This window comes from Vipera ursinii, assembly GCF_947247035.1.
Source record: "Vipera ursinii genome assembly, chromosome: 1".
Lineage (NCBI taxonomy): Eukaryota > Metazoa > Chordata > Lepidosauria > Squamata > Viperidae > Vipera > Vipera ursinii.
The window spans coordinates 332,375,263-332,434,064 of record NC_139512.1 but is presented as its reverse complement, the minus strand read 5'-3'; the positions used below and the strand labels follow the sequence as shown (position 1 = coordinate 332,434,064).

The following is a 58,802-nucleotide window of genomic DNA, read 5'->3' as shown; positions in this document are numbered from 1 at the left end:
GCATGCTTACCCAACTCACCTGCAGAAAGATTGCCAGTGGTGACTGATGTGCATATGAAGTTCAGTTTTTGATATGTGCTGATCAAAAGCTGGCAAGCCAGAAAAAAAAATAACAGGAAATTTCTCTAAAAGTCAGACCTATCTTGCCTCATTCACTTTCCAGTGTCTGTTTAAAAGAAGAAGAAATACCATCTCTGCAGAATTATCCATTTCCTGCAAATGTTGATCACAGAAAGATGAGATTACAGCAGTATATTGCATATACATTTGAAAGAATGAAGTATTAAATAATTATAACAAGTACTAGGTGACAGGTGAAGTACCAACATTAGAGGAGGGCAAATGTTATTCCTATCTCTAGAAGAGAATTAGAGATATCAGTCAATCTTGATAACTGAGATGATTGACACCTTATATCATAAGATGGATTGATCTATAAGCACTTGGAAACAATTCAATTATAGGTTTGTCAAGAGCAAGACTGTCAAAATAATTTTATTTCATTTTTAAGTTACTTCTTTAATAGTGGGAATTCTGTAGATATATCTTGACTAACAAAGCATTTAATAAAAAAATGTTTAAAACATTCTGATTTGCAACCTATTTAATTATAGGGAAGCTGTAGTGGAACTATAACTAGCAGAATTTTTTTTTAAAGAATACTTATGTTATTCATCAAACTGGAGTAAAGAAAAGTAGTATGCTATGAGATTCAGATCTGAGCCTGATATTCTTCAACCGGAAATGTCTTTATTTCTTGATAGAGAACTCAAGAGAATGCTAATATTAATTATTAGAATAACTAATACCCTAAAACAAGAATAACACTCAGAAATACCTTTTTATATTACAAAATATAATTACAAAAGTATTACAAAAGTGCACTGAAAATACCAGAATGAAATTTAATAGAGATAAATGCAAAGTTCTTCATTTAAAAAAGAAATAAATGTACAGGAAACCTGGCTCGGTGATAATATTTGTGTAAAGGTGATTAGAATTGTAGTGATTCACAGGCTGAATGGCAGCCAGCAAACTGAATGGGTTGCCAAAGAACCAAACACAATTTAAGCTGCATTGATGGAAATAAGAGTTTATTCTACGGTCTTCAGTACTATACCCAGTGCTGAAGCTGCAGCCCAATGATCTTTTCTGTTGCCTTTCCTACTGGAATACAAAGAGATAGTGAGCAACTCTTTACTGGATCTGTTTAAGTAGTGATTGGAGAGCTAACTTGCAGGGGTGTTTTAATCTGGATTCCTGCACTGGGCAGAGTATTGGGTTTCATGACTTCAATCTATCTGTTCAGACAGCTCTATGAGTAATATGAGAGACATAACATTATCTTTCTGCTCCATAGACCAGGGGTCTTCAAACTTGGCCCTTTTATGATTTCTGGACTTCAACTCCCAGAATTCCTCAGCCAGGCATGCTGGCTGAGGAATTCTGGGAGTTGAAGTCCACAAGTCATAAAAGTGCCAAGTTTGAAGACCCCTGCCATAGACTGTGGGGATAGGACAGGCAGAGGGAGTGGATTTGCAATTTGAAGGACTTTCGTGGCTTATTGAGGGGTTAGGCTATACGTGAGTAAACTCACCCAATCTTTATTGTCAAATCAGTAGACTTTGAGAGTGCCATGTTAAAAAAAAATAATAAATCAGGATTCTACCCATAAGAAGCAGGAGACTAATCCCAAATCTCCTGGGCTTGCAGGAGTGACAGATTGCCTGGAAATGAATATTTGTCCCATGGTCATTGCTAGAACATTGGGGGGGGGTTTAAAATTTTCTATACCTTTCTCCAAACTTGCAAAGCCTGTTTTAACCAGAGAAAAACAGTGTGTGTGTGGGGGGGGGGAACCCAACCTTTAAGGCAGAGGTGATGAGGCTGTCCTCTTGTCTCATTTTCAGCTCTTCTTCCACACCAGGCTTTCGATTCTCAGTATCAGCCACCCCCAACCAGGCGGCAACATTGGGGTTATCCTGGAGCCCTAATTCTAAAAGTTCTCCCTTTGTTCTAGCTCAGGGCTAACCAGTACATTAACATAGTGTTCTTTTGTTGCTTTACAAGACAGATAGCAGCCAGTATTCAGAAGCGTTGGGAGGGAGAGGGGAATTGGAACAGAAAACAATATCTCTTTGATCTCAGAGTGATGGGACAAGGGTAACACTGCAAATTGAAAGCAGTTAGCTTTTCTACACACATTTTATTCCTGAAATGCATCTAGCAACTGAAAGGGTAATAGAGAATCTTTTTTACTCTTTTTTTTCATAGTAATTTTTTCAGATTCTAAGTACCCAGATATTGTAGACTTAGATAATAATGACATATTAATGACTGTTATTTTTCAGTCTCCTATAAAATGGGGGAGGGGTTTGTGTAATGTAAAACAGTGTTGCCCAACCTGGTGAACTCTTGAGATGTGTGAACTTCAATTCCCAGAGCTTTATCATAGTTACTGGCCAATTATCATAATTGTAGCATTTGTTAAAATTATAGGAATCCCTCTTGTGTGGAGAGGTCTTTCTATAATGAGAGGTCTCCTTATGATTTCCAGCAGATCTCTAGCCTAACCAATGCATAAAAAAGGAATATCATAGTAGCCTCTTCCCGGAATTCTTAACAATGGCCATGCTGGCTGGGGAATTCTGGGCATTGAGGTCCATACATCTTGAAGCTGCCCAAGGTGGAAAACACTGACTTATCATCTTTCAGGCAGATTCCTTCTTCCAAAAGTGCCCGGGAAAAGATCCTCTTCACCCTCTTGGATTGTCAAGTTGGAGATATCTTAAACATTGTACTTCAGACTTGGCCCTTCAGCACAGCTCTAACAAATAGAAAGGATAGTGATTTCAATCTTCCTACCCCAAGTTTAGAAATACTGAACTTAAAAATCATGACACACAAGAGATAATTTTTGCAGCCCGGGAGAGGACACGCAGCTGGTTCCAGGCAGTTATATCGGCTTCTCTGAGTGAGGGTAGCTTCCCCGCCGTCTTGAAAGAGGCGGTAGTGAGGCCCCTCCTCAAGAAGCCTGCCTTGGACCCAGCTGTATTAAACAACTTTCGTCCTGTCTCCAACCTTCGCTTTCTTGCGAAGGTTGTTGAGAGTGTGGTGGCGCATCAGCTCCCTCTGGTCCTGGATGAAGCGGATTATCTAGACCCGTACCAATCGGGTTTCAGGCCCGGGCACAGCACGGAGACGGCATTGGTCGCGCTGGTGAATGATCTCTGGAGGGCTCGGGACAGGGGATATTCCTCTGTCCTAGTCCTATTAGACCTCTCGGCGGCTTTCGATACCATCGACCATGGTATCTTGCTGCGGCGTCTCAGGGGATTGGGAGTGGGAGGCACAGTTTTACAGTGGTTCTCCTCCTATCTCCAGGGACGTTCGCAGTCGGTGTTGGCAGGAGGACAGAGGTCGACCGCGAGGTCTCTCATTTGTGGAGTTCCTCAGGGGTCGGTCCTCTCGCCTCTCCTGTTCAACATCTACATGAAACCGCTGGGTGAGATCATTCGTGGCTTTGGAGTTGGGTATCATCAGTATGCTGATGATACCCAACTTTTCCTTTCGACCCCAAACCACCCCAGTGATGCCCTCAACGTGATGTCCCGGTGCCTGGAGGCGGTTCGGGTCTGGATGGGGAGGAACAGATTCCAGCTCAACCCCGACAAGACTGAGTGGCTTTGCATACCTTCATCCCGGGTTTATTCGGATGTTCCACCTCTGGCTATGGGGGGTGAATTATTACCCCCCGTAGATAGGGCTCGCAACTTGGGAGTCCTCCTAGATTCACGGCTCACTTTGGAAGACCATATAGGAGCTGTGACTAGGGGGGCCTTCGCCCAGGTTTGCCTGGTGCGCCAGTTGCGGCCCTATCTTAGCCGGGATGATTTATGCACGGTCACTCATGCGCTCGTGTCCTCTCGTCTGGACTACTGCAACGCTCTCTACATGGGGCTGCCCTTGAGGACCACCCGGAAGCTCCAACTGGTACAGAATGCAGCCGCGAGAGTTGTGTTGGGAGTCTCCCGATACTCCCACGTTACACCGCTGCTCCGTGAGCTGCATTGGTTGCCAGTTATCTTCCGGGTGAGATTCAAGGTACTGGTAACAGTGTTTAAAGCCCTTCATGGCATGGGGCCGGAGTACCTTAGGGAACATCTGCTGCTGGCATCAAGCTCCCTGCGCCCTGTGCGTTCCCACAGACAGGGCCTCCTCAGGGTGCCACCGATCAGAGAATGTCGATTGGTGGCCCCCAGGGGGAGATCCTTCTCTGTGGGCGCTCCGGAGTTGTGGAACCAGCTACCGGTAGAGCTCCGGATGGCGCCCGATCTTCGCTCCTTTCGTCGCGATCTCAAGACGTTTCTGTTTGTTCAAGCCGGCCTAGCCTGATGGGGATTGGTGGGGTTTTTTAATTTTGTGCTTTAATTTTAACTAGGTGTTTTAGAATTTTATTCCAACTGTTTTAATATGGGCAATTATTTAATCTTGTTTTAATGTTTGTATTTAGTATTTTATTCTGCCCTGTGAACCGCCCTGAGTCCTCAGGGAGAAGGGCGGTATATAAATATTATTAAATTAAATTAAATTAAATTAAATTAAATTAAATAACTGTGTGATCATGTGGTCTTGCAGAAGCAAAAAAGACTAAAAAAATCCTTTCTAAAACCAAGGAAGCCAAAGACAGATTCCATTAGCAATAGGGAAAATAATCACACAGAACTACCTAAACTAATTACTGATTACCTCTTGGATTAAGCTCTTGGATTTTAGCACATGTTCATTCCTAAGGGGACATCTGAGCCTCCTGCTTGTACATTTCTAGATAGACCCTCCTTGTTCGTTCTTCCTCCTGAATATTTACCCAGTTACATGAATCCACAGTTTTATATAAGAGGAGGATGTAAATGTAAGGCAACCCTTTTAGGAGAGAATGATTGTTGCATTGCCTTATCAAAGTCAATGCACTTGTCTGTGTTTCCCTGGGTCTAGCCAGCAAAATAGAAATTATTTGGGGACTAACACCACCTTCCTTATGAACTTTAGAGGAATTACAAATGCGCAATCTAGTTTTCATCAGTTCTGCTTTTCTATAAATAGAGTTACATGTGATGCACTGTTTCAGGAAAACTAAGCAAGAAGTCAGTTTATTATGCTTTAGGAGGCATACTAATTGTGCCATACCAAAATTAAGTATCAATTCTTACTCTTCTGTTTTCATAGCCATGACATACTGAGTTATCTTCAGTGATCTCTTTTCTACTAAAAATATTTCTATTAACCATGCATGAATCTAACCAACCATCTTCTAGTTAGCTATCTAGCTGAAAGAAAGGTTAAATTATTCTCTTCCCTTTTAATTTTCTAATTCTCATTGAAATCATTTTTTCTCTGCAGCGCACTACTACAGTAGTCCTAAAGATTAATTTTAACTGAGAAACATCCAAATAAAATGCAGTATTTCGTTTATTTGTAAGATTTAGTAGCTCATCAGTCTGATTGGCTCAAAATGGCAAAGAGTGCTTCTGAGCAACAGTAACAGTTTACCAGCACAAATATCAATAAAACAGTACATAAAATGTCATTATATGTGTGTGTGTGTTATATTTCTATAAAAATGACCCACTTTCATTGCCAGTGCCAATGTATTTCCAAAGGCCTTCTGAGGTAGCCTTTCTAATAATAGAAGACTAGCATGTTGAATGAGGTGGATTTTCCTGAGAAATTTTATTCGAAAGGAATAAAACCATGACAAAATTTCATGGTTCAATTAATTGCATAAGCCCCCACCTATAATCTGAAGTGGTAGAGTTCAGAGACAGGTCACCAGCACATCAATGAGAATTAGGCCTTGAACAGCTGATCACTGACACCTGTTGTGAGAGTACATCAGTACACAAAGCTGAGGAGATTAGTCATATTAAAAACATTAATTCCCAAATACATCACCGACAAAGAGGAATATTTGGCTGGCTACTATTTAATTTCCACATTATGAATTAGTCATGGTAGTCAAAGAATTACATTATATGTCTGAGGGAAAAGGAGAAAGAGCGAGAGAGAGAGAGAGAACAAGGCATCCAGTCTCTTGAAGATGTCAAAACCAGGCTGTTCTTGTTTTCTAGATACACCTCATTTGTGCACCTCATTTGTGCAACTCACTCTGGAAGTTACAATAGGTTCCACCCCTCTGCTAGGTGGAATCACATTGTCAATTCAATGTGACAAGATCAGAGAACAAGGCATAGCTTGCTGTGCTTGAGAAAGCATGGTGTTCTCTTTCACTCAAAAAAATATCAAAGCGTTCTATAAAAGCTACAAGGTGATATCTCTTTCCAAGTGGCTCTGGAACATTTTGTTTGTGGAAACAGCATCTTCTAGTGTCGATATCTAGGCATTTCCTAATGGAGGTTGCCACCAAACTTTCCTGTTTCAATTCCAGAACACGTTTGAATATCCAGCTCTGGAACAGCATTTTTCTTTCTTTTGTCCCTGCTCAGGCCCCACAGCTCTACAAGGAATGGGGTGGCTGACTCAGGAATTCTGGGAGTTGAAGTCCATGAGTCATAAAGGAGCCGAGGTTGCCTACCCCTGCTCTAGGACATTGTCCTCTGCTGAGCATAATTATGCACAAATTGACAAAGAGGCCTTGGCCATTGTAGCCGGGGTAAAAAAATTCCATGATTACTTGTATGGCAGGGAATTCACAGTCTTCACAATAAGCCACTATTGGGGTTATTCACTACTGACAGACAGACACCCCAAATCTTGTCCCCTAAAATGTTAAGATGGTCCATCTTCTCGTCAGCCTACAGCTTCAGGCTGGTTCACAAACCCGGCAAAGACATGGGCCCATCTACGACCACCTCCCCGTTGCTCTGACTGCTCCTTTCCCCCCAACAAATTTTACTTTTCTATGAATATATAAAACTGCTTCCTGCATCAAGCTTAAACGATCATAAGGTTTGTTTTGCAAATCCAGTTGTTTTATATAAAGCATAAACCATGGTTTATGGCAAAGCATGCTGCATGAACCAGCCAATTGTGTTTTATTAAAAGCATATTTGAACAACCATAAACTTGGCTGGAGTCTGAAAGCTGCTTCTGCCAACACAGTGTCCCAGGGTCATGTGAAGTGACCAAAACCTGCTGCAACCATCCAGCAGAGGGGGGGGAAATAAAAACCAAACACCCCCCCAACACCCCTGCTGCCAATCCTCAACAGAAATGCTCACAACAATGAAAACCTCGGACAGGAGGAAGAGCGCCGCCGGGCGGGCAGGCAGGTGTCTTCCTCGGCTGTGGCTTGGGGGACACTTTTTTCAGCGCCATTGTAACTTTGAACAGTCACTAAGTGAACTGTTGTAAGTCGAGGACTCCCTGTACTTCATCACTTTTTTCCTTTTTTTTGGGTCATCAAGTTTTTGACACCTTGCTAGGCAACTGGTGGTACTCGGATGTTGCCATATGCTAAAAGTGGTACAATGGGTGAAAAAGTTGAAAAGCCCTGGGATAGAGCATTAGACAAAGGTCCTTCCACTTCTGTTACCTAAAATCTTTTAAAGTAGGAACCTTTTGCATACAGTGCAAATGCTCTATCACAGAGGTTTTTTTTTCCAACTTTGGCAACTAAGTTGTGTGGATTTCAATTCCCAGAAATCCCTAGTCAGATGCCCTTTATTCCAGGCACAATGCATTACAAAACTTTCATCAAATAAGCACTTGTAGTAATAGGCTTTTTTAAAAATTGTGTTTCTGGTAACTTGGGATACCTCACTGAGTAATTATTAAGCACAGTGCATCTACAGGAGTTTCAGAAAGGAATGTGGCTTTAAATTGTACTAAGCCAGAACAATAGACAGCTTGTGAATGAAGTGATGATAAGAGTTTCAAGTGTTATGATCTACTTACACAGGAGAGCCGGATTGGTATAGTGGTTAAGGTATGAGGCCAGAAACTGGAACTGTGAGTTATTTATTTATTTTATTTATTTATTAATGGGACTTATATCCCGCCCTATCTCCCGAGGGACTCAGGGCGGCTAACAACAACAAAACTTAAAGGTCTCTGTACAGTAAATTAAAATTAAAAATTGAAATAAATAAGTTATGGTCCCAGCTGAGGCATAAAGCCAGCTGGGTGACTTTAAGCCAGTTGCTTTCTTTTTCATCCTTGCAAAAAAGGCAGCGATAAACCACATTTAGAATATTGGCAACTAAACTACATTGACCTGTCCAGGCAGTCACCAAGTAGCAACTGTAAGAGGAATCTCGGAGTCCTAGTGGACAATCACTTAAATATGAGCCAGTAGTGTGCTGCAGCTGCCAAAAAAGCCAACACAGTGCTAGGCTGCATTAACAGAGGGACAGAATCAAGATCATGTGAAGTGTTAATACCACTTTACAATCCCTTGGTAAGGCCACACTTGGAATACTGTATCCAGTTTTGGGTCAACACGATGTAAAAAAGATGTTGAGACTCTAGAAAGAGTACAGAGAAGAGCAACAAAGATGATTAGAGGACTGGAGGCTAAAACACATAAGGAATGGTTGCTGGAATTGGGTATGTCTAGTTTAATGAAGAGAAGGAAGAGGGGTGCCATGATAGCAGTGTTCCAATATCTCTGGGGCTGCCACAAAGAAGAGGCAGTCAAGCTATTCTCCAAAGCAGGGCTTTTCAACTTTTTCACCCATTGTACCACTTTTAGGATATGGCAACATCCGAGTACCACCAGTCGCCTAGCAAGGTGTCAAAAACCTGATGACCAAAAAAGAAAAAGAAAAAAGTGATGAAGTACAGGTAGTCCTCAACTTACAACAGTTCACTTAGTGATTGTTTGAAGTTACAATGGCACTGAAAAAAGTGCCCCCCAAGCCACAGCCGAGCAGGACACCTGCCTGCCCGCCCAGCGGCGCTCTTCCTCCTGTCCGAGGTTTTCATTGTTGTCAGTATTTCTGTTGAGGATTGGCAGCGGGGGTGGGGGGGATGTTTGGTTTTTATTCCCCCCCCACACACACTGGATGGTTGCAGTAGATTTTGGTCACTTCATGTGACCCTGGGACACTGTGATCGTCATAAATATGAATCAGTTGCCAAGCATCTGAATGTAAATCACAAGACCCTGGAGATGCTGCAACATTTCAGCTGATTGGCGCTTCTTCTGGGCTCAGAAGCGCCAGGATCAGCACCAAGCTGCAGCTGGAGCCTGGCACTGATCTTGGTGCTTCCGCTGAGCCTTGACAGCCATGCAGCTCCAGCCATCTCTCGCTCAGGGTTGTGCAGTGCTGCCACCAGTCCAGCTCATTCCCGTCCCCCGCTTCCACTTTTCTAGGATGGTCACATACCACCTGCCAGGTGCCAATGTACCACAGGTGGTACCTGTACCACTAGTTGAAAAGCCCTGCTCCAAAGTGCCTGAAGGCAGGACAAGAAGCAACGGATGGAAACTAATCAAGGAGAGAAGCAACCTAGAACTAAGGAGAAACTTCCTGACAGTTAGAACAATTAACCAGTGGAACAAGCTGCCTCCAGAAGTGGTGAATGCTCTAACACTGGAAGTTTTTAAGAAGAGACTGGACAGCCATTTCTCTGAAATAGTATAGGGTTTCCTGCCTGAACAGGGGGTTGGACTAGATGACCTCCAAGATCCCTTCCAACTTGATGATGATGATGACTAAATGAAAGGTAGGCGCTCTATTTAAAAAGAAGAGGAAGCAGAGAAAGAACAAGTTTGGAAACAACTTTATTTTTCTTTAATATAGTTATTTCACTTTAGCTGTTGAATTGGCAGCACCTCTTTGCAAGACGATTTCCATTATTAATTGAAATCTGAAAGTTTAATTTCAATGCATCAAAACATTTTTCTGCATTTGGGAGATCCTTCAGTCACTTCTGGCTTGATTACAGCAATGCAGTAATCATGGAGCTGACCACTTGGAAGCTTCATCTGGTCTAGAAAGCAGAAGTGCAGGCAGTGTTGGTAAGTTCATGTGACATCCCTGCTATGTGAGCTGCACTGGTGGCCCATATGCCTTTGAGTGCAATCCAAGGTGTTAGTCATGACCTATAAAGCCCTACAAGGCACAGTGCTTCCTTACTTGAGGGACTGGCTATCTCACCAGGTGTTGACCTGGCCAGTTTGATTCAATAGGATTGATGCACTCTGCATTCACTTGATCAATGAAATTGATACCATCTATCACGGGTGTCAAACTGCCGGCCCACGGGCTGAATGCATCATAGCAAAACTGCACCCATCCCATTGCTGGCAATGGCAAAAAAGTTGTGATACATCACGACACATCATGTTATGTTGCGAGTTTGACACCCCTGATCTATCAGGACACTGAAAGCATGCTTTCCTGTTATAATACTTGCACTCTGGAATGAGGTTCCCCAGGAAATCAATGCAACTCCCACTATGTCGGAATTCCAGAAAGCTTTAAAGACTTAGCTGTTCTGCCATGCCTTGAGTTGAGGTGGTTGAGGGGTGACCTTTGGAGATGTCTGTGTAGGCATTGGTATTTTCACCATCCTGTTCTTTTAAACAAAAAACAAAAAAAAAAACCCAAACCTGTATTTCTTTGTCTTTATTGTGAGCCACCCAGAGTTAACCACCCAGAAGTTAGGCAATGCCTGAATTGAACTGAACTTTATTAAAGCTTAAAACATAATCTAGATTTTTTACAAACATTGAGATCTAAATTACTTTTAGGAGTACTTGCCATAGTTCTATCCTATTGTTCTATTTCATAGGGCTATTTATAATAATATAATTCAGTCTGCCTTCACTACAAATGCTTTACAGAACAAATCTGTTCAACCAGATGGAAACATCTTCTCGACTTTGAACAAAACTGGCAGTAAGATCAGCCTCGTAGACAGTCTTACCTGAAGAGCAGCTGGCCGTCACCAAGTTTCCTTGCAATTCTCAAACTACAGGTCTGAGTCACCTTATTTAGTTCAAGAGGCCTAACCAATATCCTGCTCAAAAGCACCAACAGGAACATGCTGGAGTGCCGCGATATGCAGAGAAACTAATAAAGAACTGATTCTCTAGAACCATAATGCTCAAACCCTCGTGCACACATAGCTTCCTTTCTTTTGTAACTTTCAGTATGGATAGTCAGAAGGACTAAGGAGATGCTAGGGACCATACTTGGGTTTGAAATGGACTGCAGCCACTTTGTGGAGGCCGACAGGAAGCATGCTGGCAAGCCACTGAAGGAGTGACCTGAGGTAGGAAGCTAAGCATGGCTTGGTTTTCCTGCCAGCTGGATATGAGGTGATCTACAGTTGGGAAGATTAGGCAAGGTTCACGGCCATCAATTAACAGTGTGTGGCTGGTTGCAGTAGGACTGCAAGCTTTCTGAGGTGCAAGTCTACCTTAGAGCAGCGTTTCCCAACCTTAGGAACTTGAAGATGCGTGGACTTCAACTCCCAGAATTCCCCAGCCAGCATAGCTGGCTGGGGAATTCTGGGAGTTGAAATCCACGCATCTTCAAGTTCCTAAGGTTGGGAAACGCTGCCTTAGAGGACTTTCTATTGCCCCATTGGTACCAAGTCTGGACATTTGGCCAGGATAGTATTTAACCCTTTTGAGTACTTTTGTCCAGTGGGGTGGGACAGTGCAGAGGTTGCTGAAAAGGAGCTGGAGACTTCAGGTGATGTGGCAGCACTGCCAGGCTGGGTGGAGACATTTGTGGGTCTGTTTCATCCAGCTTGAAACCATACTGGTGCTGGAAAGTTGCTCTCTGTGCTGCCGTTGGATACTTACCTGAATCATATCAGGAAACCCGGGGAGTCCAAACAACAAATAAAGCACCGGCCCGGCAGACTTTTGACAGTTGACAGCTGTCAAATGGCTGCCAAAAGCAACAGCGCATGCGCGCCGCCCCGCCGGCCGCCATTACCGATGACAGCTGTCAAACGAGCTGCCGGGACCAAACACGCACGCGCCGGATTTGACAGTTCCCGGAACTGTCAAAATCCGCAGTCCACAATCTGGTCCTCCGAACTGAGCCAAGCGCTCAGCTGAGAGGAATTCCCCGACAGCCGTCGAGCTGTCAGAATGCCGCTTGCCGATTGGCCGCTGACCAAGCGGCGGGAAAGTTACTGTTACCTGATTGGTTGTAATGTTTGACAGTTCACTATATAAGCCGGGATTGTTTTGACAGTCAGCTGCCCGGAGCTGAACCGAATAAACTTATGAACCTTGCCTACGGTCTCACTCTTGTCTTTGTAAAGACATTTCACCACCTGTTGGTTTAGCCCTTGGGACTCAGGTAGTGGAATCTTTGCAACACTGCCAATGTTTTAATTTTTGTCTAATTGTGGGGGCTGCTTCTCAGCCATAAAATTTTTCATGGCATAGGGCCTGATTGTTTGAGCAACCAATTGTCTCCAGTTATTTCTGATCATCCAGTGAGACTGGGCAAAGTGAATGTACTTCAGGTCCTATTATGTAATTGAGCAGTGTGGCTTCTCTGTGCGAGAGGTATATTTTGTCTTTGGAACACTTATGAATTCCTTGGTCTGGGTTTCCCCTCCACACACACACACACACACACACACTTTTAATTGTAAAATGCCAAGAATAATTCGGAAATATGTGGCCTATAAACTGTACAAATAAACAAACAATAATCAAGCTACTGATGCTGGTATTCAAGCCCATTTTAATTTTATTAGCTGCCTTGATTCCTTTGTCGATGCAAAAAGTGAAGATAAGTTATTTTAAAAAATAGATTACGTATTTGAAACACATGCTATAGATTTGGTATATCTTTAATATTACAATTTGACAGAATGCAAAATGTCCCCTATCATTTGTATAATGCAGTTTCTCGTTTTAGTGAGCAAAATAATTACCCAAAGGTGTTGTTAGTTGAATGTACGTTCCAAGACTCAGAAATTATTTCTTTCCTCCTCCCTCTTTAGAGTTTAGAATTAAATTGTGGCAGAGTGGAGGACAATTCTGAACATATAGTATTCAAACAGGAGAGCCTCAACTGAGTACTGATGTAAAATCCCACATAAAAACCCCGATTTAGAGTTACTTAAAGCTAATTTTCCCAATCCTAGTCTTTTGGGATTTCTGTATGCCAGTGCCATCACCTGAGTTATGCTTACAGATTATGGAAGGTTTGGAATTATAAAAGCCATCATTCCCAGTGTATTCTCCAAGAAAAGACCCAGATTTTGGGGAGCCCAATATCTAACAGTCTTGGAGACTTCCAAATCCTTCACAGCATCCTCCCTTGTGGAAATAAGGGGGTTGTAGTCACAGAAAGTACCAAACTGCTAAAAAAAAAACACCCTGAAATTGACTACTTCCCATCTTGAATTTACAGATCATTTTTGCTTTCTATAAAGCTGTAAGCTCCACCCACTACTGATAACAATCCTGCTACTGTTTCCTTAATTGCAAGATGAGAGACAGGTGAGTCAAGAACATAGTCAGTTATGCACATGGTTGTTCAGTCCTGTCAGCTTTCTTCTAAAACACACTTTCCACATCCATCAAATTAGGGGTCGAAATGAATTCAGGGGTATTATCATGCAATGAACATCATCTCTGCACCACAAAGATAAATTGGTTTTAGCTCCTTTTCCCAGGGAAATCAGAATTTGTTTGGATTTATAGCCAGTTTTATTACACAGAATTTAAGTGTATTAATTTTACTTAATAAACTTAAGTAAACTTTTACTTCTTTACTTCTCATGTTCTGGCATGCTTCTAATTATGTCAAAGTCACCTGGGTCAATTATAGCAAGTGTACATACTCTGTAATACTTCCCACAAGTTGTTCCCAGTTCAATATTGTTGCCGCTGTAGTTATGCAGAACAGTTTTGGCCAACATAGCATAGTACTCAATTTCTGACTTTCTCAAAGCAGCAGAGTTATTGGTTAGGATAACATATACTAGTTTGTTTATATCCAGGTACATACTGTATTTACCTTATTTTGTAACCAGCTGGAATCTTGAATTTATCGATTCTAAAGACCTCTTTATCTTTTTGGTGGCCACATCTCGGCCCTGCCGTTGCCAGAAGAAGGCTTCCAAGTTGTCCAGCCAATGAAAAAGGGCCCAGGGAAGTCAGAATTGATGTCAGAAGGGGAAAAAGGGTTTGCTACAGAAGTGGAAGAAAAGGGTAGTATTTCTAGGACCAGGATTTTTGAAAAGATGGAAAATAGTAGCAGCTTGAATTGTTGTTTTTTTTAAAGCTTACATTTCAGATAACTCTTCACTAGCACATATATACCACAGAGAATTTATGAATGTACATAACTGACTTTTCTGTGTTAGTGCATGATACTTATAGTTGCCCATTTAGATTAGAACATACAGTACGCCTTCCAGTTTAGAAAGAGGTGCACCTACAAGTCCCCAACCTGCATCTCAGCCTCAATGTTCAGGCTTTCATAGATGTGCTCAAAACATTTTTCTGGAATGGGTGGGGGTTCTTCCTCTTCTTGTTTCTTAGGCTCATCATGATTTTCAGGTTGGACTGGCTGAGGTGCCTTGGTACGTTTGCACACTCGAGCATACATGGCACTTAGTCTCCTTGAGTCAGACTCAAGCTGAGCCTGAGGGGCCTCTTTCTCAGGTGCCATGTCCTGCAACTGGCCATATGACTCCTGGCATGTTTCAGCTGGAGACAATTGCACATGCATGTTGTTGGATCCTGCAGCTTCAGAATCTTTCCCACCAAGCTCCATAGGCCCTGCTCCAAATCTATGTGTCGTGGCACAGATCGAATTATTATTATTAGCTGCCATCTGACAGCCTGTCCTTCCTTCCAACCAATCCTTGCTATATAATTCCTGTTCTTTAGTACCAACGCTTTCATAAACTTGGTTGTCCAGGTTCTGAGTCAATGGTAACATTCTAGACAGGCAGGCCTCTTTGGGAGTCACCGGGAGTTTTCTGAACTGCAGCGGGCTTGGGGATGGTACGTTGGAACCTGGTGCTGGTGGACTCACGTTTCTTTGATGATTCATGTTCAGTTTCTCCATCCTTTGTTGGCTTGAGTTAACTACCTGTGTGTATTTTGGAGAGTCTGCATTTCCTTGCTGAAGCTCTGAAGAAAATCCATTTGATTGCTGCTTTGCTTGGTGACTAGGCAAAGTGTTACCTGTACAGAAAAATATTACTTTAATTATACATTGCTAGAGATGCTTTTACAAGAGATGGGTTAGGCAATTTAATACATATTAGAAGTGCACTGTCCTTTGTCCCCAAGGATCGATCTCTCCTGTAACAAACACACTCAGCAGACATGTGCAGGTTGGCTCTGATAAACACATTCAAGAGACCAGCACAAAATGAATAAAATTTTGTTGAGCCATCAAACAGGATGAGCTTCAGAATAGTCCTGCTGCCCATGGACGAAAGAAGCTTCAGGATATGGCATGGGCAAAGTAAAAGGTAAAAGTTTTAAAAGTAAAGTTTCCCCCGCACATGCATGCTAGTCGTTTCCAACTCTAGGGGCCGGTGCTCATCTCCATTTCAAAGCCGAAGAGCCTGCACTTGTCCGAGGACGTCTCTGTGGTCATGTGGCTGGCATGAGTAGACGCCAAAGGTGCACGGAACGCTGTTACCTTCCCACCGTAGTGGTCCCTATTTTTCTACTTGCATTTTTACGTGCTTTGAAACTGCTAGGTTGGCAGAAGCTAGGACGAGTAACAGGTGCTCACTCTGTTACGCGGCACTTGGGATTCGACCCGCCAAACTGCCGACCTTCTGATCCACAAGCTCAGCTTCCTAACCCACTGAGCCACCACGTCCCTCTAAGTAAAAGGAGGGAGCAATAAAATGGATGAGAACCGACTTCCTACTATAAAGTGTCAGCAAGCTGTAATTTCTAAAAGCATCTCTCAAAAGATGGCTAATCCTTGAGTATAAGATTTAGATTTTTATGTTAGAGTGAGTTGGGAAGGTTTACTGTATATGAATTCTGTTGGAAAAATGGATAGAGAAGGGGAATGCGGACAGATGTAGACTATGTTGATAGGCTGATGATACATGAGAAAAGAATGGAATGCTTTGGAAGAAGGAAGCTGTAAGTAGATATTAGAGGTTGGCAGAAAGAGCTTGAAATTGTACCAGGATGGAAATTACATTATTACAACATTGCCCATTAATGCCACCAGAGGAGTAAGACAGGAGTAGAGGCAGCACTATCAATGGTTAGAGATAGATATAGAAATAGCCACCAACTGTGCTTTTATTTTTTTATTTTGTTCTGTTAAATCTTGTCTACATTCTTATCGTACTATTTTATGTAATTATTTTTGGGTTATTTAAATGTGTTTTATATGTTTATTTTAAGAAAGAAATTACCAGGAAATTATGGAGATTATAATACCAAAACAAATACACAAATAAGTAATCTTCGAACCAATACCAATCTTCCTCTTTCTATGTCACTTAAATATTTAGCTTCTATCAAGATTAGATATAGACATTTTGACTTTCTGTTAATGCACCTATAAATACCTAGCAATGCATAGGGTGGTATGTACAATAACCCTTAAGGGGGAAAAGCAACAAAACAGGAGAGCAGTTGTAATAAGTATCAACCAGGGAACTGACGTAGAGAACAAAACATGTCACCCCCACCATCCTTGAGAGGGGTCTTCTCTACGTTCTGCTTCTGTGCCAGTTAACACATGCTTCGGGAGGCATGCAAAAGAATTAGCACAGGGCAGAATCTGGGCACCTTTTGTAGGTTGTCAATTGCAGTGGCCAAGCACATTTGGCTGAATGCCAACACTTGTAATGAGTTTGTTCCTTTTGTTAAGTACTTAAGAGAAAGAGCAGGTTTCAACACTGTCTGCAGAAGCTGTCAAGAGACTTGCTGAGCAGGTTTCCTCTCCTAAAGATAAAATAACTAAGAGCATTTGTGTCTAGCAGGCTGGCCTTGAACCAGTAAGACTTTAAAGGCTGTTCCTGTATTCCTACCCTCCCCCCCTCCCAACCTTACAGCAGCTGGCCTGGGGTGGTGGGTGGGGGATGGAAGAGGGAAATAATGCAATGGGAAAACTTAACCCTCTGATCCACTCCAGCAGCTCCAATAAAAATCAGAATTTGACGTTTCCTTCCAGTGAACAGAACATTTGGGAAGATTCTACCGTGCCTCACTTTGGCTGGAAGAGTAACTTGGTGTTTTCTATCTTTCATAGTAACATTGTCCTTTGGTGTGTTTTTTTTTTACATGTGAAATAGCGAAAACTTAAAAGCATAGTAAAACTCTTCTACTGTCATTCTGTTTCTAGTTACCAAACAAACTTAACCCTTAGATTTCACGCGCACACTCAGTACATTAAAGGCGGCAAACATTTCTATATTTTGCTCCACAAACATCAAAAATGTCTGTCTTCCCAAACTGGTAAAACTATTATGAATGCTTGGGTGAAGAGCCAGGTCTTCACGGCTCTTCTACACAACAGCCAGATGGGGCCCATCTTGAGAAGGGCCTCAATTCAGAGGATAGGGCAGGGGTAGGCAACCTCGGCTCTTTTATGACTCATGGACTTCAACTCCCAGAATTCCTGAGTCAGCTATGCTGACTCAGGAATCCTGGGAGTTGAAGTCCATGAGTCATAAAAGAGCCGAGGTTGCCTACCCCTGGGATAGGGGCTGCTTCAGAGAAGCCTATAGCACCTCCAATCCACACAGCACAAATACAACATTAATAATGCCCAACAACTTCCTAAAAGCAAATCTGTCTTTTATTCATTTTTAGCACAGGAAGCTTCTAGATCAGGGGCCCTCAATCCTCAGGCCGTGGCCCACTACTGGCCGTGGCCTATTCAGAACCAGGCTGTGTGAATGGTGGTATGCACATGTGCACACATCTCAGCTCACACAAGTTGAGTTGCATGTGCATGTTTGTGCACTGGGCCGCCACTCACACATCCCGGTTCTCCTCTCTTTCCACCCCCACCCCGGGCTGTCAAGCCGCAAAAGTTAAGGACCTCTTTTCTAGAAGTTTATGTGACACTTTGATGGATTTAGCAAATAGACTAAAAAAAAAATATTTAACTTTGAGATTTACAGGTTTATTAATCAGGGTACCTCACCCCCCTACAGACACACCTTTTCTTAAAGTAAGACATGGAAAGTCCATTCAAACTTTATACTTGAATGTCTTTTGTTGTCAGCTCTGCTTGGTAGACCAGACCAGGTAATCAACTCTACGTGAAGGCTAAGTTACTTTTATTGAGATTGGCTATAGTAACAGAGTTTTGAAAGTCTGAGTGGCTTTACTTCCTTCTCCTTCTTACACTCCAGTGAAGCAAGAAAGCATGTAACTTGTTGCTTTGGCCTTAAAAAAAATGTTTCAAACCGTTTTGCCTAGGTAATGATTCTTGCACATTTCTGTCAAGATCATCTTTCCTACTTTCTTTTTTTCCTTCATTTTGTTTTGTTTGTGGATATGGACTCCTCTCTCTCCTCCAAATCCAATTTCTTACTTGACTGGAAAAGATTTGTTTTCTCTGGGCTGCTTTCCATGCACAAATATAGGACACCATGCAAACAAACCAAAGCCAAAAGTCATATTCCCACTTGGGTTTTGTGTTTATTTCTAAAATATATAATGGGCTTAGCTCAGGGGTAGGCAACCTTGGCTCTTCTATGACTCGTGGACTTCAACGCCCAGAATTCCTGAGCCAGCATGGGAGCCAGAACTCTGGGAGTTGAAGTCCATGAGTCATAGAAGAGCCAAGGTTGCCTACCCCTTGGCTTAGCTGAACAAACTAGTCAGGCATTTCAGAATGGAGCTCTTGATAGCTTAACTTTTCCTGATTCACGTGGGTCTAACGCTATCTTTGATATGCTCATTTCAAATTCGGCAGCTTCAATAGCAGTAGGAATTACACCTATATACCACTTCACAAGTGTTTTACTGCCCTCTCTAAGCAATTTACAGAGTCAGCATATTGTCCCCCATCAATCTGGGTCCTCATTTTACCAACCTCAGAAGAATGGAAGGCTGAGTCAACCTCGAGCCGGTGAGATTTGAACTGTCGAACTGCTGGCAGTTAGCAGTCGGCAGAACTAGCCTGCAGTACTGCATATCTAACCACTGTGCCACCACGGCTCTTTGCTTCTCAAGCCTGCTTTTAAGCCTACAAAGGAGGAAGAAAACATAACTCTTTCCTGGGTTCCTTGGAATTCCTGCCCCTTAGTCGAGAATTCCTCATTTCACTCCCAGTCTTTCCCCCACAAGTATTACAGTCTTTCTCATCAAGCAGTTCGCTCTGTAGATCTTCCCTTTTGAACCTTCAGTTAATCAGAATAGAGCTGGAAGGGACCTTGGAGGTCTTCGTTTCTTGTCTTGCTTTCTGCCGCTTTGGAAAATACGTTGACCCCCTCTTCTTGGTGGCAGCCCCTCAAATATCATGTCACCCCTGGTCCTTCTTTTCTTTAGACTAGCCATACCCCATCCCTGCAACTGTTCTTCATACGTTTTAGTCTCTAGGCCTTTAATCATTCTAGTTGCTCTTCTCTGCACTTTTTCCAAAGTCTTAACATTCCAGGTGTGGTCTTACTAAGGTTTTATAAAGCGGTCCTAATATGTCACGTGATTTTGATTCTATGCCTCTGTTTATACAACCAAGAATTATATTAGATTTTTTGGCTGCTGCCGTACACTGCTGGCTCATTTTCAAGTGATTGTCTACTAGGACTCCAACAGTTGCTGTTTTTGAGCCAGGTTTACCTAATCTCTATTTAATATTTAATCTATAATATTTAATATATTACTATAATTATATTACTATAATTACTATAATATATAATATATTAATTATATATATTAAACATATTAATATATTTAATGTATTTAATCTGAATTTAGCCTGATTGCTCCTATCAGATCTTCAGTTGCAGATTCCTCCTCCAACAGTGCCTGAATTCACATAGCATTTCAGTCCAGGTAGCACAAATACAACATCACATGTCCAACCACCTCCCCCTTTGCCTGGAAGATCTGTCCTTTAATCTGTTTTTATAAAAAGGCTCCTTGGCATCATAATTAGGCAGGATTTGTATGATTTGGGCAACAGACAAATGTTACAATTCTGTCCCAATCTGAGCATCTTATTCTACCACAATATTATACTGTATAATGATGTTTTGTTTTTGCACTTTTTAAACTTGTACACCACTTAGAATTGGCCATTTGAATAGTTTAAACAAAAAGTTAATTTCCAAGACAAAAGCAAATATGAAAAAAAAAAATTCCTAATTTAGCAGGGGGCCAAATCCTATCTCTTAACTTTCACCACTGAGATAAGTAACAGCTTCACTGATTCTATTGGTGTTGTTGGTCTGTCCCTTACCCTTAGGATTTGTGCTTCATCATTTATTTAATAATATACTCTGTGCACAAATGATAACATTTGGGAGAGCAAGGTTGTTAAAATTTAGAACTACTTGTTTTGCAGCAGAATGAGAATTCATTAGCCCTAATTTGATACAAACCCATCTTGATAAGTTTAAAGAGAGGGACACAGAAGAAATAGATTCCCACCTTCGGATTGACCTAGCCAATTATTAAAAATATAAACAGGAGACGGATGTCCATGACGGAAGGAAGGCAGAGAGGCCAAGAGCCTCAGAGGCTTCCTTGAAGGCCAAAAAGTAGTTGTGCCAATTGGCCAACATCATCTTCTCCCCTCTGACTGCTGACTAAACGTTCCTTTCTCCTCACTGTGAAACATTCCTGAAGGAAAATTCCTGCTGCAAATCTGCTTTAATGCTGCAAGAACTGAAACCTCTAGTCTAGTGCTATTGCTTAGGTTCAATACGGAGGTCCACTTGGTCCAAGGTTAGTTTGTTTTTATGGCTAAGCACTTTGATAATGAAGAACACACTATAGCAGGGGTGTCAAACTTGCAACGTCATGTGACGTGTCACAATAGATCGTGACTTTTTTGCCATTGCTGGCAATGGGGTGGACGCAGTTTTGCTATGATTTATCCAGCCCGTGGGCTGGTAGATTGACACCCCTGCACTATAGTATTGGACAGACACAAGTGCAAATCACAGTCTTCTTCTGAGTGACTTTGAACTAGTCCCTCTCTTCCAGCAACCTACGTCATGTCAAAATAAGGAAACTCTCCCTGCTTTGAGATCCTAAAGGAATGTGGAATTAAATAAAATGTAACTATTCAAAATGATGTTTATGTCCATTTACACTGGATTAAGCACGACTTGATTTTTATAAATTAATTAGGCACAAACAGCTACAAGACATGGGGGATGTTCACATATTGCACTAGGCTACAGTTTGTTTTAACCATAGTTTTTCACCACATTACAATTTATTGAATTCTCTCTCTCTTTTTTTTATTCTTTCAGGTCAATCCTGACTCCTGGAATCTGCCTGGACAAGTCTTGGCAGAGATTTTCAGAAGTAGCTTGCAGATGCCTCCTTCCTAGGGCCGAGAGTCGCCCTAAACAACAAGACGGGGGGGATTTAAATTTAATAAATAAACAATGCATATTGGCTTAATCCTCTGTGCACACAAATCAGCCTTTTCTTCATTGCATCTGTCACCTCAATCGCTTGTTCTATAAAAGTTGAAGCATACTGTCCAGTCTTCTCCTTTCCTGCCCATACATAATAAAGTTTATCTTTGAACATTTTTCCCATGCTGTTTGTTATTTTATCAATCTTTCTTCACTAGTACCATCTTTTCTCCAGAGGTTTAATCTGCCAAAATAAAGCCCAAACCTGTGTATGTCAGGAACTGTTAGGATTCAAACTGGAAACTTCTGAATCTGTAACCTCCCTATGCCACAACCATTAGAGCTTAAAGGAAGAGTAATGCACTATTAAATCTCCTCAGCTCCCAGCCAGCTGTCAACATTTCTCCAGTTTGGCTCTTGGATTTTCTGGACTACCTAAAGGGCAGTCCAGTATGAATTAGCTTTTGCTGAGCAACAAAATCTTTCCAAGTGGGTTTGCTTCTGGATGTACTTTGGGCAGCCCTTTCTTCTTGATTTGACCTCAGCTCTGACCCCAGCCTTGCTCTTTGATGCTTGTTCTTGCATCACCCTCAACTCGCTCCCTTGATCTGTTCCTTGACTTTGACTTCCTGCCTCAGTTCCTTCCTGACTCCTTTCTGGAACAGTCCCCACAATGCAGCTCCATCTAGCCTTTCCATGTCAGTCTTGCCTCTCCCTGTCTTAGGATCACAAGTATCAGCCTGTCTTCTTTCCTCTTTTTCTGCCTATTTGCGCTCCAACTGGTGCCCTTTATGCTTCTTTACAGAAACATTTTCATTTTCCTGCAGCAAGTGGGCTGTTTGGTTTTACTTGCACTCCCTCCTCTTCACTTAAAAGGGGTGAGCTGTGCATTGTGCCAAGTCTTCATTCCTGCTCTGCAGCCAGGGTGGGGAAGTCATGTCAATACACAACACCTGGTCCAAACCAGGACCATTCGCCCTAAATTTGTTGCCGTTTTAACTCTCCCAATAACCTGGTGTCTTCTCAGCCAAGTTGCAAAGAAAACCACAATGACTCATCAGACTTGGCAGAGCTTTGTGCCTGGGGTGTCCAAACCCACACACAAACGTGCACACACACACACGCACACATACACAGATAGAGTCCACCCCACATCTGAATCCCACAAATGACACGCTACAGTTTCAGCCTTTGGAGCCACCCTGTCTCCTACTTCTCTTCTATTCCCTGCCCTGGTCACATGCAGAACAAGGAGTTGGGGATTCAGCCCTGCTGCAAAGTAGCTGTAGTTTAAGGCTGGGAATTGAGCTGGCTGCAAACTTTGTCTCACAGGCCTTGTGCTGTTTAGCCAACAGCAGTTTGGTGTTAAGTTACGCTGGACATGTAGAAGTCTCTGGGGAAACAGTAGCAAAGAAAGAAACATGCTCAGCCCTGGAGTAGAGCATTAACGCTTTCTATCCAGAAAGAAAGAAAGAAAGAAAGAAAGAAAGAAAGAAAGAAAGAAAGAAAGAAAGAAAGAAAGAAAGAAAGAAAGAAAGAAAGAAAGAAAGAAAGAGAAAGAAAGAAAGAAAGAAAGAAAGAAAGAAAGAAAGAAAGAAAGAAAGAAAGAAAGAAAGAAAGAAAGAAAGAAAGACTTTGCAACTTTGCACATTCCACTTAATATTTGAACTGGAAGACAAATTTCAAAACAAGTGATAAGTTTGGATTCTTTACTGCACCTAAGGTGGCAAACTAATTTAGAGTTCAGGAGAGATTGGGAGGCAAACAGCTCTAACTTCCAGCATAGGGAAGCAGCTGGAGAAATAGGTTGGGTTATGTTGCTTTTGAAAGGGACAGTGTTACACAGGATGAGGAAATAACACATTTTACATTGTAAAACTTTGCTTTTTAAAATTGCTTTCAGATCCTCTGTGAGACCACAATCATTCCTGGAAAGAATCTTCCACAATTCTCTGATAATTGGCTGATAATTGAGTTTAGTTAGTTATACTCCTTTAACATATTCTACTCCTAGAGATAACATTGTGGGAGATACCCAAGCATTCTGCCTTGAACATTTAGAGAAAATGAATGGAAATGCAATAAATAAAATAATAGATAAGCAGAGCATGGCAGATACATCAGACAGAATAATTAGGATGTTATTAAAACAGCAGTAAACGAACATTCAGCTGCCAGTTTCACACATACACGTCAAAGGAAAAACCTCACTAAAAGCAAGATTTTCTCCCAAATAATGCATAGGCTTAAGTTGTATTTTTCTCCATTACCTGAGAAAGGGACACTACGGTACTTAATTTCTCTTCTCCAGGCCCACAAAAAGTTCAAATGCAGGACTTCAGGATATTGAGCCAGAGTCATAACCCCACAGTTCAGATATAATCAGAGTAGAAGAGTAGAAACTTGGACAGGTTTACCAAAGGAGTAAACCTTCTCCTTCCTTCTTGATGACTTTCTTCTCTAGCAACATTAAGCCAGTGGCACCTTTTGAAACTATCCATCTATTACTAACTATTTGACATGCTGTACCATCAGGTTTTCTTCCATAAAGAAATGCACCTCTCAGGATCAGTTCTGCCATTAGTCAAGACAGAGTCAGGAAAAGAGACAGCTAATGGTGGCACTAGGGATTGAAATGGTGGCCTCTCCTTTAGCATACTGCTGAAATACCAAATGGGAACTTAAGGTGGGGGGGGGGAGGAGACGGCCATGGGGTCAAGGCCTAAAGGTGTTAAGAAGAATGCTTGACAGATAATCACATTTAAGTACACATCCAGATCATTCATCCCTGTGCCTGGTATAAGGAAGCATGAAAAAATTACTTTATTAATTTAAATATCCCACCCATCTCACAGCAGCTCTGGGAAGCTTACAATGTAATCAGAAGTTTAAAAAAGCGCTAAAAACCCATTAAAATGAAAATAAGAAGATTAAAAGTTAAGAACAAGTATGAGGGACGCGGTGGCTCAGTGGGTTAGGACGCTGAGCTTGTCGATCAGAAGGTCGGCAGTTTGGCGGGTCGAATCCCGAGTGCCGCGTAACAGAGTGAGCGCCTGTTATTCATCCCAGCTTCTGCCAACCTAGCAGTTCAAAAGCACGTAAAAATGCAAGTAGAAAAATAGGGACCACTACGGTGGGAAGGTAACAGCGTTCCGTGCGCCTTTGGTGTCTAGTCATGCCGGCCACATGACCACGGAGATGTCCTCGGACAAGCGCTGGCTCTTCGGCTTTGAAACGGAGATGAGCACTGGCCCCTAGAGTCGGAAACGACTAGCACGCATGTGCGGGGGAACCTTTACCTTTACCTTTTATGATGGGCAGCTTGGGGTTGCTCGTCATCTTGGTTCTTGGTTGAATTTACTCTTACAGATCAGCCACTCCCAATGCAGCAGAGCACTGCCAGGGCCCCAGGCCAAACAGCAGAGCCAAGTTTTTAGGCTCTTCCAGAAGGCCAGGAGTGTAGAGACAGACCTCACCTCTGAAGGGAGAATATTGCAGAGGATGGAGGCCACAGCAGAAAAGGCTCTTCTCCTGGACCCTGCCAGCTGAATTTCTGTGGCTGATGGGATCTGAAGTAGGCTCTTTCTGCTGGAATGAGTGGGGCAGGTTAGTCCCATTAGGGTAATGCAGTTCCTCAGATACCCTGCACCCATGCCACAAAAGATTTCAAAGATGATGAGCAATACAGTAGTCCTTGACTTATGACCACAATTGAACCCAACATTTCTGTTGTTAAACAAGACTGTTGTTAAGTTGGCTTCCCCATTGACTTTGCTTATCAGAAGGTCGCAAAAGGTGATCACGTGGTCCCAGGACACTGCAACTGTCATAAATACATGCCAGCTGCCAAGGGTCCAAGTTGTGATTGCGTGACGGTGGGGATGCTGTAACAGTCACAAAGTAAAAAATAGTCAAAAGCCACTTTTTTCAGTGCCACTATAACTTCGAACGGTCGCTAAACAAATGGTTGTAAGTTGAGGACTACCTGTACCTTGAATGAGATCCGGGAGCAAATTGGTAACAGTGAAGGTCAAGTAACAGCAGTGTCACATATGCCACTCAAGGGGCTTCCAGAACTGTCCGTGCTGCTGCGTTCTGTACCAGATGTAGCTTCCAAATGCTCTTCAGGGGTAGCCCCACAAAGAGCATGTTGCAGAAATCCAACTGGGAGATGACCAGGGCAGGAGTGACTGTGCACAGAGCCTCACAATCCAGGAAAGGATGTAACTGATTCTCTCCTAGCCACAACTGTCACCTGCTCTTCAATAACAGATTAAAAGAACCTGTTGGTTGCTTTTAGTTTTTGCAATTGTTTTTATTGACTTATCATTGCTTTTACTGTTTTTCATTGCATTTTGTTTTGCAATCTTCTATGTTTTTCCACTATACTGAAAAAGAATGCTATACAATATTGTTTGCAGATAGGACAAAAGCAAAAGTAGGAGCGTTGCATAAAAGCATTTCTAAATTGGGAGTTATTTATTCTGATTGAAAAACCTGTACAATCAAAGCAGACGACTGTTCAAGTTAGCAGTGTAATTTATATAGCTGTATTTATTCAGTGGGTACTACAGAATTTATTCCCAAAGATGCAAAGGACTGTAGCCTCAGTCAATGCTATAAAAATATCATTGTAAAACCTGAGCTGTAAAGTTAAGCATTTCATATAGCAACGAGGATACAACAAAGTTTATCTAAAATCTGTTTAAAATCAGATCTGTTTACTTATATAGGTCAGCTATCTTGTGGCTCTGGTTTAGCCATCTTTCTTTCTTTCTTTTGAATTAATTTTAATTGTTTGTTTTTTCCTTGCAAGCTTTAACAGGAGATGCCTTGATTTTTAGATCATACCAACTGACTAGCCTGGAGATGTGAGTGTGCTTCAAATGTGTTTGTTTTTAATTTTCATTAAAAATATGAACACACAAAAACGCATGCATGCACCTTGTTTATGTAGGAGTTTTGCTCCAAGCAACAATGGGGAAGGAAAGCTCCTAAAGATCATACTTTCTCATTTTACAAAACTTGGCAAGCATATAAACTGAACACCCAGTTCAGATCTGGAGGGGAAGGATATCTATCTCTGCGGAGCATTGCCTTCAAGGCATAAGGCTATTCACGGATGAAAAGCTATTGTTTCAGCAGGAAAGTGAATTTCCCCTTTCACTGCTGGCCTGCACTGCTGGCCAAAGGCAAGGAGGGAAAACAATTCTTTCTCACGCTCCTGTGGAAAGTGAAATGTCATACAAGTCCAACACAACCAACACTTATTTTATAACCCAATAAAAGGAATCTCTTTGGGGAAGGATCACCAAAACCCTCTGGGTCACCAATTATTCCTGGTGAACCTTTCACAAAGCTTTTCTCCACAGATCTCTTAAATTGCTCTCTACTCATCCTTGAGCCAAAAGAACTAAACCAGCATAAAAGCTGCTCTCTCCACTGCCCATGTTTATCTTCCTCTGCAGTTCTGACTTACTGCCAGATAACAGTGTCTTGGGTGTGCCAGAGCATGTTGAGTGCAGCTGCTGGTTAAAATGTGGTTTTACTTCCCTCCCCTTCTCTTAATATTATTAGCCAGAAGGAACCATCACAACACTTCTGTGATTAGTGGATGGTTTGGCAAATGGCTAGATCCCTCAGTTTTGCTAGCTATCATACTCTGATACAGCTACAGACACTGGATAGTTGACATATGAGCATCGAGGCTGTTTGTAAAGCAAGAATGACTTTGATTTTTAATAGACAGCTTCTCCAGCCTATCAGGTGGTAGGTGGGCTTGTTTTAACATGGATTCAGTGGATTTTCAAAAGACCGCTAAACCAACACCTCTTGCTCACTAGTTGGCCTCCTTTACCACACAAATCAAGTGCTAGGCTTGCAGATAATTGGAAATAATAATAATAATAATAATAATAATAATAATAATAATAATAATAATAAGAAGAAGAAGAAGAAGAAGAAGAAGAAGAAGAAGAAAAAGAAAAAGAAAAAGAAAAAGAAGAAGAAGAAGAAGAAGAAGAAGAAGAAGAAGAAGAAGAAGAAGAAGAAGAAGAAGAAGAAGAAGAAGAAGAAGAAGAAGTAGTAGTAGTAGTAGTAGTTGGAAGGGACCTTGGAGGTCATCTAGTCCAACCCCCTGCTTAAGTAGGAAACCCTATACCATTTCGGACAAATGGCTGTCCAGTCTCTTCTTAAAAACCTCCAGTGTTGGAGCATTCTGGAGGCAGGTTGTTCCACTGGTTAATTGTTCTAACTGCCAGGAAGTTTCTCCTTAGTTCTAGGTTGCTTCTCTCCTTGACTAGTTTCCATCCATTGCTTCTTGTCCTGCTTTCAGGTCCTTTGGAGAATAGCTTGACTCCCTCTTCTTTGTGGTGGCCCCTGAGATATTGGAACACTGCTATCATGTCACCCCTCACTCTTCTCTTCATTAAACTAGACATACCCAATTCCAGCAGCCATTCCTTATATGTTTTAGTCTCCAGTCATCTTTGTTGCTCTTCTCTGTACTCTTTCTAGAGTCTCAACATCTTTTTTACATCATGGTGACCAAAACTGGATGAAGTATTCCAAGTGTGACCTTACCAAGGCATTGTAAAATGGTATTGATACTTCACGTGATCTTGATTCTATCCCTCTGTTAATGCAGCCTAGCACTGTGTTGGCTTTTTTGGCAGCTGCAGCACACTGCTGGCTCATATTTAAGTGATTGTCCACTAGGACTCTGAGATCCCTCTCACAGTTACTACTATTGAGCAAGGTACCCCCTATACTATACCTGTACATTTGGTTTTTCTTGCCTAAATGTAGAACCTTACTTTTTTCACCATTGAATTTCATTTTGTTAGATAGTGCCCAGTGTTCAAGTCTGTCCAGATCCTCCTGTATCTTAAGCCTGTCTTCTGGAGTGTTGGCTATTCCTGCCAGCTTGGTGTTGTCTGCAAATTTGATGAGTTCCTCATTTATTCCTTTGTCCAAATCGTTGATAAAGATGTTGAAGAGCACTGGGCCCAGAACAGAGCCCTGGGGCACCCCACTACACACTTCCCTCCATGTAGATGTGGTTCCATTGAGGACCACACGCTGAGTACAGCCGGTCAGCCAGCTACGAATCCATCTGGTGGTGATGCTATCTAACCCACATTTTTCTATCTTATCAAGTAGTAGGTTGTGATCTACTTTATCAAATGCCTTACTGAAGTCCAAGTAAATTATATCTACAGCATTCCTCTGGTCCACTAATTTTGTCACTTGGTCAAAGAATGTAATAAGATTTGTCTGGCATGATCTGTTTTCGAGAAACCCATGTTGGCTTTTAGTGATGACTTTGTTTGCATCAAGGTGTTCGCTGATTTGTTGTTTGATTATCTTTTCCAGAATCTTCCCAGGTATTGAGGTCAGGCTGATAGGTCTGTAGTTTCCAGGATCTATTTTTTCCCCTTTTTTGAAGATGGGAACTACATCAGCTCTCTTCCAGTCCTCTGGTAGTTCCCCAGAGCTCCAGGATCTTTGAAAAATATAGTGCAGTGGTTCTGAGATCACGTCTGCCAGTTCCTTGAGAACCTTGGGGTGTAATCCATCTGGTCCTGGTGATTTGAACTCGTCTAGGCTGGACAGGTGCTTACCATTTTCTTGCCTATCTTAACTTGCGTTTCTATTCTGTTTTTTATGGCACTGTTTTTGGTAGGTTGGACTGTTTTTTCCCTTTGTGTAAAGACAGATGCAAAAAACGAGTTAAATAGTTCTGCTTTCTCCCTGTTGCTTGTCACCTTCTTGCCACTTTCCCCCACTAATGGACCAATCATTTCCTTCACTTTTTTTCTTGCTTTTTACATGTTGAAAGCAGCTTTTTTTGTTATTTTTGACTTTGGTCGCAAGCCTTAGTTCATTTTGAGCCTTAGCTTCCCTCACTTCATCTTTGCAGGCACGGGCTATTTGCTGATATTCTGCCTTAGTTATGTGCCCCTCTTTCCACTTCTTATACTTGTCCTTTATTGCGTGATAAAACTGGAGAGATGCTTCTCCTTGTAATAGCCCACAGATCAGCTGTTTTGTTCCCAAAGGAAGCCACCCAAAAGCCTGTATGTGCGTAAAAATGCTATCTGATAAAGCAGTCTTTACAATGCAGCTCTTCCACATCACATGTTAGCGGTCCAGTGGTTCTGAGAAGTAGGAAGCACCTGGTCGCTCTACCCTGTTCTATCTCCCTCCAGAAGAAAAAGGATCTAAAGGACAGCAATCTGGGCCCCAGGGGAGGAAGTACACGAAATACCAGCTTAAATGACAAATAGGTGGCGGGTCATCTGCCTTCTATGGGCCATCCCTAGAAGAAGAACATGAACACAAAGCATGACACATCTTTGTACTTAAAGCCCTCATCTTTAAACTACCACTGGTTGCTGCTGACCTAAGAGAAAAACAATATGTTAGTTCCAGTACAGCTTACTACAAAGAGGCTACCTCAAGCTTTAGCTAAGGCATCATGGCAGAATAAAGATGTTGCCAGAAGATGTTTGTATGATGGTAAGAAACAAAGAGAGAAAGGCCCTTAGGGAGATTAAATGGAGGAGTCTGAAATTCTGCCAAAGCAGTGGGCAGTTCCGAATACAGAGATAATTCAGCCTCTTAATCTTCAGTGTTTTAGTTTTCAACTCCTTAGCCTTTACATGGCCAACTCCAGAGCAGCACGTACTTATCCTGATCTTGCTTCATATTACTATATAGAACAATTGCATCCCAATGGCTTTGGGAACGGGTGGGGCGGGGGGGGGGAGGGAAGAGAGCAAAAAGGTTCTGAGAAGACGCCATTCAGATTTAAATACTAGCAGATCTCCCTCCAAAATCCAGCCACACAGTATAGCAGGATTCAAGAGGTGTGAGCCAACTCAATAAAAATCATAGTTAGAAACCAAAGTGATAAGTAACCTTCTATTCATGTGGCCAAAAGACTGCCCCTTGTTAAAAAGAGGTCTACTCTCCTCCTGCCCACTCTGTAACCTCCACTTCCAGGGGTCATGGGGAAGTAGTCCTAATTACAACAACACAGCAAACCCAACACAAACTCCAATCCATCCTTCTGTTTATACTTTACAAACATTATAAAGACATTACACATGATTAGCGATGATAGAAAGGACAACTGCTTGCTAAACAACAGCAAGATATAATCAATCTTGATCCTCTGTCAAGGCTCAGGCACATTCCACTTGTCAGCTGTCTTGCAGTTGCAAATAAAGGGTTTGCCTATTCCTGAGTCCTGGGAAGCCAAAGCCACCTCAGTAACAGAAATATCACGCTAAACAGGAGAAATGTCTCTCATAGGGCATGCTTATGGGATACATGGAAACTGCACAGATAGGCTGTCCAACCAATTAGGAGAAGATTCATGTGAACCCCCATTATAGGAGATTTTCACCAAAGTTCAGATGGCCCAGTTTTTTCAGAAAACTCCTCCTCCTCTTCTGGCTATTCTGAAGAATAACACATTGTCTACTAAAATTAATTTTGATCTGCACAACTACTTTAGTGTCCATTCTTTGCTTTGCCATGGACCAAAACATTCTATAAAGGACTCCTAGCTTCTTTTGTAGTCAAAGAAAAGTATGCCTTTAACTCAGTAAGAAGCATAGTGCAGATGGTCCTCATTTAATGACTACTCATTCAGCAACCATTCAAACTTGCAGCTGTGTTGAATGAGAGGCAGTTACAAAAGTTCTGACTGCTGCAGGACCCCACAATCATATTATTGGGATGCAAGCACTCTGCAGCCAGCTCAGATTTCTGACTGTTGCCCTTCCAGTCACAGAATCATAATTTGTGACTTTCCACAAGCAAAGTCAATGGGAAAGCCAGCAGAAAGTGGTGATCGATCGTGTGAGGGCCTCATGTAACAGCCCCCCACCTCCGTTCCCTGCTCAGTGTTGGTAACTGGGAAATGCCAAAACAGCTGTCGCTAAGCAATGTAGTCTTGTAATATTATGCTTTACCTCGCTTAGTGACAGGGTTCCCAGTCCGAATTGCCATCGTAACCCAAGCATTACCTGAATGCAACAACTTCATAGAGATTTCTAAAATCACTACCAAAATCCCTTCCACCAAAATAAGGGTAAGGTTTATGTACAGCTAGATAGCAAACTGGAAGATGGGTTGCCTCCAGAAAGGAAGGCAACCCATCTTTTCTTGCTCTAGTCCAGGGGTGTCAAACTGCCAGCCCGGGGGCCAGATGCATCATAGCAAAACTGCGCCCACCCCATTGCCAGCAATGGGAAAAAAGTCGCGATACGTTGCGACATGTCATGTGACATCATTGCAAAATATTCCCACCTGCAGCTTAATCCTATGCATGCTTAAAGGTAAAGGTAAAGGTTCCCCCACACCTGCGTGCTAGTCGTTTCCGATTCTAGGGGCCGGTGCTCATCTCCGTTTCAAAGCCGAAGAGCCAGCGCTTGTCCGAGGACGTCTCCGTGGTCATGTGGCCGGCATGACTAGACGCCAAAGGCGCACGGAACGCTGTTACCTTCCCACCGTAGTGGTCCCTATTTTTCTACTTGCATTTTTACGTGCTTTCAAAACTGCTAGGTTGGCAGAAGCTGGGACGAGTAACAGGCGCTCACTCTGTTACGCCAAACTGCCGACCTTCTGATAGACAAGCTCAGTGTCCTAACCCACTGAGCTACCACGTCCCTTACTATGCATGCTTATGCAGAGGTAAATCTATTATATGTGTTTTTGTTGCAATCTTTGATTTGTTATTGTAATCCACACTTCTTTAAGACAAGCCCACACTCAGTTTAGTTCCTGACTTTTTCATTCAAATAACAACTTCATGGATTCAGGCTGAACAGGAGTAACTGTTTCAAAACACACAGGAATTTTAATTTAATATTCTTTAGTCTAGTCCAGCGGTAGGCAACCTTGGCTCTTTTATGACTCGTGGACTTCATCTCCCAGAATTCCTGAGCCAGTCTAGAGAAGCAAGCTGCTCATTTTTATCAGAAATAAATCTTGGAAATTTACAACATTGTGCTTTCCTTATATGAGTGAATGACATCTACTTATATAAGGGGAAAAGTTCACTCAGGGCAACTTCAAGTTGCTCTCCATTTTCCAGTGACCAATTCCAACGAAGGTCACGTTCCTTTCATTGTATTTTGAGGAAGGTTCAATATAGAGAAAAATAAAACTCCTGAGAAAATCCAGGTAATTGGAATACTTATTTACCTGTGGGGAAAAAGAAACATGACAGAAAAAAATGTGGATACCTCTGATGTTTGAATCATAACAATAATTTGGGAGGAAAATTGCAAGTCAATGAGATTCCTTGTGCAATGTGTATTGCAAAAGAGTACTTATTTACACACACAGCCTATTTTAAGTATCCAAAGCACTTCATGTCCAACCACCTTACCTGTGCGTAAACATTGATCTGCAAGAGACTTTCTTTCTGCAGGCAACCCATCTTCCAGTTTTGTCTGCATAAGAAACCAAACAGACAAATGAGTCAAGGTATAGATTCTCAGATTCTCCTACCAAATAAAAGGACATTGCCAAGCAACGGCCTGACTAAACGAAGGGCTTAACAAGGCCATATATGCAAAACATTTATTTTTTAAAGGAAATAAATAAATCCAAATAGGTTTGTTGAGTGGGACTGTAGTTCTGCAAGAAACAGTCAAAACAGACTTCTTGTGATTGCTTTTGGACTGCTGCATGAGTAAAAAAAACTCTACGTTAGACATGTCAAACACAAGGACCGCGGGCCAGGGCTGGCCCACTATGTGATTCCATGTTGCTGCCGGTCTTGCTATCCCACATCAGTGGGCAGGGGCAGTCCCGGGGAAAGGAAAGCCTCGTGGCTGCGAGGCTGGAGGTGCTGGTGGGAGGGGTGCAGCGCTGATCTATAACCTGGTTGCCTCCATCAAAGCCAGAATGCACTCTGTTATGTATTAGGTAAAGAGTGCTATGCTGTACTCCTCTGCCTGGCGTCCTTCCTGCGATCCAGAACCCACTACACAATACACTCAGCCTTAGATCCCTGGGGCAGCCCCATCCCGCCCCCTGTGCATGCGTGCAAGCAGAGTCCGGCGTCCCTGCTGGCTGACTTGCCCCACAGGTTGACTTCACCCAGGATGCCGGCCGTTTCTTGTGTGCACACCCGGGGGGCAAGCCAGAGGTGGTGGGGCAGCTCCTTGCTGGTTCCAGGGCTGCCCCGTGGATCTAAGGCTGAGCACATCCTGGCTCTGATGGATGCAACCAGGTTGTAGATCAGCGTCACCACCACCCCTCCCACCAGCACCTCCAGCCTCGCAGCCACGAGGCTTTCCTTTCACCGGGACAGCCTCCGCCCACCCATGTGGGATAGCAAGACCTGTGGCAACATGGCAGCGCTGGCGAGCTCTCCCCCTCCCATCACCCTTTCCTGAGCGTGGAGGAAGGAAAGAGATGAGAAGGCAAAGGAACGAATGGAGGAAGGAAGGAACGGAGGGAGGAAGGAACAGAGGGAGGAAGGGAAAAGAGGGAGGGAGGAATAGAGGGAGGAAGGGAGGAATGGAGGGAGGGAGGAAGGGAGGGTGGGAGGGAGGGAAAAAAGGGAGGGAGGGAGGAAGGGAGGGAGGAAGGAAGGGAGGGTGAGAGGGAGGGAGGGAGGAAGGGAGGAATGGAGGAATGGAGGGTGGGGGGAAGGAACAGAGGAAGGGAGGAACAGTGGGAGGAAGGGAGGGAGGAAAAAAGTGAGGGAGGAACAGAGGGAGGAAGGAATGTAGGAACGGAGGGTGGAAGGAAGGGAGGATGGGAGGGAGGGAGGGAAAAAAGGAAGGAAGGAAGGAAGGAGAGGCAACTTGGTTGGAGATGCCCCAGTTCACACAGTTCTGCTTCAATCTTGGATCCATTGAGACTTGGGCTCAAAGGAGAAAGCAATTTTGTGTTCTCTTTTGTCACAGACAGGACATTATTGGCAATCCAAGTTAACGCTGGTATTCTTGAATTGTGAACTCTTAGGAAAGTATCCCTTCCTTGGGTGTTGCAAACAGCCATTTCCAGGGGGGAAAACAGGACAAAGCAGAGTAGGGGAAAATATTTTCCTTTGCTATATGTCCAGTCTGAATTAGACCATGGCAGGGTCCCTTCAGAAGAGCTCTTTTCAGGATTATGTATTAATAGAAAAGCAACTAAGCTACCTCTGTTCCTCAATGCTAAAGCTGTTGCACATAAAAAACAGAGACGCTTTGATCAACTATCACAGCCACCATTTTGACAGTTCTGCTGTACTGTTGTCTATGGACGCTCCCTCTAAATGCAACCATGGGAAAAACTGAGCCTGGTTTGTTCTCGGTCTTTTAAGTGGCCACAGACTACTAGCAAAAGTGGCATTTGATCACAAGGCAAGGAGGCATCGAGAAATGTTTCCCCTTTTGCATTTGAGCATCCAAGAAGGGACAGGAAAGCAGAAAGGGAAAGAGGAAAGACAAACAAAAAGAAGGAAAGGGGGGAAGGAAGAAGAAGGAAAGGGGAAGGAAGAAGAAAAAAGGAAAAAGAAGGGGGGAAAGGAAGGAAGGAAGATAGACTATAATGAGTGGGAGGAAGGGTCTGAGGGAACTCCTGCCTTAGCACTTGGCCCCGAGCAGCCCTGCTGCCGTTTTGCCATCCCCTTGTCCCCTCCTCCTGACCTCTCTTGGTGGTCTCCCAACCTATTGCTTTGGTTACAAAGCTGGGGCTTCTCGTATGGAGAGGGAGTGGGGCTCCCTCTGACCCACACATTTTGCCCTCCCGCAACACCACGAGCAACTTGGCCAAGGAGAGCAACCACAGCAGCAGCCTCCAGGAGGAGGTAAGCACAGCTAGGCGCCCCTTTGGGGAAGTGGGGCTAGGCTAGGCTGGGCTGCGGGGTCCCCGAACTTGAGGGCTGGGTGCTTGACCTCTGCTGCCCAAAGCTCTGGGCAGCCCGTGCCATTGTCTGCCCCCCCCCGCATGGCCTGAGAGGGACAGTGAGCCTCCTCCAGTGGACCATGTCCCAGTGCTCAGCCTGGTCCCACTCTCCTTTGCCAGAGACCCTTGGATTTCCCTCAGGCCTGCCCAGACACCCCTGATCCAAGCGATATCAAGCTGGCCACGCCCACCCCATAGGCCACGCCCACCCCAGCCATGCCCACCCAGTAGGTCACACCCATGCTAGCCACACCCAACCGCCCCCCTGAGGGCAACTGCTGATGCGGCCCTGACTAAAATTGAGTTTGACACCCCTGGTCTACGTTCAAATCACAGTCCGTCCCTTTTTGACAGCAGCAGCAAGGGAACTTGGACACAAACTCCTTTGCTGTTAGCAGTTGCAAGAACATAAAAGGAGATAAAAATGATAATATTTAGACATTTAGACCTTGAGGAAGTGCTAAGCAGTTGGTCAATTGCCGGTCAACAGAACACCATCCTAGAACAATTATTCAGTACAAACTAGAACAGAATTCTACTAATTTGGAAGCATTTTCGAGCCAAGGATAGATCAGTTTAGAATTCTTCTGGGCAACATCTATCAGGACAAACCAAATTAAACCCAACAATTCCCATTTATGCTACATTGCTACACATCCATTCTTTTATCACTATTCTGCCTGTATTGATGTAGAGATGGCAGTGTAAGTATCAGAAGAATGAAATTGGGAAAAAAGAGAGCTGATCGCCCTTATAAAATTGAACTGAATACATTGCTGTTTTATTCCAGAGTCACATGCTAATAAGCCAGTTGGCCAGTTTCACATATCCTATGATGTCTTTTAAAAAGTTGGAGGCTTTCTTCCTGTACTCTGATGTAGCAGGTTGGTCATATTGTTGAGTTTCTATTGCCATCTAGAGGCTACAAATAGTTCCAACTTGCCTTTCTGAGTAGTAGAGCAACTTTTAGAAGAGTCTATATTGGTGATTACACTTGGCCAATCAGAGAGGCAGCCTGGAAACTGAGCACAGACATGTTACCTTAGAGAACTCGCTAGTCTTAGCAACCACTTAGAGCACCTTTGAGACTTTCTTTGCTCATGTATTTCACTGGATATACTGAAACATGTAGAGAAGTAAGTATTTCTCTTCATTTGAACATGTTACAAAAGTAGGACTGCACAGATTGCAGGCTCATAGTAAAGAATAACAGGCAATGCTCTCCATGAAGCCTGAATTTACCATTACGAATACAGAACGCAGAATAATAGAGTTGGAAGGGACCTTGAAGTCCAGCCCCCTGCTCAAGCAGGAGACCCTATATCCAGGTGACTCAGGAATTCTGGGAGTTGAAGTCCATGAGTCATAAAAGTGCCAAGGTTGCCTACCCCTGCCTCAGCTTCTTGATATCCTCTCAGGGTTGGTGGTTGAGTTCCCCAAACTTATGGTTTTGGGTGACTTCAACCTACCATCCCTGGGGGGAGCATCTGAGTTAGCTCGGGAGTTCATGGCTTCCATGACGGCCATGGACCTGATGCAGGTTATTCAGGGTCCAACTCATGGGGGGGTCACACGCTCAATTTGGTTTTTCTATCTGGACGGTGGTTAGATGATCTAGGTGGGGGTTCTCCAATTGTTATACCCCTGTCATGGACCGATCATCATCTCCTACGGCTGGTCTTCTGTTTTGCCACTCCCCATCGTGGGGCTGCTGAACCAACAAGATGGTTCCGCCCTAGGCGCTTAAGGAACCCTGAGTGTTTCCAGGCGGCGCTTGGGTCCCCACCTGCCTCCTTTGCTCACAGCTTGGCCGATGCCCTAGTGGAAGCCTGGGAAAGGGCAGCGACAGAGGCACTCGACTGAGTTGTACCCTTGCGGCCCTTGACCCGGTGCAGATCCCAATGGGCTCCATGGTTCTCCATGGAGCTCCGGGAGATGAAGCGTCAGAGACGGGGCCTAGAGAGCTGTTGGAGGTCCAGCCGATCTGAATCCGACCGGTTGCGACTAAGGTCGTTTACGAGATCTTATCTCACGGCGATGAGGGTGGCAAGGTCTAACCACTTTGCCACCCTCATCGCGTCCGCAGATAATCGCCCGGCCGCCCTGTTCAGGGTAACCCGCTCCCTCCTTAATCAGGAGGCGAGGGAGGAGCCCTTGCAGGGTCGTGCCGAGGAGTTTAGCCGATATCTGTCGGACAAAATCACTCGGATTCGGACTGGTTTGGACTCTGACTGGGCAGAGTCTGACGATGAGGACACGGGCAGTCTTGTCGATGTTATCTGGGAGGAGTTCGACCCTGTGACTCCTGAAGACGTGGACAGGATCATGGGGAAGCTGAGCTTCACCACGTGTTTATTGGACCCGTGTCCCTCCTGGCTGGTTTATGCGGCCCGGGATGGGACAAGAGGCTGGCTCCAGGCAGTGATAACTGCCTCTTTGAGTGAGGGTAATTTTCCCGCCGCCTTGAAGGAGGCGGTGGTGAGACCCCTCCTCAAGAAGCCTGCCTTGGACCCAGCAATATTAAACAACTTTTGTCCGGTCTCCAACCTTCGCTTTCTTGCGAAGGTTGTTGAGAGCGTGGTGGCGCATCAGCTCCCTTTGTTCTTGGAGGAAGCTGATTATCTGGACCCGTACCAATCGGGTTTCAGGCCCGGGTACAGCACGGAGACGGCATTGGTCGCGCTGGTGAATGATCTCTGGCGGGCTCGGGACAGGGGTTGTTCCTCTGTCCTAGTCCTATTAGACCTCTCAGCGGCTTTCAATACCATTGACCATGGTATCCTGCTGCGGCGTCTCAGGGGGGTTGGGAGTGGGAGGCACAGTTTTTCAGTGGTTCTCTTCCTACCTTCTGGGACGTTCACAGTCGGTGTTGGCAGGGGGGCAGAGGTCGACCTTGAGACCTCTCATTTGTGGAGTTCCCCAGGGATCGGTCCTCTCGCCTCTCCTGTTCAACATCTATATGAAGCCTCTGGGTGAGATCATTCGTGGTTTTGGAGCTGGGTATCATCAGTATGCTGATGATACCCAGCTTTTCATTTCAACCCCAAACCCCAGTGATGCCCTCGACGTGATGTCCCGTTGCCTGGAGGCGGTCCGGGTCTGGATGGGGAGGAACAGGCTTCGGCTCAACCCTGACAAGTCTGAGTGGTTGTTCGTGCCGGCATCCCGGGAAATTCAGATTACTCCATCTCTTGCTATGGGGGGTGAGCTTGGGGGTCCTCCTAGACTCACAGCTCTCTTTAGAAGATCATATAGGAGCTGTGACTAGGGGGGGCCTTTGCCCAGGTTCGCCTGGTGCGCCAGTTGCGGCCCTATCTGAACCGGGATGCCTTGCGTACAGTCACTCATGCGCTCGTGACCTCTCGTTTGGACTACTGTAATGCTCTCTACATGGGGCTGCCCTTGAAGACCACTCGGAGGCTCCAACTGGTGCAGAATGCAGCCGCGCGAGTTGTGTTGGGAGTCTCCCAATACTCCCATGTTACACCTTTGCTCCGCGAACTGCATTGGCTGCCGGTTGCCCTCCGGGTGAGATTCAAGGTGCTGGTAATGACCTACAAAGCCCTACATGGCATGGGTCCGGATTACCTATGGCAGCACCTACTGCCGGCGTCAACTTCCCTCCGTCCAGTGCGCTCCCACAGAGAGGGCCTCCTCAGGGTGCCTCCGATCAGAGAATGTCAACTGGTGGCCCCCAGGGGGAGGGCGTTCTCTGTGGGCGCGCCAGACCTGTGGAACCTCTTGCTGGTTGAGCTCCGGATGGCCCCCGACCTTCGCTCCTTCCGGCGGGATCTAAAAACCTATTTATTTGACCAGTCCGGCCTGGTCTGATGGGTTTGGGGTTGAGTTTTTTAATATGGTTTTAACTATTGTATATATCGGGCATAAATTATTTAATTGTTTTTTAACTTTTGTACTTTGTTTTTTAATATTTATTGCCCTGTACACCGCCCTGAGTCCTTCGGGAGAAGGGCGGTATAAAAATTTAATAAATAAATAAATAAATACCTTTTCAGACAAGTGGCTGTCTAGTCTCTTCATAAAAGCCTCCAGTAATGTAGCACCCACAACTTCTGAAGGCAAGAAGTATCAAGACTACTACTTTGATCAAAGGAACAACTGAACAGTTTCACTGTATAGGTCCCTATTCTACAAAGGCAAGGTCAGCTTTCAAAATTAATGAAGAATCTGCATGTACAACACTGAAATATCTACAGGTATGCAACTGGTGCTTTTCTTGAGAGATCTGGAAATAAAATTTCCATCAGGAGACCTTCTCCAGATGTTCTTATCTTCTGGGTTTACAAAAATGATCTCTAGAAAAAGAGCCTTTTTATTCTTTTTATGATATTTCTTTTTCCACAGATATTTGCTAGCTATATATATATATATTAGTTCTCCAGGATTTTTAAAATGTATCTGCTGAACTAGTTCATCCAACTCTTGTTACTGAGGTTTTATTCTGTAAATAAGTTTTGCTATGGTTTTATTCTGAGGGATTTTTTTTCATTCCACTTATAGATAGATAGATAGATAGATAAGAAATGCATTGAGAAATGTATTCTGTAACTTTGAGGCTGCAACCAGCAAGATCCTGTTTCTTTGTGTACAACTGATATAACTTCATTGCAACACACAGGAAAACAGCTCCCAATCTGTAAAATAAATTTAAGAAGCAAAGGCTCTGATCAAAAAGCAAGAACAACTGCCATCATTTCATAAGTGTAAATACTCCAGGTCACCTCACACTAGTTAGAAGTGATTGGTTGACTTGTTCAATCAGCTTTTAATACCAGTCTCAGAAACACTCACCAGATCGATTAGTTCAGACATATTTAAGTCCTTCTTCCTGGTTCTGATCGACAAGCGATGCTTTTTCCTGAATTAAAAACACAAAAGTTTGATTATGAAGGGACTGTATTCATAACAGAGAAAATATACTTCAAACTTTAGCATAAGAAGCTAAGTCAGAGCACTGGTCCACTTTGTTTCTAGAGCAAAGAGTGAATCTTTGATTTACTTACTTAAATTTAAATGTACAATTTGAGGTAGGATTTGCTACACACGGTGTCCCCTCTTTTGCTGGGTTTTTGTCTTACTCAGAATAACTAGAAAGTAAATTAAGGGGCTACTTACTGTACAAGTCAGTTGTGTGATGGCCACAAAAAGAGTTCTGGAAAGTGTGCTAACAATGCTTAGCAAAAGCAAGTGGCAATTCACTGAAGTGTCTTCAGTGTACTGTATACACATGAATGTTCAGGTGACTCCTGAGGTGGTCATGTTAAGACTTCTGTTCTGGAGCAGAACTTCCCAATTTAGTGGTCTCTAAATGTGTGGATTCCACAATTCCCAATCAGCATGGCCCATTAATCCAACACATCCAGGGGGAACAAAAGGCTGTAGATCCAACAACATCTTTTTACAATACCTTATACCACAATCCATTGGTCTTTAATGTCACATGCTGTTTCTAATGTAGAATGTGGCCCAAAGAAGCATGCTAAACCTCACTTATTTGTGGGATATATATAAGAATGCACAAACTGTACAATAATTTTATTGAGGAATTCCTATCTCCACATCATTTGATTGAACAAGAAGATTCTGATTATGGGGCTATCAGAGGACATGGTCCAAAATGCAGTTTCGGTCATGAAGATAGGGCAGGGGTAGGCAACCTCGGCTCTTTTATGACTCATGGACTATGCTGACTCAGGAATTCTGGGAGTTGAAGTCCATGAGTCATAAAAGAGCCGAGGTTGCCTACCCCTGGGATAGGGCCTTTCAGCAGTGGTTCCATATTTATTTTAGCTAACAATTAAGCACATATTTTTTTCATTCAGAGCATTATTGAGACAATAATGCAGCAAAATATTTTTAATGCAACATTTGTCTCATTATAGTATAATTGCCAATTGACATGTGTATTTGTTTTTGTTTTTTTCTGGATGTTTCAACCGATTTGCTGTTATGCTGGACTCTTATTGCCTGGAATTCAACTCCCGGGTTCTTTTTAGAGGAATGGTACAATATTATTAATAAGATCTAAAAATAATTGTTACTCAAGGGAGAGTCCTCTACTTTATAATTTGGGGTAAGCAGAGAATATGGAACTAATTATCTGAGTCATAATTCATTTCACTCATGATATGAATATCTGAATGGGTCAAAAGAGTGAATATGCATGCCCATTTCATGCTTCTAGGTTGAAAAATAAAAAACAAAAGCAAGTTAAGCAAATAACCTACCCATTATCTCAGTAATGTACATCCTGCCTACCAATTGTCTCTTTCTCCCTTCTCCCCCATGATATCTCAAGACAATCACATACTTTTTAAAGGGAAAACAGAGAAGCAGCAGAAGGATCATGAGTACGATGGGAGCAACAGATCCTAAACTTCCAATGAGTTGGGAAGATGGGAGTTTGAAGAACGGTGTGAGCTCCATGTTCTCTGTCAGATGAGCAGTCATAAACCCACAGAAGAAAGTGAAACTGAAAGAGAGAAAGAAAACAATGAAATATACAAAAGGATTTGTATGGGAGTATGTGTGTGATGCACATGGTGCATGGGTGTGTGTACTTGTATGATATGGGTCAGAAAGGAGGATTTTAAAATAAGAAATGAAAAAAAAAACAGAAATCCAGTATTGTATATTTGCAGAATTTATTCTCAAAGGATCCCAAATTAAGATCTTGCCCATTACACTTTTCAGGAGGCCCATGTTTCCACGACAGAAGTCATCGTTTGCACACAGAAAGTTACGATTCAGCTCCTGGCACCTGCACAAAAAAGGACCTGATAACAGCCAGTGCTACAGAAAAGGCCAAGAGATTTCTGCCAATCAGACTAGACACTGCTGGGCTCATCAGACAAAAAAACCTAGATTAGATATACAGGTAGACCTTGATATACGACCACAATTAAGCCCAACATTTCTGTTGCTAAGTGAGACATTTGTCAACTGAATTTTGCTCCATGTTATCACCTTTCTTGCCACAGTTGTTAAGTGAATCACTGCAGTTGTTAAGTCAGTAGCATGGTTGCTAGGTAAATCTGGCTTCCCCATTGACTTTGCTTGTCAGAAGGTCGCAAAAGGGGATCATAGGATGCCAGGACACCACAACAGTCACAAATCGGTTGCCAAGCAGCTGAATTTTGATCACCTGACCGCAGGGATGCTGCAACAGTCGTAAGTGTCAAAAACAATCTTAACTAACTTTTTCCAGTGTTGCTGTAACTTTGAATGGTCGCTAAATGAACTGTTATAAGGCGAGCACTACCTGTAAAGGATCTTTCTCCAATTCAGTTCTAACACCAAAAGTTCTGATGGGCTACATTCATCCTTTTACCTCTTGATACTTTATTTCCTCTGTATCCTCTGTTCATTTATTTCCTACCTTGGATTTAGAAGTACTACTATTTATTCTTTTCTATAATGATATAATGATATAATGATTAGGGACGTGGTGGCTCAGTGGGTTAGGACGCTGAGCTTGTTGATCAGAAGGTCGGCAGTTTGGTGGGTCGAATCCCGAGTGCCACGTAACAGAGTGAGCGCCTGTTACTTGTCCCAGCTTCTGCCAACCTAGCAGTTCGAAAGCACATCAAAATGCAAGTAGAAAAATAGGGACCACTACGGTGGGAAGGTAACAGCGTTCCGTGCGCCTTTGGCGTCTAGTCATGCCGGCCACATGACCACGGAGACGTCCTCGGACAAGCGCTGGCTCTTCGGCTTTGAAACGGAGATGAGCACCGGCCCCTAGAGTCGGAAACGACTAGCACGCATGTGCGGGGGAACCTTTACCTTTACCTTTTATAATGATATTATTCTAGCTGTGATTTGAATGAGTGCTGGTAGCTGCAGCATGGGCAGTGAGATACTGTTACTTAACAAAGAATTAATGATCAGTTATATACAATGGGGGGAAAGCCCACTTCCTCTAAAGATCTCCCACAAGATCAATATGGGGTCCACCAGCAAAACTTCATTCCCAGTAAATCAGGGGTGCTTGAGAACCTATGTGAATGCAGAGATTTTACAGCAATCTGGAGAAATGTGTGCGTGTGCCCATCCAGTTAAAAAAAGAAAGAAAGGCATGGACATGATAAAAGGACAAAATGAGGCTATTTAAGTCTCATAGTCAGGAATTAGTAACAGGATCCTACAGTTCCACACCGGAGATCAACATGAAAAAGGCCCAGGAGACAATGCTAGGAGATGATCTTTGAGTCCAGCACTGGTCTATTAAAAAAATAGGAGAAGCATATTCTCCCTAGAGATTAAACACTCCATCAGCTAGATGTCTGTTCATTTTAATTTAAAGATGACAGACAATTAGGAAAATTGGTACTGGAGGTGTAACAGAAACAAGGTGGCACAGATGTAACACATTAGGGCAAGCAGCATTCCTGGGAGGTTGGCATTGCTTTAAAAAGCTCTTTTTTTAAAAGGCCCTGTTTGTCCAAATGTTCCATGCCAGAATATAGTACAATACCAAGAGACCACCAAGAAGCAGCTGCTGGAGTCACCCTAATGGCATGTGTTGTAAATGACAAACAGGACAATCCAGTTTGGGTGAGCCAGAGGGAGCAATGCAGGAATCCCAGCAGGACGGACTTGATTTAATTGTCCCTCCCAGTTGTGGCTTGCTGAGAAGGAAGGAAAGTGCAAGGAAGAGAAGGAACTTTTTATTGGCATCCAGGGTAAATGAATCAGTCAATTAGATTTATAGATGGCTATAGCTCAGTGGAAAAACAAATACTTTACAAGGAGAATGGCTCATATTCTACCCTGTTTATCTCTAAATAAAGTTAGAAAGCTGCTACTAATCAGTGTTGAAAATCTGGAATCAAATGATCCAGTAGAATGACTAGATCGAATGCAGCTTTCTACACCATAGCACCTATAAGAAAAGTAGGTTTCCTCTGTGTAATTAAGGAGAAGGGTTAACACTATAAAAGATCCTTTCTGTTTCACAAAACAATTCTGTTTTAATCCCTGACATACCTGTACCTAACAATTAAAGCAATTGTTGGCTTGCCCCTTTTCTCTGCAATCAAGGATGAAAAAAAGAAACAGATAATTCCACCCAGAGGGACGACAAGGTGGATCAAAGGAACAGCAAAATGTAATGCAAATAGGGTGGGCTTTGGAAATCCCATGACTGAACCTGTGTACTGAGATGTCAGATCTGCAACACCCTGCAGGCTCTCAAAATCTCTCTCCTGTTTCACAAACACAAAGTCAGTAGGAGGAAGCGGAATCAGGTCATGGAGCTGAAGGCTGCTGTATGTAATAATAATAATAATAATAATAATAATAATAATAATAATAATAATAATAATAATAATAATAATAAGAAGAAGAAGAAGAAGAAGAAGAAGAAGAAGAAGAAGAAGAAGAAGAAGAAGAAGAAGAAGAAGAAGAAGAAGAAGAAGAAGAAGAAGTTGGAAGGGACCTTGGAGGTCATCTAGTCCAACCCCCTGCTCAGACATTTTTCTATCTTATCAAGTAGTAGGTTGTGATCTACTTTATCAAATGCCTTACTGAAGTCCAAGTAAATTATATCTACAGCATTCCTCTGGTCCACTAATTTTGTCACTTGGTCAAAGAATGCAATAAAGAATGCAATGTGAGGATTGCAAGGATGGAAGCGGTTTTAGAAGTCATCTAGTCCAATCCCTGCTTGTGCGGGATCCACTGGTGCATTTCTCATAGATTATCATCTAGTCTCTCTTTGAATACTTTTAGTGAGCGTCAATTCATACTTCATGTGACAGCCTATTCCCCTGGTTTACACTTCATGCACTCAGTTCCTCCAGTTCCTGTTGCCTGAACCTCCTTCCGTATAATTTTAACATAGGTAAAGGTAAAGGTTCCCCCGCACATGCGTGCTAGTCGTTTCCGACTCTAGGGGCCGGTGCTCATCTCCGTTTCAAAGCCGAAGAGCCAGCGCTCATCCGAGGACGTCTCCGTGGTCATGTGGCCGGCATGACTAGACGCCAAAGGCGCACGGAACGCTGTTACCTTCCCACTGTAGTGGTCCCTATTTTTCTACTTGCATTTTTACGTGCTTTCGAACTGCTAGGTTGGCAGAAGCTGGGAAGAGTAACAGGTGCTCACTCTGTTACGCGGCACTCGGGATTCGACCCGCCAAACTGCTGACCTTCTGATCGACAAGCTCAGCGTCCTAACCCACTGAGCCACCGTGTCCCTGAAATTTTAACATAATGGCTCTACAACATTGCCTTCTGGAGCAACAGAGAATACAAGCAGTCCTTGTTTACTGACTGCCTTGTTTAGCAACCATTCACAGTTATGACGGTGTTAAAAACTAACTTTGTGATCAATACTTGCATTTACGACATTAGCAGATCTATAAAGCAAAGGAAAGCTGAAAACAGATTATAACCACAGTTGTGGTTCACTTGGTGACTGCTTTGCTTAGTGACTGAATTGTTGATCTCAGTTGTAGTGGCTAAAGAAGTTTAACAACAATGATCTTCAATAACTATCAACCAGTCTTCGACCTTCCCTTTTCGGCAAAGATTGTTGAGAAGGCGGTTGGCCTGCAACTGATTACCTAGACCAGGGGTGTCAAACTGCCAGCCCGCAGGCCAGTTGCATCATGTGGAGGCCGTGCCCACCCCAGCTCTGCAAATGCAAAAAAAGTTGTGATTATGTCGCAACTTGTCACGTGACGCGGCAAGCTTGACATCTGTGATCTAGACTAATTTCAGTCAGGTTTCAGACTGGGATTTAATACTGAGACAGCTTTGGTCATACTTGCTGATGACCTGTGGTGGAGCCAGGATGTTGGTGGTGCATCTATTCTTGTTCTTCTTGATCTCTCAGCAGCTTTTTATATTGTCATCTAGAATATCCTTCTGAGCTAGCTCCGTGGTTTGGGAATTGGGTACACCCACCCAACGACTTGGGATAGTCAGATCTTGTTGTTTGATGGTGGGCAGGAATCACCAGACAAATGACTATCCAACATTTGTTTAAAAACCTTCAGTGATGGAGTATACCTATGATTCCAGGAGATGGGCTATTCCACTGCTTAATAACTTTCATAGTCAGAAAGTTCTTTATTTTGAATTTGGATCCATCTCTGTAAAGCTTCTATTCATTAGTTCTTGTCATACCTTTCAGCACTATGGAGGATAAATCTGCACCCTGTTGCTTATGATGGCCCTTCAAGTATTGGCAGTCTCCTGTCATGTCTTCACTTAATCTTATTTTCTTTCAGCTAAGCATATACAGTTATTTTAGCTGTCAAACGGCCGCGTGTACTAGTAGGCCGCGGGAGCGACTGCGCATGTGTTACTTTTGACAGCTGTCAGTGTGGCCGCATAATGCGGCCTATGACAGCTGTCATTATAGTTTGAGATATATTGCACCCCTTTCCCCCCCCCTTGAACTGAACAAGTAACTTGAATTAACTTCTAACTGGTGTTAGAACTTGTTGGCGAACTTCCGGCCCATTCAAAATCCGACAAGTATGCTGGCGGCCTCTTCTGTCGAGCGGATCTGCGAGGTGAAGGTTTTTCTGTTGTTGTGGGGGCTTCCTCGGGGGTGATAGGAGGGAGATCGGCAGAAGCAGGGATATCCTCTGGGTGAATGGTGCTGGGGGGTGCGGGGGTTTCCGCCGCTGTTTCTGGCGTGGAGGTGTTGGGGGGTGACCTGGGTCGGAGCTGATCTGCATGTCTCCGTAGTGTGAGTCCCCCAACATTAATGGTGTAAGACAAGGGGCCGGTTTGTTCGATAACTACCCCTTGGGTCCATTTATCCCTTCCCCCATAATTTCGGGCCCAGACATTTTGTCCCTGTGTGAATGTTTTGCGTGGCAGGCTGTTTGTGTTTTCTGCCGCTGGCCTGTCTGGGTGCAGTCTGTCAAGGCGGGTTACCAGCCGGCGACCCCATCTTAGTTCTGCTGGAGATTTCCCGGTGGTGGAGATTGGGGTGGTGTGGTGTGCGAGGAGGAAGCGGGCGAGGCGACGGTGCCAGTTTCCGACGACCAATCTGCGCAGAGAGTCTTTAGTGGTCTTCACCATGACCTCTGCAAGGCCATTACTGGATGGGTGGAACGGGGCCGAAGTTGCGTGCCTAATACAGTTCCTCCTCATGAAGATCTGGAAGTCACAGGAGGTAAATTGAGGTCCATTGTCAGTAATTATTACGTCTGGAAGACCATGGGTTGCAAAAACTCCCCTTAAAGCTTGAATGGTGGCACTTGAGGTGGTGCTTGAAACCGGGAGAACCTCCAGCCATTTAGAGTAGCTATCTACGATAATCAAAAAGGTTTGGCCCTGGAATGGTCCGGCAAAATCGAGGTGTATGCGGGACCAGGGGTTGGATGTGATTTCCCAATTGTGAACTGGGGCGTGGGGTGGGGCGGGTCTGGTTTGCTGGCAGAAATAGCAGCCGGCTACGTGCTGCTCGATGTCCTTGTCTAAGGATGGCCACCACACATAACTGCGTGCCAGAGCCTTCATTTTAGAGATGCCCGGGTGGCCCTCATGGAGTGTTTGTAGGACCTTGGTTCTGTGGCATGGTGGGACTATCACTCTGCATCCCCAGAGGATGCAGCCTAAGTGGGTGGAAAGCTCGTGGCGTTTCGTAAAATAAGGTTGGATGAGGGGGCAGGGGCAGGATGATTGCCAACCTGATGTGACCCATGAGAGTACCCTGCTAAGAGTGGGGTCCCTGCTTGTGGCGTGTGCGATGTCGGTTGCTGTTACTGGGCATTCTGACAGTTCTTGTATGGCCAGGACATGGCCGGCTGGGGCAGGGTCAGGGTCTATTTGAGGCAGTGGGAGCCTGCTGAGGCCGTCAGCGTGGGACATTTCCTTTCCGGGTTTGTAGACTAATTTATAGGAATAAGCGGATAGAAATGTAGTCCAGCGAAGCATTCGCGGGGACAAAATTTGCGGGGTTTGGCGGTCCCATGTGAATATACCTAGGAGGGGTTTGTGATCTGTATAGACTGTAAAAGGCCTGCCATAAAGGTAATCGTGGAATTTTTTAATTCCAGCTACTATGGCCAGGGCTTCTTTATCTATTTGCGCATAGTTGCGCTCGGGTTTTGAAAGGGTCCTAGAGTAATAAGCAATTGGGGCTTGCGAGCCATCGTTAAGGGAGTGGCTGAGGACCGCCCCAATGCCATAAGGTGAGGCATCGCAGGCGATGCATAAAGGTTTAGTTTCGTTGTAATGCGATATGGTTGTATCGCTAGAGAGTAATTGTTTTAGCTGTTTAAAACTGTCGTTTTGAACTGAGGTCCACTGCCAGGGGGCTCCTTTATCTAAAAGCCTATGGAGTGGTTCCGCTATGGTGGCTTTTCCGGGCAAAAAGGAGTGGTAAAAGTTTAGGAGCCCTAGGAATGCCTGGAGCTCCGTTTTATTTTTTGGGGGGGGTGCGGCTTGGATTGCTTGAATTTTTGCATTGGTGGGGTGAATACCTTTGCTGTCTATCCTGTACCCTAGAAAATCTGTGGAGGGAACTCCTATTGAGCATTTTTCCCGTTTTAGTTTTAACCCAGCTGCCCTGAACCTTGTAAGGACTTCGTGGAGTCTGGTTGCTAGTGAGTGGGTGGAGTCGCCCGCGATGAGAACGTCATCAAAGTACGGGCAGACTCCGGGGATGCCTTTGAGGGTTCGTTCCATGACTTCCTGGAATATTCCAGGTGCCACAGAGATGCCGAATTGGAGGCGGTTCACTTTGAACGCTCCCCTGTGAGTCACTATGGTTTGGGCATCTGCTGTTTCCCTGGTTACTGGGAGTTGGAGGAAGGCATGCGCTAAGTCTAATTTTGCAAAAATAGAGCCGGAGCCTATTTCTGAGAGGACATCCCTTACTGATGGGACTGGGTATGCATGGGGATTGAGTGCGCGGTTCAGGGTCGCTTTATAGTCCGCGCATATTCTCACGTCACCATTGGGTTTGACAGGTGTCACGATGGGGGTTTCCCAAGTTCCGCTGTCAGTGGGTTCTATGACTCCTAATTTAAGTAAGCGGTCTAGCTCCCTGTCTATTTTTTGTTTTAGGGCGAAAGGGACTTTCCTAGCTTTTATCCTAATTGGTCCTATTTCCGGTTTGAACTTGAGGTCGATGGGGGCTCCGTTGTATTTTCCCAACGAGCCGTCAAACACATCTGCGAAATTTTTGCAGATATTTTCTAGGGAATTGGTGTGAATACGGTTTGTCCCTTCGAGGCGGATGCCTAATGCCTCGAACCAGTCTAATCCGATTAGGTTGGTTCTGGGTTGTTTTGTTATTTGGGCTAAGTGTCCAGAGAATTTTTTAAAATCGACCTTCAGGGTGGCCTGTCCTTTTAAGTCTATTTGTGCCCCTTGGAAATCTGCCAGCATAACCTTGGAGGGTTGGATGGGGATGCGGTGATTGGTTTTGCTAGCTATTTTCTGGAGGGTGTCCCCTGACAGGATGGAAACGGAGGATCCTGAGTCGACCTCCATTTCACAGGGGATTCCCTGGATTTTGACCCATGCTCTCACTTTGGCTCGGGGGATGTTGTTCGTGGGTGATTTAGTTAGGGAAAATACGGACCCTACAACTCCCATGGGAGGGCGGGGAGGGGCAGTCCTACCTGCGGGGATCTCGTCAAGATCGTGGAGGGTCTCCCGGTTTAGGCTGCGACAAGCTGATCGGATGTGGCCGGTCTTGCCACAGCCGTGGCACTTCGCGTTCCTAAACCTGCAGGTAGCTCTGACATGGTTACCGCCACAGCTGGCACACTTCGCCCTGGTGTTGGTCTGCATTTTCTTCGTGTTGGGGGCCGTCTGCCGGTCTTGGTTGCGGTTCTTTTCCCGGCCGGCGACCATCCGGTTGAAACGGGAGAGGATTGCATTGACCCCGGTTTCGGGCTCCGGCGGCCCTTGGTCGAGCTCCCTGGCCTGATGGACGGAGGTGCCTGCGTTTTCGCCAAACGTCTCGGTTTTGTCGCGATGGCTGTCCTCGTACGCCATTATCTCCAGCGTGAGCTCTGCGAGGTCCATTGTGGGCCTTGCCACAAGCTTCCTCTGCAGGCGCACGTTCTGGAGACCGGCAATAACTTGATCGCAAATTCGGTCCTCCAGGTCGGGGAAATGGCACTTGCGGGCGGCGTGCCTGACGGCGGCGATGAAGGCGGTGGAGGTTTCGCCTGGCTGCTGCTTCCATCGGGCGAAATAGAGCCACCAATATAGTTCTGACCGCCTTGGCATGAAGTGTTTGCTGAGGCGGTCTGTGAGTTCGGCATACGGTATGGTGGCGACCGGGTCCGGGCTGCAGAGGCCAACAGCGATGTCATATACCGCTGGCCCGCTAAGGCATAGGAGCGCGGCGGCCTTGTGGCGGTCCTCCGTGATTTTATTCACGAGGAGGTACCCCTCGACCTGGCCCCAATGCGACTCCCATCCTTCGGGGTGCCGGACGTCGAACTCCCTCACGTGTCCTAGGTTTGCCATATCGGGTCCGCGGTACTTAGGGCACCAGGATGGTTGACTTGTCCAGTCGGTGACTTAGCTAGTGACTTCAGCGGTTGACCGGACAGCAACGCTCCAGGGGCCGTGACTTCAGCTAGTACCGGGATCCCATCCTCGTCGCCAGGTGGATTATCGGCAGGAAGGACAAGGGAGACGCGTCTTCGTTAACAGGTTTATTTTAGTCAGCCCGGACAAAGAACAGAACGGAGAGAACATGCCTTATATAGGTAGCTGTCAAACGGGGCAGCAAATCAGTAGTGGGCATTTTTTCCCGCCAAGGAACAGGGCCAATGGGTCAGCTTGTAGGTCGGAATCTCCCTAGTGATAGTGCGAGCGCGTTAGCTAGGGAGGGAATCCCGTCAGCTGGTTTTGGCGGGCAGTCGGAGCTTTGACAGCTAGCTGCCGGTACTGCGCATGCGTCAGTTTTGACAGCTCGCGGCTGCCGCTGTGGGCTAGCCGCAGTTTTGACAGTTCACGGCTTAATGCACATGCGCGGCGTTTGACAGCTGTCAAACGGCCGCGTGTACTAGTAGGCCGCGGGAGCGACTGCGCATGTGTTACTTTTGACAGCTGTCAGTGCGGCCGCATAATGCGGCCTATGACAGCTGTCATTATAGTTTGAGATATATTGCAGTGCTCCTCTCTGCAATCTTTCCAGTTCCTTAGCCATCCTTGTATTATGGCTGTTGATACAGCCCAAGATTACACTGCTCTTTTGGCAGCTGCAACATGCCTGCTCATGCTTAATCTATAGTCTACCAGGACACTTTGGATCTTTCTCAGAAATATTACTGCTGATCAGGTACTGTCTATCATCTACCAGTTTATTTATTCGATTTTATCAAAAAGGAGACTGTAGTCCAGTTTATCAAATGCGCTATTGAAATCTAGGTGCACTATATTCACAGTACTCTCTTGATCTACTAATATTGTTACTTAGTTAAGAAAAAGATAGTACAACCTGTTTTTAATACAAGCTGGTTCACTCTGTACCTTTTAAAAAGGTAAAGGGCCCCCCGCACATGCGTGCTAGTTGTTTCCGACTCTAGGGGCCGGTGCTTCATCTCCGTTTCAAAGCCGAAGAGCCAGCGCTTGTCCGAGGACATCTCCTTGGTCATGTGGCCGGCATGACTAGACGCCAAAGGCGCATGAAGCGCTGTTACCTTCCCACCGTAGTGGTCCCTATTTTTCTACTTGCATTTTTTACGTGCTTTCGAACTGCTAGGTTGGCAGAAGCTGGGACGAGTAACAGGCGCTCACTCTGCTACGCGGCACTTGGGATTCGACCCGCCAAACTGCCGACCTTCTGATAGACAAGCTCAGCGTCCTAACCCACTGAGCCACCGCGTCCCTTTTAAAGGGTTGCAAACCTGTTGCATGATGACCTTTACTAAGATCTTCCCAGACATTGTTATTTCTCAGTCCCCATTTTCCTCTTCTAAAAGACTGGCAAGACTCTTTTCTTCTAATTACTTCTATAGGAGGGTTCGAATATTTCACGTGGCACAGAGAGATGATAATCTATGGCATTTAGGAAATCCAAACTTCTCTAGACAGGTTTAGACTGAAAGACCAATTCTGTATGAAAGTTAAATCTGCCAGTTTTATTTTATTTATTAATTAAATTTGAATGCTGCCCAATTCCCAATGACTCTGAACGGCTCATAACTGAAATAAGGAAATATAATAACCAATTTAAAATAATATTATAATGTAACAAATAGAAGATGGCGAGACTGACAACCAAGCAAACAAGAACAAAGCAAATGGTCTTCACTGTCCTTCGCCAAAGCCCCAGTGAAAACATAAGTCTTTAAGACCCATTAAACAACAGCAGAGAAGGATCCTTCAGATCTTAGGGGAAACCTCAGGCTAGAGCAGGGGTAGGCAACCTTGGCTCTTTTATGACTCGAGGACTTCAACTCCCAGAATTCCTGAGCCACCATGGCTCAGCTTGGAAACCTCTCCCTTTCCCCTCAGCATGGCTGGCTCAGGAATTCTGGGAGCTGAAGTCCACGAGTCATAAAAGAGCCAAGGTTGCCTACCCCTGGTCTAGAGGGTAGGTGTTGCTACAGGAAATGGTATGCTTTCACTGTCTTGACAGATGATATGTATAATTGAAAGAAAATACAATGGAAGACAGGGAGTCCTTCAAGAAAGTAATCCTTTTATCTTCTGTATATTCATACTTGCACAATTTCATTACTGACCAGAGGGCATATGCATTCAGGTTTCAATAGCCTCTCATTTCCTGGTTTTGTGAACGTTGAACCAACCTAAGACTCAGCCCTTAATCCAAACACACTTTTGCTCACGGAACTGTTGTTTCTGAAAAACAAATTTACTAACACACAACTGGCAGGTTTACTCTTTGATTAATATATCTGAATTTGCTTTCTTGAAAGTCAACTTAAATAATAATAATAATAATAATAATAATAATAATAATAATAATAATAAGAAGAAGAAGAAGAAGAAGAAGAAGAAGAAGTAGTAGTAGTAGTAGTAGTTGGAAGGGACCTTGGAGGTCATCTAGTCCAACCCCCTGCTCAGGCAGGAAACCCTATACCATTTCAGACAAATGGCTGGCCAGTCTCTTCTTAAAAACTTCCAGTGTTGGAGCATTCACCGCTTCTGGAGGCAGGTTGTTCCACTGGTTAGTTGTTCTAACTGTCAGGAAGTTTCTCCTTAGTTCTAGGTTGCTTCTCTCCTTATGAATCTTGATAGTATAGATTTTTAATAGTGATCATAAAATCATTTCAAGATGCACATTAAATGTTTTAGAGGCACACTTTAAATGAATAATGCAGTCAAACATGTTTTCTAATTAGAATTAAAAATAATAAATGGATATTTGGGTTTAAAATGGATAACCAGAAGACAAAAACTAGCAAGTCAATCATTTAAAATACTCAGAAGATTTCTTTATATTGAGCTATAATTTTAAAAAGTGGAATTTAATCAGTTTACTAAAACCTCCCACCTAGAACTTCAATTTATGCTGAAAGGTACAATTTACAAATGTAGATGTCATTTTATTTTGACTTAATAGACAGAAAATTCCTTGATAGAGCTATGGTGGTGCAGTGGTTAGAATGCAGTATTGCAGGTTAATTCTGCCGACTGCCAGCAGTTCAATTCTAGCTCCATTCCTAAATCACAGTAAACACAGACTATGAGGGCATGTATATCAACACCTCTTCCTCCCAATCTAACAATTGGAGGAAAGCACATGACGCAGCTGTTTGAAGGAACCTTTCAAAGTTTCCCTAGGCAGCATGGGAATTCTGGGAAGATCTGGTCCCTATGTATCGGGGATGAGAAAAGTTGAGTTACAAAACGTTTAACTTAATTTAAATTAAACCTGCAAAAAAGTAAGAAACTTAAAATAGTTATCCATTGCTATACACCAGCAAGTAATTTTTGGATTAACTGCATTTTTATTATTTGAAAATCACTGCACTATATTTACACTTCTTTTTTTAGCTCAACCCACGAAGTTTTCATCAATTGTGACAGTTATCCAAGATCCACATTCTCCACAAGTTTTTGACTAAGAAAATCATGGGACAAAGCAACCCATCTGTAAAATGAGGGGGAAAGTATATTTTATGACTCTTCCATATTGTGGTTTTTGTTAGGCATGAAAATCCCTCCTCCAAAACATGTTATTAGCTAGTTTTTTTAAAAAAATAATAAGAGTTTAACCTACTACAACTTGGTGTCTTCTGTACTGAACTACAACCCCACCATACCATGGCAGATTGGAAAATTAATTTAGGCAGAAAAACACTACCAGTTGACTAATAGCAATTGGCCAAGATAGTTAAATGTTTTATTGTCATGAAATTAATCCATGATAAATTAAACCACAGATTACTCCAAGTGTGCACAATCTGAAATGTACCAACCACCCAGGCCAGATTCATACAAATGCTAACTAAACAGTGATTAGTTGGCTAGGTTGTGAACAGCTTATCTTGTGAACCTATCCAAACCTGCCATATTCTCGCAGCATATTTTCAAATATCTATTATGTATATCTGTGGAAGGCTATCACCATCAAGAGCTCTACCCACAGTTGGTATCTGCAAGAAACAGAACTTTGGACTTTATGGACTCCTCATCTGATCCAACAGTAAAATAAAGGTAAAATTGGGCAATATATTTATTGCCAAATATCAAGAATGCATCTGACTTATAATTCACCAGGAACTGGTTAACTCAGGGATGGGAGCTGAGGCATATTAAAGCTGCTATAACATACATATTGTCAAAGAAACAATGAACAGGAGAAGGGAGGACAAAGCAGGTAAGTTTAAATAAATATTTATTTCCTGCTTGTCCCTATGTTTTCATCTCCTCCCTCGACAGGCTTTGTTTTTTTTTCTTTATTCCAATAATACCTAAGGTCCATCTCAAAGTGCACAGAATTGGTTGAGTTTTACCACTGATTGCCTTGGAGAAAGATCAAGCCACAGGCAGAGGCTGGAAAAAGAAGCAGATGTTAATAACCAAAAGAGCAAAATTTGTTCTACTGTACTCTGATTTTCTGCAGAGTCAGAATAAGTGAATTTAAACTGAGTAGTTTTTAAAAAAAGCCCCACGGTGTTTCAGCCATTCCTGTCTCTTGGAGGACAGAACTAAAATATTTTTTTTTCAGTCTGAACCACCTCCTTAACTTTTGTCTCCAGTGAGGAATCTTTTAACATTTTGCCAGTGCTGAAAATTGCTTAAACGATCAGTCCACTTCTAGAAGTGGAATGGAAAAGGGGGAAATTTTGTTTTCTGCTTTTGCTTCAGCACCAATACCTGCTGGGCTCCTTGGAGATCATCCTCATCCAGACAGATTTGTAGGATGGTCTTCCCCAAGCTAGCACTTTTTGATTCCCCATAACCAGGGGTAGGCAACCTCGGCTCTTTTATGACTCGTGGACTTCAACTCCCAGAATTCCCGAGTCAGCATAGCTGACTCAGGAATTCTGGGAGTTGAAGTCCACGAGTCATAAAAGAGCCGAGGTTGCCTACCCCTGCCCATAACTCTCGGCTGGTACAGCAGTTGTAGTAGACCATGACAGAGCAGTAGGACAGCCTTCTCCAACGCAGCAGTTCCCCAGGCTACTAACTTCACAAACCTCAGCGGGTTCAGAAGCTGACCAAAATGCCAGGCCGTTAGGGAAAGCTAACTTCGGAGAGGCAAGGCTGTTAATGCAGGGCGTTTATTCATCTCCCTGGAAGCTGCAGGTGGTGGAAGACACGGCAACACTCACCACGAGAGAGGAGGCGATGGATCCCCCGGCTCCCCGCGCGTCTGGTTTTGTTGGCGAAGAAAAAGTTCTTCCTTCCGAGGACAAGGTCTGAAATTCGCTCCCTACAGCAATCAGGGCGATGGTATAATGGGAGGCGGCGGGCAACAGGCTCCCTCGTCTAAGGCCAGGCGGCAGTTACTTCCTGGTTACTTAAGACTTCTACCTCAGAAAAGCTCCGAGGATCCACCTGTCCGTCTCCAGACAGGTATGAAAGAGCAACGATTACAAGTTTCCGGCCCGCCACTGTAGGCCGCCCTCGTGTGAAGGGCGCGGGGAAAGGGAGAGGCTACCGGAGCGCTCCTGCACGGAAGAAAACTTGCACCTCGAAATCGCGGCCATTTCGCCTGGCGCCAGCAGCCGAGTTAGAAACATTGGGGCGCCGGCGAATCTCGCGCCTTGGACGAAGTCACCGGGGACGCCGGCCAGCCCTCGCGGCCGCCCCTCGGAGCCTTGGCGTTTAACAGCCGACCGACCGGGCAGAAAGGATTTGTACCAAGGTGCTGCGGTTTGCATTGCCATTTAACTTTTCCGCCCTGCTTTTCCCAAAGTTCAGCCCTGTTTGATTGTGAAGGCGTGAGAACTTGCAGTCTGCGTTTCATTTCCAGTGTGCGATTCAGCTAAAGTTCACAAAAAAATGTACTCTCTGCTGCCATCGAGTCAACCCTGAAATTCAAGCACGGAGAGGGAAAGAAGCAAGTTATTTGCCTAGGAAAAGTTTCCTGTTGAATTCTTTTCATTTCATTTTATTATTATTTTATTTTATTGTTTATTTCCTTGCTTATTTATAATTACATCTACTTAGGCTTTGGTTACACCATAATTAAGCTACTGCAACAAAAAGGTTCTTGGGTTATCCTGGAAGTGTTGTGTCTAAGCTACCAGTATTATGCAATTTCACATCTAAATGATTTACAATACTGGGATCTCTGTGAGCGCGCCTGCCCTATGGAGTGATCTGCCTGTGGAACTCCCGACCGCCCCCGACCTTCGTTTGTTTCGCCGGGACCTGAAAACCTGGTTCTTTGATCTATCTGGCCTGGACTAAGGGGTTTTAAGTTTTTAAACTTTGTTTTAATTTGTTGGGCTATTAATTAATTTAATTCATTTTAATTCTATTTCTATTTCAACTTTTAAATTGTCTTTTAAATTTTGCCCTGTAAACCGCCCTGAGTCCTTCGGGAATAGGGCGGTATATAAAACTAATTAAATAAATAAATAAATATAGTGAACGCTCAGAAATGCCCGACTGAGGTTTGTTCATCAGGTGAAGTCAAACTGATGGGGAGAAGACTAAAATTAAAATTTAAATCAAAATTATTGGGTTTAAACCTGCCCAGTAGTAGTTAAGAGCATATGTATTTTCTCTCTCACTGCCTCCTCCTTTTTTTCCCTTTTGGACAAGGTTTCTGTATTAACATCAGTTTTTGGGTTTGCCAAAAAACTATCTTGGAAAGCTGTCACCATCATTTTGTGTCCAAAGACAGGAGAAATATCAGGCAGAAATTTAACATGTATCTGTCTGTAAATAGGCTGGCAGCCATTATTTCACAAAGAACAAAAAAGAAAATAGTGATTTTGATGCTTTTTACACTACACACACACACACACACACACACACACACACACACACAAAGGCACAGAAAAAAAACCAATTAAAGGAAGTAATTAATGTCTATAAAATACAGTGCTTCAGTTCTTATTAAAAGTGATTTAAATAATTCAGGAAAACTGGAACTTTTACAGCACTGATTTTTCCCCCCACTATGAGACTTAAATGCATTGGAGCAAATAAAGTTGGCAATGTTGTGAAATAAAAATGAACATTTTTTTAAAAAAAAAATAAACAGCAGATTCCCTAACCAGATCCCTAAACCAATTATGTACACTACCCATGTTTCTTGAAGATAGGGGAGAATGTAATTTTTATTTATATTTCATTTATTATTATAATTTCTGTAGCAGTCCTAATATAAAGTACATAGTGGTTCATGGGATACATAGGGGTTATTAAAACATTTGTGATTAGTTTGAACTTGTGGAGTAATATAATTAAATAAAATGATAATAACAGCATTCTAAGTACGTTTCAAATTCAAACTGTGGGTGCTTTTGAATCAATGTTGACTCCTGGCAACTGCATATTCCTGCAATTGTCAATGGGTTGTCATTGTCTCTTTCCTAGGGCTAAGAATGAATGACTGGCCTGAGATCATCCACCTAATTTCTAGTGCTAAAGTGGGACTAGAAATTACAGTCTAACCTGGAGCTTTAACCACTATACCAAACTGGCTCTCTATTCAAACTTTATATGTTTATAGTTTTATAGATTCAGTAGTTCAATGAATCATTGGAAATCAAATGGTTATGTGTTTTTTTTAAGAAATATCAAAGGATTATACAAAATTTCATATTAATGAGTTATAAAATTAATAGATAAGAAAGCCTATATGAGGATGGGGAAACAATGGTCCTCTAAATCAGGGCTTTTCAACCGGTGGTATGCATACCACCGGTGGTACTTTGGCACCTGGCAGGTGGTACGTGCCCGTCCTAGAGAAGTGATAGCAGAGGGGAGAGGAATGAGCTGAAGCAGCAG

General features: G+C 43.7%; 1 protein-coding gene and 1 pseudogene across 2 annotated transcripts; both read right to left on the bottom strand.

Moving 5' to 3' along the window:
• Positions 1–13,716: 13,716 nt before the first annotated feature.
• LOC310649913 (large ribosomal subunit protein eL30-like) lies at positions 13,717–14,337 on the bottom strand (annotated as a pseudogene). The gene is made up of 2 exons: positions 14,301–14,337; positions 13,717–14,063 (listed from the first exon to the last, which is right to left on the bottom strand). The product of its transcript is annotated as a large ribosomal subunit protein eL30-like (transcript).
• LOC310631764 (uncharacterized protein) lies at positions 13,940–57,691 on the bottom strand. The gene is made up of 5 exons (XM_083348456.1): positions 56,168–57,691; positions 41,741–41,902; positions 40,222–40,288; positions 32,894–32,957; positions 13,940–15,142 (listed from the first exon to the last, which is right to left on the bottom strand). Exons 2-5 carry the CDS (start codon positions 41,878–41,880, stop codon positions 14,385–14,387), a joined length of 1,029 nt encoding a protein of 342 aa, XP_083204582.1. The 5' UTR covers positions 41,881–41,902; positions 56,168–57,691; the 3' UTR covers positions 13,940–14,384.
• Positions 57,692–58,802: the final 1,111 nt, after the last annotated feature.

Excerpts from the sequence above, each read along its gene's own strand:
- LOC310631764 (XM_083348456.1), bottom strand. The coding sequence starts at position 41,880 with ATGACTGCTCATCTGACAGAGAACATGGAGCTCACACCGTTCTTCAAA. Across the intron at positions 32,958-40,221 it reads TGTCTGAACTAATCGATCTG|ACAAAACTGGAAGATGGGTT; the intron begins GTGAGTGTTTCT and ends TTTCTTATGCAG. Across the intron at positions 15,143-32,893 it reads AGATCAATGTTTACGCACAG|GTAACACTTTGCCTAGTCAC; the intron begins GTAAGGTGGTTG and ends TTTTCTGTACAG.